Here is a 72,089-nt window from a genome sequence, read left to right on the forward strand (position 1 = left end):
TTTTAACTTATGATTTTACATATATCCCTTTAGCATCTTTCGTCTTCCTTTCGCTTTGGAAAGTCTTTTGGTAGTTTGTTACACCTTTCACTGATATTATGTTATTTATTATTCAATTGAAGGTATAATTCTACACTGGTGTAGAAAAATGTCTATGTCATTGTCCATTTTGTAGAACAGTTCACATAATACCATGCACTAAAAGCTAACCCCTATAGAAAGTATCAATACTAAATTTGATATGTCGGAGAAATAATCATCTCAGTAGCTTGATTGTCTTTTTGATAAACTAAATAAAGGCACCAGTAGTATACCGATGTTCAAAAGTCATAAACCAATTGAGAGAAAACAAATCTGGGTTACAAACTAAAACCGCGGAAACCACACCAACTATAAGAGGAAAACAACGAAATAACAGAACACAGAAGTGCAACCAAAAACATACAACAATGCAGCATATATACAAACGAACTATTAGATAACAACTGCCATATTCATGATTACGTACAGGACATTTTAATAAAAAAAAATTGTGGGGTGAACCTGGTTTTGTGGCTAGCCGAACCTGCGCGCTTTATTGTAATGTTAATTAAACGGCTAAAACGACAACATTAAATGACAGGAATACATTTCAATTCATTTATGACATTTATTTGAGACAATCTTATTGTAAGCTCATGCCCCAATGGCAATGGTCTTGTCAGTTAATTTCGACTTATTAGTATGAATGTCACTTGGGTATCTTTCGCCCCTCGAATTGAAGTTGCGAAATAGACAAACAGTCAACTTAGAGGTATATTCTAGTACTTGTATTGTCAAAAAGAATAAAAGTTAACTGCCATCTCAAGAATCTGGTTGTGTTGACTACATAATCTTGAAATCCTCAAAAGAATGTACGGCCTGCTGTAAAATGTGGTATGAAACTCTCTTTTTCATGATTTGGTACTTAAAATGTTTTTTTTTTCGGTCAGTGTTGGCAATCCAATAATCTTCCTGAATCACCATATAATACTGCTGTGTTGATTTGAAACCTCATCTATTTTGGTTTTGTTCACCCATTAAGAAAAAGTGGTAAGATAAAAAAAAAAATCAAAATCGGCAAACTGGGGTAGGGGTATAATGTTTTATTTGTTTTGGTAAGAAATAAGTACACACTAGTTTTCTTTATTGTTACATGTTTCCTAGTAAGAAGTGTTTGTATCATAGGTGTCACGACTGGTTTCTAGTTTGTAATGTCTTTGTTTAGGTGGCACGGTAATATTTGCATTCCGAAATTGATGTAAGTCCTTTGTGTACCTGACTTCAGTCAGTGTTTGTGATTGGAAAAAAATCAGTATCAAATGAATAGACTTTCACCAACTGAGGGATAAGTCAGGTTAAAAAAAAATTACCTACAGGTAAAAATTATTTTTGAGAATTTTTGAGATTTTTATTCATTGCATGATAAAAAAACCCACATTAGTGGCTTTCGATTTTTGAAGATAGCAAATAAAAAATACAGTAATGATACATATTCAAATTAATTTCTGAATATTATAATGGAAGTATTCCAGATAACTGTGTATGTAGAGTATTGGTAGTGTGTGAGAGTGGTGAATATTGTAAAAAGGGTTATCATCACCCCTATAGGTCAGGATATACTCCTGTGCCATCTTTGACGACATCATTTTCAAAGTATTCTTAGATAATATTAAATCAAAAAGATATTGAGTCTTTGTTTTATAAAAAAAATCTCACCGAGTTTTGAAATATCCAAAGCTGTTGTTATGTATATATGTTACAGTGAATTTGTATAATCAAGGATTATAAACCTGAAATTTTTAGTGATTACAAAAATCCCTAAAAAGAGCAGTGATTCTACATAATTCCTGAAAAGTTTAAGGATTCTACATAATCACTGTTTATTCAAATTCACTGTAACATATATATAAAAGAAGATGTGATATGATTCGCAATAAGACAACCCTCCACAAGAGACCAAATTACACAGAAATTAACAACTATAGCTCACCGTACGGCCTAGCGCTTCTGAAAGGTCTAATGCAGAAATCTAGATTTGAATCTCAAATAATTGTATAATGAATTCTTGGCAGTATAATGGAAATCAAGATACTGTACGATTATTATTTCGTTGTGGTCACATTGATACAGTCATATGATATAAAACATATTGTGAACTACAAACAATGGTTGACGATTATGAAAGGATTAATAAGGTTCTGTAAACTGGGTCAATGCCCTTATAAACTAAATAAATGTCCGGATTATATGTAAACACAATTCATATTTAATCCTTAAATTTTGTGAATGAATAGTTTACAGTGAAATCGACATACAGTGTTTATATAGTTTAAGAAAGTATTTCCGGCATTATAGTATATATTTATCAATTTTGCATAAGAATTGAGTCCTAAAAAGTAAAACTTTTGCTTCACATCTTTTGTTATCAAGGTTACTACATATGGAAGTAATTTGAGATACATGTATGGTTCACTGTCATTGGTATCATACTTGTACGCCTTGACTGATATGTTATTATTGGCTGGAGATTATCTTCGTTGTATCTACATACAGTGATATAGAAATCAATTGAAATGATAATTTAGATACACTGTGTTTAGTCTGATCTATATGCAGATCGGGTTTGAGAATAGGACAGTTTCTCCGGTGTGTGGTGTTTATATTTATAAGAGCCAAATGCTGATACTTATTAAACAAAAGACAAATACCTTACAGTTGACTCATTATTCATGGATGCCTTCAATGATGAATACATATAGTTGGCTTGACAAGTTATTTGCATGTAGTACTTGGTGAATGATGACTAAAGGACTTGTGACATTAAGTGATCTTGGCATTTGTTTTTAATCTGTCCCATAACAGTGCTCACAGCTGGCTTTTGCATACTATGATACGAGTATTGAATACGTAAACGTGAACTTGTTGGCATAATTATTTGGAGCCCAGTTGATTTAATTGGACTCAGAAACTAACCAATCAGAAACTGGATCTGTTGCTTCGAGTACACTTGTTATGATGAGTGAAATTTTACGACTAAGTTCCCAGATCTTCTCTTTCTGTTAGAACAAAAGTGATGTTTTCGAAAACGTAATTCATGTCTGAAAACTAATACTCCTCAAAACATCAGTACAAGTGTATATCTGTCTATTGGCGGTTGCCATATCTTAATCTTAATAACATGTATAGTTCGATTAAATGACTTGTTATGTTTTATAAAGACATTAATAATTCTTGGAACAATAGGATGTATCCTACTCATCCATTATCAGTTTGTCGGATAATCTTGGTTTGAATTTTTTTTAATTAAATGAATAATCTGTTTATATTCATAATTTCATCAGAACTGAATTTTTAAATTCCAATTTCTCATTATGCACTGTATTCTTATGTAAGTTTTCTATGTTGTGAACTATTGTTTGTCTGTTTCTCCTTTTTCAGTTTATTTTCGACTCATGTGTTTAGTTTAAACAATATTTTATTCAAATAAATTGAATTGGATTGGGCAACAGGCATAGCCTATGTAAGCCCTCTCCACATGTGTTTGAGTATCCCTCTGGTATCATTTGCATTGCTTTTATATATACGATACTGTTGCTCAGTTTGTTTAAAGAATTTTTAGACATAAAGCTTATGAAATTTATAAAAAATAGATTTAAATCAAAGAGTGTTCAGTAAATAAATTGAAAGTGATAGCAAATGGTTAGGTGTTTTTAATCATAGTTCTAAAGAACATACATTTTGTGGGGTGTTTCATATCTATAAATGGAGATCACTTGGTTATAGGTCTTCTATTTATTTTCCTGACTTGCTAAAGAAACAATGTAATGGATGTTGTTGTAATAAATCGTGCACCCCTGTTGTCAATTACAATCTAAATCTTATTGTCAATGCAATCACTGACGTAAAAGTCTTGCAGAAATTGCAAGAGTTCGTATAATAATGTGATACAGATACATGATACATATCAGTTATTATACCATTTTTTTATAAAATTTTCATGATTTATAGACCTCAAACGAAATATTATCTTAAAACGAATAGCGCTTAAACCTTGATCAGAGAAATTCAGAAACATGTCATTTCCCTCTATAGCATGCATAATAACATTAATAAAGTTTTGTAGTGATTAACTCTCACAGTGGTCAACATCATGATATACAATTTTGTACTTTTCTTTTACAAATAACTGACTTAAAAATGTGGTTTGAAAAAAAAATCTTTCGATACTAATTTAGACCTAACACTGACATATTTGTTCACCACGCAAATTAAGGAATTGATATCAAGAGAAATCAATATATATATTATTAGTACTTCAATTAGAGGTAATTATATAATTCAACAAAAACTTTGTCTGCGTCATTGTCCACTTTTTAGAACAATTCACATAATACGGCGCATTGAATGCTAACAGATTAAAAATATAAAAAAGAAGATAATATTGGCCTGGTCCGAGCAACAATCATCACAGTAACGTGTTTGTCCTTTTAATAAACAAAAACTATTAGTTTATGACATTTATTTGAGACAATCTTATTGTAAGTAAATGTCTCCTACCAGGTGGAATTTATCTGCACCATTGGACATCTATGTAAACCCAAATTTTTATTTGCTTTTTATTAAATTTAATGAAAAGTTGGAGTTATAATACCTACTCTTTTTACATATTTCAATTACAGGGTATTGAATTGTTAATTGATCCAGCACAAAACGAATATTGAAGTCTTTTTCACATCACTGTCTCATTACAAGAGCCTAGTCATGTTACATGACGATGTTGAATTCCAGTCCTGGTACAAAAAAAATTCAAAGAAAATATACTATATGTTTTTTGTTCGAGCTATTGAAATTGTAAGATTGAATTTTATCGTAGTATATAGAAAAATGCCCACATATTTATATAATTATATAAGTCAATATTGAGACTTAATAAAATAACCTTACTAATGACGTTTAAATACAACTGCTTTATTGGTTCAATATACAATGAATGGAATCGATATGACAATACAAGTCAACAAAGATGGAAATGTTTATATAATTTGTTCATTAAGGTGGTTCCCAACATCTTGACTAATATTAATTTGGCTCGTTTAATTTTCATTGTTTACGTCAACCCTTTGACAAAAATATAATAATTTAAAAAAAAATTGAACCAACCACGTTATCAGAAAATTTTCATTGGTTACATAGCATTTTGACAAACACAAATTTTGATCATTGAGAAGCTTAATATTCCCTTTACAATACAGTGTGATTAAAACGTTTAGTTGATTTTCACCACCTTAAGAAAATACGAAAAAATGGCCTAAATGGATTGGTATGGCAAAACAAGTCAATAAAGATGGAAATGTTAAAATATTTAGTTCATTAAACAAATAATGATTTCAGTAGAAGAGACCAACATAAACACTATTTCTGAGTCCACACATACACTAGCTATATAAAGGCTTACACATGTTAAAAGGTTAAAATGGCATATTTAATCTTTAAAAAATAAATATCTTGTTAGTTTCGTACCCATTTCTTCAATATGTTGCTATAGCAATACTTTATTTTTCAGGATATATTATGTGGAAATAAGTGTGTAGGATCTCTTATGGAAACACTTTCAAATAAACCAGGTACTCGCCCTAAAGAAGAACTATTACTACAGGCCAAAGATTTCATACAACAATATTACATGGCCATAAAAAGGTAATATTTATCAACATATTTGATATTGATTCAACAGCCAAATGAAAGAATTCGATCTCTTATTATACTACATCTATTCATGTTTGATAAGATCATGCATTTACATGAAGGAGAAACAGAATATCCCAAAGCTCTTTTCTAACAAAGATATCAACACAGTAGCTTATTATATATTTTTCTATAAGACATAAAATTCTTGCAAAGGAATAACTTAGGTCCAAAAACTTATGCAAACGTTAGTGTCTATTACTTAGAACACTTAACACTATATTGCAAAGCAAAAACTTACAGGTCTGTCCAATAGCCAATCAGCACAACTTGTTTGTCACATTCATAAACTAAAGTATTAGAATTTTTCATTAATTTAAAACAATCTTATTAAGTAAATATCTCCTTCAAAATGGAATTTATCTGCGCTGTTGGACATCTATATAAATACAAAAGTATAATAGGAATGATACTTTACTCATGAGGACAAGGCTAGGAACGAATCTAATATTCCCTAATTACTATATTAGAGTGATCCTTTGAAGAAGGTTGAAACCTATATAAACTATCTTATATTTACATACAGTTATAATTTACGGAAAATTCCTTATTCTGAATTGTAATAAATGTAAGCATATTTGTAGTGCTTTTTTATTTGTTTGCCTTTGGTCTAATTCATACGTTTAGAATATTCCTAATTACACAGTATTCTTTTTATCAATATCTTATTTAAAGCTAACAGGTGGGGAGTTGGGTAGAACCAGCGATAAGATAAATGGGGAATTTCATAAACATATATTTACAGTGTTTTTCATCATAAAAAGGTATTTCCTTAAATTCATTGAAACTCAATTTGGGATACGACATATAAGTCAACAGTAATTATTACCAGACTTTGTTATGAGAGACCAGACTCATAGATATCAACTCATTAACCATATTCAATGATTCCATACCTTCTATTGGATCTCTGTAAATAATTTCATTATAGATACTATTAGACGTATTTTTCAAGTATACATTGATCAATGTAATTTATAAGACAAGAAAAGAACAAATAAAGACTGAATGGTTCACTGCTTTTTAAAGTTTGCACATTGTATAAATCTTTTATTTAGTTTACATTTTCAAGTTAAGCAAATATTGGTTATTTGTGATTCATTCGTTGTGCTTACACAAAGAAACCCGATGGTATGATATGAATTAATACACTAAAAACAGCGTCTTTGAAGGAAACAATTTAACAGATAACGATATAGATTTAATAAAACGTGGTATGAGTGTCAATGAGGCAACTCTCCATACACGTCATAATATGTAAAACTAAACCATTATAGGTCAAAGTACGGTCTTCAATATAGTTTGAATTAAAACAGTGTCTGTAAAATAAAACAACGTTTTCATGTTTGAAATTCTCTTAATACTTAATCAATATTATTCATTCTGATTATTGGTGTATAAAACACATGGAAAATAATGCACACGTATAATTGATTACATCCACTTTATTTGAACTTTGGTAAAAAGTTATATTGAAAGATGACGCTTTTTTTATAGTTTCTATCACTTCATCGAGTGTATTACGAAATATATCCACTCGAGACGATTAAATTTTCGAATTTACATTGCGAAGCTAGCCGAGGGTTTTAAGTATTCAAAATTTTACTGACGAGAGTGGATAGGTATTTTCATGTAGTCACAATAGACAAATCAGAGGAAAGCAAGAAATTTGACGTCATACATGTAATCGAATATTGACCAATGAAGAACTCAGACCAAACGAACCACACGTTGATAAAATAAAAATAATCAACATCTAATAATGTAAGGCAAATGATAAATGGTGTAAGAATTAGAGAAGATTAATTGCCAAATACAAGTGCATTTTAATAGAATTGCCTCACCATCACGGACGGGCGAAAGATACCAGAGGAACATTCAAACTCATAAAAAAACATAAATTACAACGCCCAGGCCAACAAAAGACAAACAGACAAACAATAGTACGTAAAACATAACATAGTAAAAGAAAGAACAATCAGCACAAATCCCACCAAAAAAAAAAAAAAAAAATGGGCATGATATCTAAAAAGGTAAATACGAAATCAAAATTGAGATATATCATAAGTATTGATATGTCTTGATGGAATCACATATTCTAAGTCATCTTATAAACTTACATTCAAAATATACATTTTCATCGTATTGGTAGTAATGACACGATAGAACACAGAGAAAGATGGTCGGAAGTGAAGAGTTCTATTGACAACACAGGCACATACGATCTTACATTGAAGGAATTGATTTTTGGTTCGAAACAGGCTTGGAGAAATGCACCTCGATGTATAGGACGAATTCAATGGTCCAACTTACAGGTACGTTATTTTCTCTTCGGTAATACCTCTGCAATGCAGCTGTATGTATAATCTGGCTGTAAATTTTAGATCGGTTCACCGCATAGATTCTATAATATGATTGTGAAGGTAGTTAATCGAAATTAATATATAAGACTACAAATACGCTATTTACCATTTCTTAAGTCATTTATTACTATTCTAAAGACATACCAGTAGAAACAATGTGAATTGTTCACAATTAAACTGTCGTATTATTATCACCTTTGAAAGGCGACCAGAGGTATCAATATATTTCACATATCCTTCCTGAGCACATGAGATAAACCCAGTTTAGGTGGGGTTCGTGTTGATCAGTCTTTAGTTTTTTTTGTTTCTTGTCTTTTTTTTAGGGATGGTGTTGTCAGTGTATTTTCGACTTATGAGTTTGACTGTTACTCTGGTATTTTTTGCCCCTCTTATGTTGTGTTTAATCATCACTCTATATGACAGTGTATCATTACAGTAAATGCAATATGTAGCACAGGTCAAACTCTCATTAAGACAGTTTTAATGGCAACTAGAAACACCGATATTATTGAATCTGACGATAGCCATTAATCGGTCTCGTTAATAACTTAACAATTTTGATACAAATCAGTTAAACATTTAAATTGATTTCATTTAAGGCTTAGTTCTCTTTGAAATAATACAACGAGGAAGCAACGAGAAAATAATTAAAATTCGTAGATCTGACTGTAAAAAATTAATATTTAAATCAATTTTGCTTGTTAAATGAAAGGTGGAAGGACATATAATGGTTTATGCTTCAGTATTAAACAATTTATGGTAAATTCGACAATTTAGTAGAAATCTAAGACACAAAATTTAATATCAATTTATGTTTGTATAATAACTAGTAGCTATACATTTTTTTCTTCACTTTACAGATATTTGATGCCCGTGATGTGAAGACAGCTAGAGGAATGTTTCACAGTATCTGTAACCACCTGAAATATGCAACTAACAATGGGAAAATAAGGTAAATATTTAATATTTTGTGTAGTCTCATTTGACCGAGTTACAATGCTATACGAATTGCCCGTATAAGAATGTGGAACTTTAAGCTAGGAGTCGTTGTATTTTTCTTTTTATCAATAATGATAATGATACTCAGGATGTCATAAAGAACTTGGCAAAAAATAATCCAGAAAAGAAATCAGTTAAACAGTAAGTTTTTTTCAAAATCGTATTAACTGGTTGACATCATATAACAAAACATCTTCATACACTAAAAATCCAGCAACCAAAAATATGTGGCGGTAGTCTATTCTTCTCATCCTTTGCAAGACCTAACGGTCAAAATGATAAAAAAAAATTATCAACAATTTCAGTTTTTTTAATACTAATAACTGTGTTTCGCAAGATTTAAGGAATAAGCAATACTCAAATATATTCTATAAATTTTCAATCAGTTTTGAAATATTTCACATTAGCTTTGGAATATTGTGGAGTATAATATATTTTGTTTCACTCCGTTTAATATTTAATTATCGAATTAAAAAAAAGTTAAAAATGCCAAATGTATGTAATGATTTATACACAAATGCATAATTCATGAGAACACTAATTGATTCATTTACACTTTGAACATTTCAGATCAGCAATAACAATTTTCAAACAAAGAACTGACGTGAATCATGATTTTAGAGTATGGAATTCACAACTGATTACGTACGCTGGGTATAAACAGTCTGATGGGTCTATCATTGGAGATCCAATAAATGTCGATTTTACAGCTGTAAGATTACATTTCAATGTTTCAGTATACCCCTGCTTTTGAAAAAGTTTGTGTATACTGTTTTACATCTGTCTGTCCGGTCCTCCGTCCGTCCGTCCGTCCCACGTGATTCCCCTTATATACATGCATTACTCGTCAAAAAAGCACAATCAGGAACTAAACTCCCTAAGTTTATTACATTTTAGACGTCTCTCCTGGTGTCTTATAGAAGACCACGAAGACGTGTCCCTAGTGAATTGAGACATTTACCGATCGTATCGGTGTACAGATAGTTTATTAATCACTTTTAACATTCTATACATGACATTTAAAAAAAAACACTATAAACTTCCGAGAAATAAAAGTTTGCTTAAAAGTTCCATTCTATCTATTTTTATCCCGTTCGGCTATTTTTTTAAGATGTCTGTTATTGAGAGATTTCACATACATATTTTACTTCTACTCCCATCCTTTTTTTTAAATTAATTGAAAAAAAATAATAACCCGTTTTCTTAACAGAAATATCATTGAAAAATAACACATTAAAGTTAATAAATATGCCAAAGAAAGGATCTTGATTTTAATGATTACTACTTATTCTATTGACACAAAGGATAAATACCTTACCAAGCCTATTGATTGACTTCACACATAATTGTAAAATCCATGGGTTGTTAAAACGTGTCATTTTTAAGTATTTGTTTATTCTGGGTTACAGAAATTCTCAAGACATTGTGTGGTACCTTGTCCTCATTTTACTTCAAACGATATTCAAAAAGGTCTTTGTTCCTTACCACAATGAAAACCAGAAAAGGCCACCAATGACGTTAGCAAATATAAAACACCATCATATCATTTGTATAAACATGAAGAAAGATACCAAAAAAAACCATGTAAATACACAACGTTTGTAGATGCCAAAATATTATCAAGTTGACAAGGACGACACAGTAATATAAAGTATAATTATAAAAAAAAGTAAATATATATTTTAATCAATTAATTTTCGATAGTTATAAAGCAGACTGTACAAATCAGAGACTAAACTATTATATGAGTATTGAAAAAAATTATAATTAAGCGATAATTAACTCTAAATGCCAAACTTTGAAAGTATAACATTTTATCTATACACATTACACCACGGTTATACAAATGGGGTTGTGTTTTTTTGTAGAAATGCAAAAAAAAAAAATGAATACTTGTTCTGAAAAAAAACCCACTAAAGCATTGATTCTATACCAGCTCGACACAGATATCTGGATTCGCTGTCCAACCAGAGTATACTATATTCCACCTTTGATTTATTTGTACAATCTTTGATAAGTATTCAATATGACGATCAATCATCCCTTCTATTATCGTAGTATGAACAACAAATTTATTTATTTTGTAAAAATCATTTCCGTATTCAATATCCTCCTTACAACAAAACGTTTTGCATTTATCAAGGTTATAGTTGTCTTTCTAATATTGTTTTACATCTACTCCCGCCTCTTTTTACATTGTTTCATTATTTAATTTTATTACCATGTTTGTGTGTTTGTATGTCTACTGATTGAGTTAATCCATTTCAATTGATATGTTATAGTGAAAATGTGCGGTATTTTGACATGTAAAAACTATTATCCGTGGTGGTAAACTTAGTTACATTTAATTATTCAAATGACAGTCCGTGTGTAATCATTGGTATAACTTATTTACGTTTAATTTCTTTCAGCTTTGCATCGAAATGGGATGGAGAGGCAGGAACGGTATGTTTGATGTTCTTCCACTAGTTCTTCAGGCAAACGGAGATGATCCAGAATTGTTCGAATTACCTTCACATTTGATAATGGAGGTTCACATTACTCATCCCACGTGCGTATTGGTTATACTTACAGGTTATATATTGCTTTACTAATGTACACATTATTTATTTTACGTACGTAATATAACCCAATGTAGGTACAAAGCATACCATTGGTATACCCTACTTAGGGATACAGAAATTAGATGAAAACGAACGCTGTGCTAGATTTTTATTAGTTTTTATTGGCTTTGAACTATCGTAGATGATTTCAACGTTCCAATTATGAACTTTTCTTTTCTATGTAGGACCCAAAATACCTAGTGTAAAACCATTCAAATTAGCAATCAACGATCTAATCTATATAAAAAGCGACAAAAGAGTAATACATATGAACCACATCAACAAACGACAACCACTATGTTGTATTTTGTGTACTTTAAATTTAATTCTTTATCTATTTAAAGTGGATTGCCAACTTCCAGAGTCTACGTGTGGGTCTCCTCAACATAGATATATACAGATTCACACTTAACAAAGTTTATAAACATGCTTAACACAAGACAAGACAATATGTACAGGACAAGACATACGAATATAATTTGACTACACACCCATCCAATCACTCGCTTATTCTTACTCACATGCACACGACTTTACAAACATGTACATGATGTATGATTCAGTAATATAGAATAATAATTATGGAAAGACAATTTTGAGCACAATCACGTCAAATGGAGGATGTGTTTCATACCTTTTATGTTTTATTACAAGAAAAATGTTAAAGTACAACTAAGTTATTTAGCTTTCGAGAAAATCTGTTTGAAGATTTAATATAGCGAAACACACACTCAAACAGCTCTAAATCAGTATCATCAGACAAATCGTCACTTCCATCTATTTATATTTGTCAGATAGTTGGGACATAGATCCCGCAACATTGCTATATTTATATCTGGGGAAATCAGATTCTTAATTCCAAGTAGAAGATTAATCTGATAGTTCGTTCTAACGGGCGCAATGTATTTAATAGTGCTCAACGGTAACCTGGGCAGAAATCGCAAAACCTATTTAATGTAAGATTATAGTTATACAAGTGGTCATTAAGGGCACTTAGCCCTAAGCGTAATCTAGTATGAATCTTTTTCTCATAACCATGTCATCGTGAATATAGATTTTTACTACACAAAATGAGATTCTTGCCAAAGATCTTGCTGTAATTAGTTCAGCTGACAAACTATTCCAGTCTCTAACCGTAGCTAGAAGAAAAGAATTATAGTATGCTACTGTTCATGACCTGATGGGTATCAAGTTGACATGTCGTTTTAAGTTATAGTTTTCGTTATTATGATGGAACAATTGATGAAAATTACAGGGATAATCTAGGACAAGATGATTTTTAATTTTGTACAAATATGTAAGTCTATGAACTTGACGGCGTGTTTAAGAAGCTCATGGCCAACCTCTTTCAATAAAGTGACATGTTTTGTGACCCTGCATGTCCCATTAGATATAATGCAGGCATGTCTCTGTACATGTTCAATGTTTACAGAATCGGCGCTAGAACAGTTATCGTTGATGACATCTGCATAATCTAGCAATGAACTAACAAATGTTTTATATGATTTTGAAATGCATAATCTAGGTTATATATTTCGCATCCTCAAGATAGTGTTCAGTTTACTATCTGTGTACTTTTGTTTGTTTATTTGCCTTTTTCTTTTATAGACATGGTGTTGTTATTTTATTTTCGACATTTGAGTTTGAATGTTCATACAGTATATTTTTCCTCTTTTTTACAGTAACTGTGAGTACTCTTCGAGTAAAATTCGTGTGATTTGTCTTTAAGTTTTTGTTTTGTGATTCTTACCGATTTGACAGGTTCATCAATTTTCAACTGACGTTTGCAGTGTGTTTGCAATCTGTGATGCTCACAATTTGCTCAGTTTAGTAAAGAAATGAGTGCCCACAATATTTGTGTGTGCCTGTCACAATTTAGGGGCGTGTAATTCGGTTGTTGTCGTTGGTTTCTGCTGCATGTGTTATCTGTTTTTCGTTTATTGTTCTGTCATAAATAAGCCAGTTGTTCTTGGTTTGTTTTAATTGTTTCATTTTTTCTCAAATCAGGACTGATTACAGTTTACTATACAGTATGCAATATATGCTCATTAATAGAAACAGTGCGATAATCTACGATTGCTAAAATCCTCGTCATTTTGTCTCAATTGCTTAGTTAACTCATTTATGTTACATATTAATATACGTTTTGTTTTAATTATCTTTTGTTATTGGTTAAAATTGTCAAATGTCAAGATGGCTTCTAAAACCATTGTTATAAAAACAAATTAATATTATACGAATTAATGAGAGAACATTTTTAGACCAAGGATTTTTCAATCATTGGACGCAAACTTTTAGATTAAGCTCCTACATTCGGGTTGAATATATTTCTAAAAGTCGATTTCTTTACGCTCAAAGGTGTGGATTGTTGAATTTTACACCAAATAAATATGTTCTATAGATGTAATAAATAGATATAATTCTAATGTTTTGTAGATATCCAAGCCTTGCCGATCTTGGTTTAAGATGGTTTTGTGTGCCAGCCGTTTCTGGTATGAAGTTTGATTGTGGTGGATTGGAATTCACAGCTTGTCCATTCAGCGGTTGGTATATGAGCACTGAAATTGCATGTAGGGACCTCTGTGATAAGCAAAGATACAATCTTGTTGAGGTAAACAAAGGGAATATTTGTTCTGTTTACAACGAATGAAATAGCATTTTCATCTTCATCGACTGTTTGATTGTCGCTTTCAAATATATATGCGCCTATTTCTTTCTTTTTGTCATTCAATCCAATTTATTTTGAAATGTTTTATAACAATGTCTATCACTATGCAAGGATATGCACTTCCGGTTGCATGATTTTCTCGATGTGGTAAAGACCCATTGGTGGCCTCAGCTGTTTTCTGCTCTTTGGTCGGGTTGTTGACACATTCCCTATGGCATTTTTTGCTAAATTTGAGACGAATGATAATGGCTCCAAAACATCGCGGAAAGGAGTGCTTAAATTTATCAAAGATACAAGGTCTGTAATTTGATACGACAGACTCAAATTTCGTCTACACAATACGAATAAGTGCTCAAATCAAAGCTAACTCGATAAATAGTTAAAAGCATTGAAAATAGTTAAAGCCATCTTTGCAAGGGAAAAGGCAGAAAACGATTATTAAGGATTTATGAATAGCAAACTTAAATATAACTGACGTATTAAAGATACAATAAACTTGCTAAAACTCGAGAAATTAACAAGTTCTTGTTAAGAATATATGTAAAGGCAAAGATGCAAGTACAATATCCATTTTCAGTAGTTATAATAAAAAGTACAGATATCAAATCCACGAACATAAATCACATACTCATGGAATCCGCTCTTCAATTTGAATTAAGAACAAAGTCCTTGTTTGGCCAGAGGAAAACATAAGACTCCAACAGTATTATACCGTTTTCATTGAAATGAGTAGTCATGACGTTTTATGATTATAGGAAATATCGTTTTGTTTCTTCTTCTTTTTTCAGGTCGCTCAAAACAAAATACGAAAAGCTTGAATTCCAATAAAAACGAATTCCTTGACAAATGTAATTGATTCGTCTTGTATACATACATTTTTTTGTACGTTAGATCGAACAAACTTGCAGTAAAAACACTTGTTGATGGGGAAAAGAAATGAAAGAAAAGTGAAGATTGGTTATATCTGAATCCTAGTACTTTATCTCTTAACGTTGATAATAATGATAATTCACTGTATGAAAATAGAGCGCCAGTAATATATCGAGTTTTAGCTCCAATTATGATTGTTTCAATTCCAACGTCAATCTGAGATTATTTGACTGTTTGTGAATATAAGGATCCCTGTCATTATAACCCTACCTCTGCCTTATATATGTAGGACTCAAATCTATGACGGATTCCAAATCTATGGCAGATTCCTAATCTATGGCAAATGTTAGATTTTTGTTTTCTCAAAATCTATGGCAGATCTTTTACATAACGTCACAATTGAATAACGCCATATTACATCGTATCCGCCGCTTACGATGGCGGAACCAACAGATTTGAACACTATTCCTGATGAAGGTATTTCTCACGACAACAATTTGCGGATGGTTTAAAGAAAGCCATGATGTGACCTATTATCCGAAAGAGATGCAAAATGTGCTGTACCGGCCGACGCTCGCGATGAATAATGACACCACTGTTTCAGTACCGGATATTTTAGCAAAGGAGTTATAATAAATATTTTACGGCTTGCAAAGTTTATAAAGTGAAAGATCAAATTACCAGATACCAATTTGATTTAAATTGTCATCAAATAAAAAAAAAGTATACGATGAAATAAAATTATCTTTTTTTTTATATATATAATGCCTTTTTATTTGTTAAGGGACTTACTAGTTGATTTAATGAACGTGTTAAACAGGTACCATGCACAGATTAACAAATATTTAGTTTTTACGGGGCGCATCATTTCAATCTTTACGTCTGTATTAAGTTATTTATAAAGTTATCATTTACGAAATGTTTTGGTTGACCAGTATGGAACATTTATTTAACAAATGTTTATTGACCTTTTATAGACATGCTCCCGTTGTCGTATATTTCCACTTGTTTAAGACAAGTCATTTGTCGTATATATACTGCCATAGATTTGGAACCCACCAAAGATTTGAGTCCTACATATATGATTTGATTAGCATGTCAAAGCAATCTTATACAACACAGATAAGTATTTATTAGTAAGCATTATATTTTTCTTTTAGAAAATAGCCCGAAATCTTGGAATGGATACACGAAATAACGCGTCACTATGGAAAGACAAAGCAGTTATTGAGATAAATATTGCAGTTCTTCACAGCTTTCAGGTGGGAAAAAATAAAATCACAAAACTACTGAAATCCAAGAAAAAATCCAAAAGGAAAGTTCCTGATCAAATATCAAAATCAAAAGCTCAAACACATCAAACAAATGGACAACGACTGTCACATTCCTGACTTTGTACATACATTTTCTTATGTAGAAAATGGTGTATTAAACCTGTTTTTATAGCTAGATATAACATAAAATTGAAAATGGAAATGGGAATGTGTGAAAGAGACAACAACCCGACCATAGAAAAAAAAAACAGCAGAAGGTCACCAACAGGTCTTCAATGTAGCAAAAAATTCCCGTACCCGGAGACGTCCCTCAGCTGGCCCCTATCAGTGATAATGAACGCCATACTAATTTGCAAACGCTCACTTGTATGACAGTTGCATTAAATTCCATTATATTGACAACGATTCGTGAAGAAAACAAACAGACATAATAGGTATAAATTCCAAATAAAGGTGTACATCAGTTAACATTGTTATGATCTGAATCATTTAAAAAAAAAAACAATATGCCTCAAAGAAGCAAACAAAGACATATAGAAAAAACACATTAGCAAAAATGAAAGACAAGAATACAAACATGTACAATAGCACAATAACAAAAACACCGGACTTTTAAGTACAAAGCCACAGTAGTGTAAAAGTGAATGATATAGTATACTAAATGTCCATTCCATTTTTTCTATCTTCATTTCTAGTCGATTGGTGCTACTATAGTTGATCATCATACAGCTTCCGATTCATTCATGATCTTTATGAAAAATGAGTACAAACAACGAGGGGGATGTCCTGCTGACTGGGTATGGATAGTTCCTCCAATCAGTGGCAGTTTAACGCCAGTATTCCATCAAGAAATGGTTATGTTTAAACTTAAACCTTCGTATGAATATCAGGTATGTAAGAAAAAAGTTTGTTTAGTTGAAGATTTTTTTTAAAATGAAATCAACTCCATATTAAATTATTTTCATGAAAAAAAACCATGCAAATACATGTAGTTATTCAGATACGTCTGATTGAAATTTTAATGAGGGTTTATGTGGAACTTTTTAATGTTTAAGGTAGCACAATACAAAGACTTTTCATCCCCAATCAGACATCTTTAAACTATGTAGTTTCACTCACCCTTCTTTAAATTTTATAAATGAGGTACCAAAAGAAAGAAGAAGGATTAATCTTTTAAATTGTGATAATTTTATTATGACATAATTATTACACAATTAATTGTTATGTAATTAGTTGCTATATTGTGATGTCCATACTTGAATGTATTTAGCATCTTTGTTATTCATAGCATCCCAAAATATTTTATAGATTCTTGCACAACACAGTTTGACCTCCAAATCAGTGTCTCAGATTTTTCCTTTTGTATTTCATTCTCTCTTAAATCTTCAATGAAGTTCGCAACATCAATTCATAAGAGATCACTAAATTCAATTGGGTATAAAATTTGTTCTATTGATGTTTTTGGAAATCTGAGACATGGTTTTGGAGATCAAGCTGTGTTGTACAAGAATCTATAAAATATTTTGGGATGTTATGAAGAACAAGGACGCTAAGTGTGGATATCACAATATAGCAATTAATTACATAACAATTAATTATGTAATAATTATGTCATACTGAAATAATCATAATTTAAAAGATTGATCTTTCTTCTTTCTTTTGGTACCTCATTTATAAAATATAAAGAAGGATGAAATGAAATACATCAGTTTAAGGTGTCTGATTGGGAGTGACAACAACTTTGTATTGTGCTACCTTAAATCCTCTTTCGTCAATAATATTTTTCATTATCTCTACTAGAACACACCCGTGATATCGCGGGTCCGTGACTGAATAAAAGTATATAACTATGCGTAAGCCTTATTTTAGTATTGGTATTGTCATCTGATAAAGTCGTATCGATTATAAGATACACAGTTGTCTCTGCTTTCAAATCTTTCTGTTTGAACCCGTCGACCTAGAACTTACCAATTATTGGTAATATTATTAGTATTGGTATTGTCATCTGATAAAGTCGTGCCGATTGTAAGATAAACAGTTATCTCTGCTGTCAAATCTTTCTGTTTGAATCTGTCGACCTGGAACTTATCAATTATTGGTAATATTCAGGTCCTGGAATTAAGTATTTTTTAATCAACAGCATTGTCCAATAAAGTGGAATTCTTTGATTTGCTGTTTTACGTCATGCCCGCTAACAAATTGAAAACTGTACCTATACGCATTATTTTAAGTCCAGATGTTTAGTAAAGTCTTACTGATTAAAATACTACAATAGGTAAAAATTTGACTGAATTTAGTAGTGTCAACCCTGTGATTATGACCCGTGTATATAGCAAAAGCAAATACACTGTTTGGTGGTGCGCCTGTCAGATGCGGAACGTTCAGATAAGGTAATAGGTAACATGTAAATATACTATTGGTATCGGTATCGGATTCGACCCGGAACTTGTTTATTATTGGCATTATTAATTATGTGGAAAACAAAAGGGTCTGGAGTGGTGTAATTTTTAATCTACACCATTGTCCTATATTAGCTATATATAAAGTTTAATTCTTTGATTTGTCGTTTTTACCCGATGACGGCTGATAAATTGGACCTCGTTATTTTAGTATTATAGATAGGCAAATGTTTCATGGTAATAGTTGTATTCTTTGAGAAATACAAATAACTTTGTTCAATACTAAATCAACGTTGTTGTAGAAGGAAAACACAGATCACAGACACAATGTGTAAGCATTACATTGGCGCATTTTACAAATGTGTACCAATGAACAGTATAAATCATCATGCTTATCGGATATAAATCCAAAACTTGAAAGTCTCAAATTTCCTTTTTCTGTGAAATAGATAACAACCGATTAATAAGATATAAGAAAATGTGGTGTGAGTGCAAATGAGACAACTCTACATCCAAGTCCCAGTTTGAAAAAAGTTATTCACTATAGGTTAAAGTACGGTCTTCAACACGGAGCCCTAGCTTTCACCGAACAGTAAGCTATTAAGAGACCAAAATGACTAGTGTAAAGCTATTCAAACGGGAAAACCAACGATCTTATTTTTATTAATAACGAGAAAGATAACACTTATAAACCACATCATCAAATGACAACTGTTGAACATCAGATTCAAGGAATTAGGATAGGTTCAAACAATTTTTTTAACGTTTAAGTAGGTACCAGCCTTCACCTTTATCTGAAAAAATAGTGTAACATCACAACACAGCAAGACACACTAAAAAATATCAATTGAAATGGCTTAATTCAATCAAAAGACATATTTACACTAATGAACATTCACTGAGCGAATAAATTTCAGCTATGATACGATTTAAATACAAAATCAATAAAATAAGGGATAAAGAATTAAAGGCAACAGTAGTATAACGCTGTGAGATGTGAATATCAATTAACAAAAAAGAACAAAAACCTTGTACAAAAATCCGTCATATACATCTTTATACACAGGTAAATGAAAATAATTTTGAGGTACTGTATACTGTATACAGAGAATGAAAATATTTTTTTCATAGTAAATAGAAGTAACAAAATAAAGTTATACTAAAGACTTATCATAGCTGATATAAAGACAAGATGTAACCCTGAATGAGTAAACATTAGATAACAAAAAAGCATTATAAATAGTATCAACAAGTCAAATTAACAAGACAGTACAATTTGAGAGAACTCGCAGTTACTGAGAACTAGTTAATAGTAAAAAACAATTGATTATAAAAAATGATGCATCAGACACTAAAATCAACTAAAACTGATCTCTAAGAAAAACGCACAGCAACTACTACAAACAAACAATAAACACTCACTACAACCGCAAACCGGAGATAAATAAACTCAGGTTATCTGCACATTTAGTGTTGCTATCTATAAATCAAAAAGTTCTAACCTTTTAAAATATTTAAAATGCGTCACAGATATGAAATTTATATCACAATCATTTGAATGACTTTGATTTTGTAGTCTTGTCTTCAAATATATTTAAAATGTTATGTTATTAAAACATGTATATCTTTTCAAAATTATCTAATTTTTAATTACTGTATTTCATTTTTCTTCTTCTAATAACGGCAACATTTACAATATTACAGGACGAAGTATGGAGAACATTTGTTAGGAAAAAGGACAGAATTAAAAGATCTAAATCGCATCAAAGTAAATTAGGTTTTAAATGCGTTGCAAGGTAAGGAAAATAGTCAAAAACTTATTTGTTATTCATATATACTCACCACATGTGTGTTTGTTTTTGTTACAGTTTCATTCGTCAGAGATTAACTCTCGTTGCTATCTGATTATAAAATAGAGAATGGAAATGGCGAATGTGTTAAAAAGACAACAGCCGAAGGCCACACATGGGTCTTCAATGCAGCGCCTAAACAAAACTTGTACTAGTTCAGTGATAAAAGACGTCATATTAGACTCTGAAATATATAAATGAGCTCAAATTTAAAATTATACACTACTAACAAAGGCCAGAGGCTCCTGCCTTGGGACAGGTACAAACATGCGGATGTTTAAAACATGTTTTTGAGATCTTAACACTCCCCCAATTTCTCTAACCAATGTTTAAAAAAAACAAACACAGAGAAACACGCAGTAAAATTCAGTTTTAATGACGTCCGAACCAGATGGCAGAATAGGCATAGTGAAACACATGTTAAACTACTCTACAAAATGCGAGAGCGAGATATTGGAATTGGGGACTTTAGTAGAAATGTTCCTAAAAATATAAAACAACACGTTTAATAATTTATTGCGTCCGAAGCGCTTTTCTGGATTTACATTCATCAGGAACGCCCAAAGCCAAACATTTGAAATCCGAAGATGTATAAGTACCGAAAATCGTTGAAGAGCTATATGTTAAAAAATACCTAAAATAAATAGCCAAATTCATCTAAAGCCAACTTTGCCTGAGGGAGTTGAAATCTTAGTTTCATAATAATTTCAAAATTTAAAAACGGACAATTTTAGTAAAGTTTGTTTAATCATGTCAGTACCGAAGCACTGACTCCTAACTTATGACCATAAGACAAAAAGTCAAAAAGACCGATATCGAACACAACATTATAAACATGATACCAGAGATTAGGAAACGCAAACACACAAAAGTTTCTCTAGTAGTTGCTGCAGTCCCTGCTTCTCCCTTTTTTTGTATTAAACACAATTTATATCACAGAAAGTATAAGTTAACGGTAACAAACTTGTATATCTGCATGTCGGTAATACATATTCATAATTGAGTAAAGCATGCTAACAAAAGAGTATGTAATCAATATAATTTATTTGAGATAAATAATGGATGAAACTAGATCATAATAGAATGATATTAAATAGAACACAAAATAGTTCAAGTATAAAAACTGTTGTACTCCATTTATTGAAATTGAGACTGATGAGTATTTGTCACTTGTGGATAATGAGCAGTCTACTCTGGTTTGCTAAATATTGTTTTTCTTTTGTACATTCGTTTGTTTCTGTACTCTTTTCTGTTCATTGTCCTATGATTCTTTCTACAGCACGTTTTGTTACTTTATATCGTTTAATTTTTTAGTCCGTTTTGATGTATGTCTGTGATTTATGTTTACACAGTTTTGTATGCTTGTGGGCCTCAATTGATTTGAACTCACTTTATAATTTCCTATCAAACATCTTTTTTTAGTAAGATATATATGAATATTTGTTCAAATTTTTTATTTTGTATTGTAAAACTGTGTTGTATGGTTGCACGTATTAGCTGCTAGATCCCAAGTATTGTCATATAACCTATATTGGGCTGCCCGCCCAATTTTGCGGAGCTATAAACAAATATAAACGGGTTTGAATACTTTTTTTTCTCGAAAAGTTCCTTTACCGAGTCAGAAGAGTGACAGTTGTTCTCCAATTTTTTGTGCTATTTTAGCATTTATTGAGCTGTGTGAGAAAGATATGTTTCATCACTAGTGAAAAATCTGTTCTCAGCAAATAATTGGTCGACATTTGATTATGGTGTTAATTTTCCTTGATTTCTTCTGAATTTCCAAAAGAGGGGCGAAAGATACCAAAGTGAAAGTCAAACTCATAAATCGAAAATAAACTGACAACGCCATGGCCAAAAAGAAAAGACAAACAGACAACAATAGCACACACACCATAGAAAACTAACGAATAAGCAACACGAACCCCATACAAGCACTAGAGGTGATCTCAGGTGCTCTTGAAGGGTAGGCAGAACCTACTCCACACGTGGCACCCGTCGTGTTGCTTATGTTATAACAAATCCGGTAAATAGTATAATTAGTTAGGTCACATTCATGAAATGGAAGGGGATTGTAGTTACGACATAAGGAACATATTCGATATCATTTGTGAAACGGTTATTCCATAACGGTCAACCAACTCGTGATGGCGTCCGTAAAATTTACGAAGGGATGATTTCAACTTCACCAATTGGAACTCTTGGTTTAATAGCTTCCTTGTGAGCAGCAACTCTCTATCAAGAAAATCATGATAGACTGTGACGTCATGAAAAAGGATACCATGTCTGATGACGTCACATATAAAGAAAGGATAAAAATCATTAGGAGACAGATTCAACCACTTTAACTCGTGTATAACTTTGTTTCTCCACTCTCAAAACTTAAATATTACAATTAAACTAACTCGAGGGGAGAAATATGGTAACACATTTGTTGCAGTGATCTATATTTTCTATTCGTTACGTTTGTCAATAACTTTCGATTTTGTCAGTTTTTTTTATAACAGCGGTATATACTGATTATGCTTTTATTTATGAACTTTTTGAATTCATCTTGCAGAATATATTTTTGGTATACGCATTTATATTACATTTTGTTTTGTTTTAGAGATTTGCATGAAGTATATTCAAATATTATCTTTGTTTTCAGCGTTGTTTTTTCATGGACAAGCTTAATGATGAAAGTATTATCCAAGCGTGTTAAATGCACAATTCTGTATGCAACAGAGACAGGGAGATCGGAAAGATACGCACATACACTGCACAAAATATTCCGACAAGCATTCAATTCACGGGTATGTATATAGTGCTTTACTATACGATAAAAACATACTATTTATTAGGGTACCTGTTTCAAATCTCATATGAACATCATAACATGGACCCTATCATAAAAAATTATAATTTGAACAGTAATCAATAAAATAATCTTTTTATCGATTACAAACTGCTTGCAATATAATTTCAGACCATATTCTTTTGTATGGATAGATGTAACAACTGGTCAAATTTAGAAATATGGCCGTTCTAATTAATATATACAACCACATCCAGTCCAAAACAAAATGCATTATCAGGACGAGAACAGGACAATGTTTTATATTCTGATTTTTAATAATTCTACATATTACACATCACACTACTCAAACAAATTTTTCTGACTTTCGGCCAACCAATCTTTGCTCCTTTTCCTAAAGGCTGTTTTTTTCCATTTCCAAATTGGCTCCTTATAAAATATTTTTCTGTATATTTTCGAGACAAATTGTTCTGTTGTATTACCGTATAATGTTAATTATTCTTGATGTCCGTGTGTAATAAAGATTTACGTTGAAATAATGTAATTTTAAATACAGTGAAACCTGTATTAAGTGACGATCTAAATGAGAGCAAATAAGTGGTCTCATAACACAGGTTGTCTTTTAATACAGGTTTAATTTAAATGAAATATTAGGGGATCAATAAATAGTAGTCTCTCAACAGAGGTGGTTGCTTGATACGGGTGGTCTTTTGAGCAGGTGTCACTGTATTTTCTACCAGCAAATTTATATTTGTTAAAATGATAAGATCGAAACTTAGTTACGAATACTTTCAAGGATTTATTATATATAAAACATACATTAGATATTAACTTATATATACAAATTCATGTACTATATTGTAATGTGTTAATGGAGACTAAATCTATTTTACATAAGACTTAGTTGTCAACAAGTCACAAAAAACAACGCATGTAAATATATTCTTTCTTTGAAACAGACGAGACACCATTTAAACACGTTTCGACCCCAAGGGTGACTGGGGTGTAGAAATATGGTCACTTGGTCTTCTCCCGACCGGCAGTAAAACGCTTGCCGAAGTGGGTCGTCCGTTTGGCTGTGTGGGATGTATGAAGTTCGCAGTCACGTCCGGTCAGAAGGGGGACGTTAAATCCGATGCCTCGTGTAAAGAAAGAGCCACGCTCTTTGCACGTGAAAAACCCTTGCAACAACTCTTTGAGGGGTCCGTAGGTGGCCTGTTGCAAGGCAAAATTTCTGTCCCTATCCAATATACCCTCATTTTCCAGTGGCAGTCTAAATTTCCCCGACCATCATCCCAGATGGCCACTATTGTATCAACCTACCTATTGTATTTATTGTGAACTTGTTCTCGTCCTGAATATGCATGAAATATTTGCCACTGGACTTTAAGCAACCAACAATCAATCAATCAATTTAAACACGTTTCAGACCGCGTGATTGTATACCGTTTTATAAGCGTAACCATTTTATTTAAACGCCGACTCGTATAAAAGTTCAACATAATGCAATGCTATCAAATATTATACAAGCTATGATATACTGATAATACCTGTCCGTATACTAGACCATTTATTTTAAAAAGGTTTTTAGTGAGTAAATATAAAGACATGTGTACCTTATTCACTGCAATAAAGTACAGCCAATGCACATTATTGGAAATTGCATAACGATATTTACACAATTTAAAATTTTAAACAAATATAAACCTGTCGTGTAAATGGTTTCAATGTTGGCAATTAAAGGGTTATACAATGTTCTTGTGAATAGATTATTTATAACAGAGGATATCTTCATAAACTCAAGTTAACTATGACTAAATACACAGAAGTATTATAACCCGCCATGACACATACATTTCTTTCTTGACAAGTTACATAAAGTTCCTTTGACATTTTAATGTAGTTAGTGCCCGTCTTTGAAATTATGCTTGGAAAGCCTTAATCAACCATAACCTCATTTCACAGAATTAAATGATACTACTTTTGTCATTCATACGATATTAGCCTTGGGTCGATTACATGGAATGTAGCACAATACAGATTCCATTTTGTATAACTACCTGTAACTCAATATTATGTAAGCACCTGGTTTTTATATTGTATATATATAAAAAAAGAAGATGTGGTATGACTGCCAATGAGACAACTCTCCACAAGAGACCAAAATGACACAAAAATTAAAAACTATAGGTCACCATACGGCCTTCAGTATATTGTGTCATAGATCAAACTTATGAATTCGGTGTATAGATATAGGACGATGTGGTGTGAGTGCTGCCAATGAGACAACTCTCCATCCAAATAACAATTTGTAAAAGTAATTCATTATAGGTCTATTTTTACATGTTTTTGTTTAAATGTCTTTTTGATCGAGTTAAGCCATTTCAAGTGATATTTTTTAGTTTGTCTATGTTAAAATGTAACACTAATGTCTGAAGTTAGGATGAAGGTTGACGTCTAGTGGTCAGTGGTTGTGGTTTTAAATATTTCTTTTCGTTTCTTATAATGTATATACTAGACTATTTGCTTTTGGTTTTTCCTGTTTGAATCGTATTACACTAGATGTTTTCGGACCCTCTAAAGCTGACTTTTTGGTGTGAGCCAAGGTTCTGTGTTGATGGCTGAATGTTTTTTTAACGATAATTGTTACTTCTTTTATACATTGTGACTTTGATGGAGAATTGTCTGATTAGCATTCATACCACATCTTCTTATCTATATATAATAGTGTGTGTAGCAAACACATCAGCAGATGACCTACCAAATTAGACTATTTACCGGATTTGTAAAGCAGGATCTGCTTACCCTTCCGGAGCACCTGAGATCACCTCTAGTTTTTGGTGGGGTTCGTGTTGCTTATTCTTTAGTCTTTAGTCAAGACTGTGAACGATAAGTTGAATCTTTATATATTTCAAATATATTTAGAGATATCTTGGTACCAACTATATATGTAGCTACATAACGAATGAATTATCCAAAAATCATAAGATGCAAACAACAAATAATGTTATTTGAAGCCATCTGATCAATCAACTTTATTGTTCTTAGAGAAAGATTTAGTTTTAGGGGGAAACGTTTGATATATTTTCAATGAGAAATAACGTTTTCCTGAATATAAGATCATCAGGTTTGTCCGGTATCGGTTAAGTGAACCATAAAAGAGTTGCAAAGGATAGCATAGGGACACCATGGCTAAAAAGGAAAAAAAAACAAATAGACAAACAATAGTACATAAAAACACAACAGAAACAACTGAAGACGGAGCAACACGAACCGTACTTAAATCTGGGTATATATCAAAAATGTGTTATTATGGTTTCGGTCTTTGTTTTGCCTTATCAGGTGTTGAATATGGACAGTTACAACTTAAGTGAACTCAGACAAGAACAGCTAATACTTTTTGTAACAAGCACATTTGGGAATGGCGATCCACCAGAAAATGGCAAGGTAACTTTTAAACAATTGCATTCTAATTTACATTTATTATTTCAAATGAATATAAATCAAACATAGTTGAAAAACACATTACTTTAATATCGATAATTCAATTTAAATGAGTCAATATGATGTGTTGGAACACGAGAGAAATCTTTGACAAATTATGCAGAAAGTGATAGATAGAAAATTATATAACAGCGTTGACGAGAGTTTGAAAACACGTTTTCAGAGTGATATAGGTAGATTTTGCACTGCAACTCGACATGCTCGAGTCGTGTTTCAATTTATTTCAAAATCAGCAATCAACACACTTGTGTTGAAATTTATTAGACATAGAATAAGAATAGTTACATTTACATATTATGGGATTATCTGTGATATAACTGTTATACATGCTTGAAGTCAGCTGCAAACCTTTGATTTATAAATATCAGTCCAGGACAATAAATTGGAAAATTATAAAGAATCTAAGGTTTCAACTCTCTCAGGCAAAAAGGTATGGATAACGTTCCTGAGGCGATGGACATAATTGGATTTTATATATCTAACATACATCATTGGCTATTTTAGAATCTTGCAAGAGCATTAACGACAGCAAAAGAATTGCCATTGCAGACAAAGTAAGTTATTCATCTATTTTCTTTGTAGGTCGGTTTAGCTTTAAATGCTCTCGAACGTGACATATTTTTACTTTAGAAAATTTAGACTCGTATGAACCTATATTTTCCTTGAACACTTGTATATAAATCATATAAAATTGCGTTTTTTATCCAACGCAATCATAGGTTTGAACGTAGTTTTGAATTTAGACTTGTTTATTTATATATATACACATATATATATATATATATATATATATATATATATATTGTTAAAACTTTTGCACCGAAGAAGGCCATTTGTTGAGCCGAAATATTTGCAATTATTGTATAATTATATCATCTGTTCAGTTTTTCCATCTTTGTGCGATGATATCAATACTTTTTGGTGTTTTGTTTTTCATCTATTTATCGGTATTGTTACACAATCTTTTAGACTCATATAATATTTTCTGTTTGTGTAGTATTGTCAATTTTGATGATCCAATACCTATATAGTTTACTGGTTGGTAGATTCTTATAGACTCTATATATATATACATATATATATAAACGCCTAAAAAAGTGTACACAACAACTCAAAATACAAAAAAAGTTAACTATAAATGTAATTATATATAAATATTTCGGATAACAGATATCCTTCCTTTGTGAGATTATGATGTTAAATGAATCATCTTTAAGTCTTCTTAGATTAAACTGTTACAATCGTGAAATTTATACAATAAAAAAGTCAAACCGAACATCAGTTAGGACGCTTACACCATTCTAAAAATTTATTAAACATGACATAGGTTATTTGGCTTATAACAACAGAGAGTTCAAATATATGCTTTAAATACAAATAATAATGTGCGATATGAACTAGCACAATTCTAAAACTTTAACGGGAACGACAATTATGATTTACAAGAATGATTACGTCAATAAAATTACCAAATAGACAGCACTGAACGATCTAAATTTATAAATATTTTAAATTGACAAAGTTAAGTAGCTGCAACAGACTCTGAGTATTTAAACATCGCGAACAAACAGCCGTTAAAATGCAAAATTAAGATCGCATGATCATTGATTTGCACTAGTACAATTTATAACATGACAGAAACTCTTTTTTTTTACAGTGGCAATAAGAGGCACACAAACGGCCACAAAAATAGTCCTCTAAATTATTTGAAATTCTCAGTCTTCGGACTTGGGTCTAGTGCTTACCCAAATTTTTGTGCATTTAGTAAACTGATTGACAAAACAATGGAGAGCTTAGGAGCTACCAGGATTTATAGTATTGGAGAAGGAGATGAGTTATGTGGTCAAGAAGAAGCATTCAAAACTTGGGCCAAAAGAGTTTATCAGGTAATTAGTGCAAAAGGAACAAACGCATTCAAGTTCTGTGTTAGTCAAATACATTTAAGATTTTGTAAATAACTTTTGGAAAAGTTGATATGAAAAAAGAAGATGTGGTATGCTTGCCAACTCTCCACAAGAGACCAAAATGACACAGAAATGAACAACTATTGGTCACCGTACGGCCTTCAACAATGAGCAAAGCCCATACCGCATAGTCAGCTATAAAAGGCCTCGAAATGACAATGCAAAACAATTAAAACGAGAAAACTAACGGCCTTATTTATGTACAAAAAAGTGAACGAAAAACAAATATGTAACACATAAACCAACATCAACCACTGAATTACAGGCTCCTGACTTGGGACAGGCACATACATACATAATGTTGCGGGGTTAAACATACTAACGCTCAGGATAAAATTAACGAATATCACGGCCCAGGCCATGTGTAAATTTCCAACAATCTATGGCTTCCATGAATTATTTCGATTCTAATAGGACAAATACGGTCATTAAAATACTAAAACGAGGATTGGTTTGGTGTATGTGTGACGGATCTTTTTTACTCCCTGTTAGATAAAGCTCAAATATCTTAACAAATCCGTAGATTGCATGGATTATTTCGTGAATAACCACTAGAAAAAAAACTGTTTAATTCTTCTAATTCTCAAACCAAACATTTGCCATTTTTAATTTAGATGATTTTCTCGTAAGCTTCCGTCAAATCCAAAGTTGACATTTCGTAACTAAGGAGCCACCATGTAGACTTGCTGAAATTAGTAAAAATGCAAATAATGCGATAGAATAGAAAAAAAAACAAAACCTACCTCAAAAATCAGTTTTAATACAATATTATCATACGAATTTCGATGGTTCACGTAACAGAAAACTTTCAACTTTAGCGGTTTCATTTGTATGACATCATGTTTTGAAATGACTTAAATGCGCTAAAAAATTGAATAGACTTTCGCGGAATTTTATTTTATTTTTATTTTGTTGATTTCTCCGAGCTCCTGTGCATTACTTCTTTTTATTATGCATCCGAATAAGAATAATAGTTATTTTTTTCTTTTTTTAATTGCACTTTTTTAAAACAATAAAATCAGCAAAGGGTCTGCAAATAGGTTCCAATACATCTAGATTTACGTGGCAAGTATATTGTAACAGCCATTATTATGAATATCTTTGAGTCTGCGCTAAGTATAGATATATCGAGAATTTTATCACAGCGTTGTTTACAAAGCGAAAGAAGCACGGCATATTAGAATGTTAAATAATGGTTGTAAGCCAACGTAAAAGTTGCTGTTAACTTTTAAGTAGTTCAGAATCACTATCTATTTTTTTTGTACTTGTGTGAAATTTAAACAAAACTAAAATGTTTCATAGATAACGGATATAATTTAATTGTTTGAGTAATTTTAAGGAAAAAATACTAAACTCAGGGAAAAGTGAAAACAAAAAGTCCCAAATCAAATGGCAAAATCTAAAGCTCCAACACATTAAACGATTGAATAACTTATTATTTCATAATCTTGATGGAAAAGATAAAGATAATACAAAGCGAATAAAAAATCTAAGAAAACCAGGGGCACCATGGCCATTAATAAATAAACTCATCATAGATACCAGGATTTAAATTTTATGTTTACGCCAAAAGCTAATCCGTCTTTAACAGTGACGCTCGAATAAAAGAATGTTAAAAAGGCAAAAAAAAAAAATTCGAAGTTGAAGAGCATTGAAAAGATTTAAAAAATTACTGAAGGGTCCAATGTTACAATATAGAAATTGCTGAAGGGACCAATGTTACAATATAGAAATTGCTGAAGGGACCAATGTTACAATATAGAAATTTCACAAATGACATTTACATTTACTGATAAATTCTGATTGATGAAATTGACGGGAGATTAAACGTATGCGAAAATGCATATTTTGATTCATCATCCTTTAAAACAATTGTGTATTTTTAATTTTTTTTTAATTTAAGATTTAGAAAGACGGAATGTTATATATTTAGAATATGTACGAACGAAAATCTTGTTTTGAACAATACCACAAATTCATTACAAATACAGTATTATTTAGTATTGTGTTATGTAGTATAATAGATGATACTTTTTTCATTACCCTAGGTGGCTTGTGGTTTCTTCAATGTTGGTAACAAAATAGGGTTGAATGATGCATCCGATGTACTCGAAAAGTCGGATACGATCTGGCGGCCGGAAACTTTCCGTGTGATAGAAGTACCTATAGAAAACCGTCTTTCACTTGGTGAAGGTATGTATATTTTTCAGGTGATTTTAGATTATCTTAAAAGATAACTTATACAATTATTAAAAATTTAAAGATATTAGATGTTTTTTCTGCTTTGTATCGGACTGATGAGATCAAACCTATTCAACTGATTTCAAGAGTATTTTCTTAGGTTTTTAACACCTCTGGGTTGATCGTTCACACAATTAATCAATTAAAAACCCGTTGCATTCTTAATGTCCATGTTCCAAGTCAAGATCCTGTAGTTCAATTGTTGTTTTTTGTTCACTTCTGTCATATTTGTTTTTCGTAAATTGTTGTTCTTTTAATGCGGCTGTGAGTTTTTTTTAATTTGAATTGTTTCATGCAGGTGATACTATTAAATGTTGGATACCTCTCTTTCATTGGCAATCATACACTATCTTATTCTTACATCACGATGTTTTATTGAGGTAATCTAATATGTATACAACTAGTACCCTATTTTCGTAAAACAGCACAACTAACATCATTTATTTCTGATTGCGATTTCATTGTTAGCTGTTTTATTGCCGTACTGTGCTTTTCGAACTTGCATCAAGAACAACGCAAATAATTATCCTTACAATTTTCATTAAAAAAATGTTTTTTTTTATATATTTTTGCCATGGCGTTGTCAATTTATTTTCGATCTATGACTTTGACTGGCTGTCCCTCTGGTTTCTTTTGCCCCTCTTTCTTTAAAACGATTGAAATTTTAATTTCATTAAGAATCAATTAAGATATATTCTAAGACAGCAGAGTATCGGTGATAATGTTTTTCTCTTTATTTCATGCTATTTTCAAGTTGCCCGATCAGTGTGAGAAATATATTTCTTATCTAAAGAGAAAACTTCATTCTCGACATATAATTCGTTGATATTTAATTATGACGTAAAATTTTCTAGATTTCTTGTAATGATCCTATTTTACCGTCTTGAAAAAAGCGAACATGTCTGATGGCGTGTCATATGTACAGAACAAAACTTATGCAAATCTTTGAAAAGGAAAAAAAAGATACTTTGACTGACTAGATATTGTTTAAAATTATTAGAGATTCAGGTTCCACAACTATTTTTTTTATGTACTACAACATTTCTCTACTCTCAGCAGTTTAATTGTAAATATTTAATATTAAACTGTATCGAGTTGAGAAATGTTGTAACACGCGTTATGGTGAAATCTTTGTGGTACGTTTTTTGTTTGTGTGTTTGACATGAATCTTTCCTTTTTTATGAAGAGTATTGTAAGGTACACAAGAAGAGTGTGTTCAAATGTCGACTGACAGAAAGGATTCACTTAGAGAAAAGACATTCCAGGTAATTACTATTACACTATAATGTGCCATTTCATTTGCATAATGTTCTTATATTTTATTTAGTGATGTTCATTTGATATAACAATGATAGGGAAATTTTAGCTATATTAAGAAAACAAAATGTTGGAGTGAAATCATATTAAAACATATAGGTAAAAGGCGTCTAGGATATTATGATAATTATATCACCGAAGGCATGTATTGCTATATGAAATAGTCTGAATGTGACACACTTAAGTGACTTTTTAAAGGTTTCAACAAGTAATTTAAATATATGCAAATTCAGGGATATCATAAGTTTTATCTGTATTTTTTAAGCTTGCGTTAAATCCTTCATAGTTTCTCTATATGCATGAGTCGAACTAATATTGTGCAATTAGCCGAACCACCAACTTGTACTAACATGACACGATTTCTGTTTGGCTTAACCATAAATCAGTGACGTGTTTATTTGAAGATAAACAAGTGAACTAACAAACAAATACTTTATATGTCAATCACGGCGACCAAAATGAGTTGAATATTTGCAATATAATTTTCTAACATAGTATAAAAGTGTGTTAAAAAAGTATATAACAGGGGTTGTCTTGTTTCAATATATTTACCATGTTGTAAATTGCTCCTTATTCTATTAATAAAATAAATTTCAATAAGGAGTTGCAGTACAATGTTAAAAAAATCAATAAAATTGAGAATGGAAATGGGGAATGTGCCAAAGAGACAACAACCCGACCATAGAAAAAAAACAACAGCAGAAGGTCACCAACAGGTCTTCAATGTAGCGAGAAATTCCCGCACCCGGAGGCGTCCTTCAACTGGCCCCTAAACAAATATATACTAGTTTAGTGATAATGAACGCCATACTAATTTCCAAATTGTACACAAGAAACTAAAATTAAAATAATACAAGACTAACAAAGGCCAGAGGCTCCTGACTTGGGACAGGCGAACAATGGAGAAACCTACATTACTAGTTGGAACATTTTATATTTATAGTAATTCTAGCTAGTGTAAACTTTATTGATTTCCTTTGCATAATAAACACTACTAAATAGAAAGGTGCTTCAAGCTGCGTTAAATATTTTTATAATTTGGAAGCTATTCACAATTGTTAAGTTCTTCTCTTTTTTTTTATAAGTATAGCCTATTTTATGAAATGCAATATGGCACACAAACCGTATGTAGTACACTAAATCTTCTTTTTCTTGTGAAGTAAACAGACGATTCTTGGTAAGATAGATATAAGTGCAAACATCGATAGCATGAAATATAGTCCTGGTGATCATCTATTGTTGTTTCCAAACAATGCGCCAGCGCTTGTCAGCGGTATAATTGACCGGTTGGTTGATGCCCCAGATTTTGACGAAGTTTTACAATTGCAACGAAATACATCCAGTGACACCAGGCTCGACAGAAATGGTTCGTATGTAATTTCAAATCTAAGATTTCCTTTGTGAATTTTGCATCATTTTTTTATAAAATAAATATAGTAATGCAGATTTATTTTTTCTTATGTGGGTCTCATTGGGGTCTAAGTGTGACGGGGCATTGCCGATGTTTTGTAAGCGTGACACGTGAAAGTCAAATTATTGTGTCGGGAAAACGGGAAATGAGGTCTAGCGGGACCCGGGAAATGACAAAAAAATGAGAATTGCTTACATACATAGTGTAAGCGGGATACGGGAATCGTACAAAACAGTAAGCGGGATCCGGGATCGGAACCCCCCCCCAATGAGACACTCTCTTATGGTACCCATTTTTGTGGATCGAGGAGACAATTGCATTTACCTAACTATTTGATTTGATGTTTTTTTTTTAAAGTCTGCATATGAGCCTCATTAGTGCTCAAGATAATCTAAATTTTCGATAAACCCTTACCCATGAAATTCACGAAAATTGTAATCCCACAAACAATAATAAGGTCACAATAGTATATACAAAACATTATCGTGTAGTATTATACCAGATCCAACAATAGTTTAATGATATTTAAATCTAACCAATTCATTGAAAGCATGCAAATCAATTTTAAACAAACATAAGAAAAAAAAAAGACCTCGGTTGTCGAAAGTGATATGAATATATTTCTATTTCTATGTATACAATATTTAACTTGAATTTCATTCATAAAAGAATGGCGAAAGATACCGTTGGAGCATTCAAACTAATAAAATGAAAATAAACTGAAAACGCCATGGCAAAAAATGAAAAAAGCCAACGGACACACAATAGTATACAAAAGACTGGGTAACACGAACCCCACTTAAAACTAAGGGTGATCGCAAGTGCTACGGAAGCGTATAAGTAAATACTTCTCGATATTTGGGATCCGTCCTGTGGCTCGTGTTAGTATACAATAGTTAAAACTAAATTTTAATATACAATTATTAATATCATTGTCTAAATTTCTTTTATAGGAAACCATGATTCATGGAATGACTGGGGTCGATACCCACCATGTACTCTGACAGATATGCTTACAAGATATCTTGACATTTCTTCTCCTCCATCACAGGAACTACTCAATATTCTGTCAAGTCAAGCAGTAAAAACAGAGGAGAAATTCAAAATCAAACGTCTAGTAAATGTAAGGAAATTTGAAGTTCTTGATATTAAGATTAAGGCGGTTGGTTTCGAACTACAAGAGAATGGAACACTTTCTTCTCAGTAGTTTGTTTATTAAATGATTTATCACACTCATTTGTGCTTTTTTATAACTAATGAATGATAACAGATCTAAACATTAATATTTTAAGATAATATCACTACAACAAAAATACTAAACTACACAACTTGTAAACCATTTAATTTTCTAATGTGATAGATATGAGAGACTGGACTTGTCTAAATATAACTTTCTTATTATATACATTAGCTACATGTAGAGGTATAGGGGGCGGGTTGAGATCTTATAAACATGTTTAATCCCGCCGCATTTTCGCGCCTGTCCCAAGTCAGGAGCCTCTGGCCTTTGTTAGTCTTGTAAACTTTTTAATTTTAGTTTCTTGTGTATAATTTGGAGTTTAGTATGGCGTTCATTATCACTAAACTAGTATACATATTTGTTTATGGGCCAGTTTAAGAACGCCACCGGGTGCGGGAACTTCTCGCTGCATTGAAGACCTGTTGATGACGTTCTGCTCTTGTCTGTTCTATGGTCGGGTTGTTGTCTCTTTGACGCATTCCCCATTTCAATTCTTAATTTTAAGTATCTAAAAAATAAAATTGTTAACTTTAATTTTTTCGTTTTTTCCATGTTTATTGATTTTAGTATCGTCTTAATTAAAAATCTGCAAATTATACCTTATCTAAATGGAATTTTATTATTTCTGAGTTCAAGTCAACTATACCAAATAATTTCAGAATACGAGAATATTTGATGAATGGAAAAACGATGGAAAACCAACGATACTTGATGTTCTGAAACAATTTTCTTCAATACAATTGACACCAGCCTTCCTCATATCACAGCTTCCACTTCTTTTACCACGATATTATAGTATAAGTTCGTCGTTAGATGCAGCTCCAGGCGAGATTCATGTTACTGCTGATGTTCTTGAATATCAAACACCAGGTAACGAATTAAACCATAAATATTAAATTTTGATGTCTTTCATTTTTTTATAATACAAAAAAAAACACTAATAAAAGATGATAGACAGACAGCTCATTAGAAAGAGGGAAAGACATCACACAAACTACACAGAATAATAAAAGATAACGCAATGCAGACTCCGCAAAAAAAATCCGTTTCTGCACGTGTCAGCAGTGTATGCTCTCCAAATGCATAAGTCACACCGCAAAATAAAAAAAAACACACCAGTGAGTAATAAACAGTGTGGGTTTGCTGCATGCTAATGAGTGTTTTGTCTTCAAATAAGTCATTAAAAATTTCATATAGGGTTGGTACATAAAATTTTAACCTAATATTGGAGCATATGTGTAAGTTAAAAAAAAATTGAGTTGTTCATAATTAAGTAGACAAAATAGACAAAACTGTTACCGTTAGTACAACATAGACATTAGAAAATATTGCAAACTCCAAACGGACCATTGAAAATAAGGGTTAACTCAGTTGTTCCAGGAGGATAAGTGCTTTCTGTTCTACTAGTATCATTGTAAGTGTTACTCACTGCAGGTAAACATCTTGTTGTGAGTAACTCTCTGGGAAATCGAAATCGTGTACAGAGCATGTGTGAGTATCCACTTCATATGGAACATATCCTTTGTAATCCGCAAGAAAAAAATATTTATTCCTCGATAATGGCATACGAAAACACGGATGGTTGTAGAATCATATCTGTATTTTATCCAATACAATATTCTATTAGTCTATGATATAATGAAGATACATTTAATGGAGTGTACTTACACGAGTAGCACTACGGGTTTCACAAGTGTAGCAGGGTTGCTTACCATTTCGAAGTATCTGGGATAACTCTTCGGGATTTAAGGGCTTATGTTACAGTTACAGGGGAGGTAATGACTTTGTTAACGTAAAATAATAATTTCGCGACGTCAAACTGTGACATATCGAGAAAACATGCATTTTACGACTGATTTTTATCTTTAAAACTGATTTTACTTTTAAACGAGTTCATGGAACCCTCTTTTGTAAAATGAAATTCGGTTTGATTACGTATAAGATTATTTGTATCTAATTTCATGTAAAAAAAAGTCAATGATGCAATTTTTAAAATTTTGATAAATATACGGCAAAAAAAGACGTCTTATTCTACATTCGTGAACATTTGATAAATTTTAGTTATTTCTTAACAAATTATTTTATTATTTTTTTGATAATTATATAAAAGAGAACTTAAAAATAATTTAACAAAAAAACAGCTTGTGTTTATCTTTTAAAACAAAATAGTTATGCATTGCTGTCGGGAAGAAAAATACGTCCACAAATCCGAATTTTGTGCAAATATCTGAAATTTCGACCTCATTTTACTCAAAAAGTACCACATGCAGGTATATTTTTTATTTTGTATTTGATTTAAGCAGGTAGAAAATAGCCTATATATCTTAAAAGGAAAAATTCACACCGTCAGAAATAAACTGTTGGATATGCTCTTAAGTGGTTCGTGTTGCTCAGTTTTAAGTATTTTGTGCCCTATGCTAGTAGAAGGGCATTACTTAGGGTCTAAGTTTAAGGTCAATGTAGTTTATGATGGAATTAAGGTCAAATCAACTTGAAACTTAGTACACATGTTCCTCATGATATGAACTATCTAATCGAATGCCAAATTAGAGTTTTGATCCCAATTTCACAATCCACTGAACATAGAAAATGATAGTGAGAGTGTGGCATCCGTGTATTATTCACACGTTCTTCTTATGTTTAGTTTTATGTTCTTTTCGATCGTTTATATTGTTTTCGACTCATGAGTTTAAATATTACTCTGATATCTCACATTTCAGATGGCATTAAACATCAAGGTGTTTGTAGTAACTGGCTAAACAACTTGGAAATTGGAGAAGAAATCTACTGTAATGTCAAAAAGTATGTATATGTATGACAAATCAAAAATTAAAGACCGAAAGTTAAAGATTTCAATTAGCATAACATTTTCACTGTTCACTAACTTCAACAACATAGATGAAGATATAACAAATGTGTCATAACTTTTAAGACTTTTTTCCAACAAATTCCGTATTCGATTTTTAAAATATGATTACGGATGAGAACTTTTACGAGATACATTTATGGGGTAAAGGTGAAATTTGTTCGTTACATGAAGACCAAGTTTTTTCCATACATATTTCATATAAATAGGCACACTCTATGCTAGTGTTTTCATATCTGTGTAGAATACGGACCATATTTGTTAAATTGAATTGTGAAGTTCTCTAATGAATCATGAATTGCTAATCCCCTTGAAAGAATAATGATTTGCAGTTTTTTTTCTCGCTAGATATGTATTGCATTGATATATGCCTATGCATCTGAAATCCACCACGAATCAAGAGTTCCTAATAAATCTTTTCTTGATTCAGAGCACCATTGTTTCATCTGCCGAATGATCAGTCTGTTCCGATCATTATGGTCGGTCCTGGTACAGGAATTGCACCGTTTAGAGGGTTTTGGATGCAACGTAAAGCAGATATAGAACACGAACTCACATCTAGAAGTATTTATAATTTATTTATATATTGTAACATTTCACGTATTAAACAGAAATTATTTGTTTGTGTACACCAGAAATATTTGCACTTGTTTTATTTGTATGATAAAAAAAACTACGAGACTTTTGTTTTACTATTTCAAATGTTAAAATGTAATGTATTTGATGAAATGCCTGTAAATATAGACATTTCTCATACTATGTCAAATAAAATTATCGTAATGTCCACTAAACCATATCGAGGAAGAAAGCATATTATTTGTGTTCATCTGAAATGGAAATGTACTTTAGTAGCATTATTTGATCATCATTTCACCAAACATGCTAGTATTTTTCATCAGGGATGATGTTGTGTGACCTGCTATTTTCATTGGTTTTTTTTTAATAATTTCTTACGAAATCCATTTGTAAATCCGCCATTCCTCGATAACGGTTCTTCAAAATTTAATCTTTGCTATCAGCTAAGACCTGTCAGTTCGATTAATTTCAGGTGTTTTTTTTAATCGCTTCATAGTGAGTACATGTTTTTATAGCTTATGTATGATAACTGATCAAAATGTTTATATTTTTAGATAAACGCAATCACAGTTTTGGAGAAATGTACTTATATTTTGGTTGCCATAACACTACTGCAGACAATATCTATAGAGATGAGATCCGTCAATGTGAGAAAGAAAAGATCTTGACAAAATGCTTTTTTGCATTCTCTCGAGAACCGGGTATCAAAAAGGTATGCTTACATGAGAATTGTACAAGATTATAAAGCCCAATTGATTCTACTTATATAATTGACTTTTCTTTTTTTTAAATATTTATATTCAAAACACTAAAATTAGTTTTGTTTGTCATGTATCACACATGTTTTTCGTTTGAATGATTTTTTTCCGTCTTCTTTCCACGGTGAGTTGAAAGACCCGCTTTTTTACAAGTATTAAGGAATAGCAAAGAAAAACAGATAAAAACCGAATTTACCGAATTTTAAGATATATTAAAAAAAAAACAAAAAAAAAAAAAAAAACAGTAGTGACTATGTATATACGGTCTGGGTTAAGGGAACAAATCTTAAAACAACCCTGACAGTAACACGAATTTAGTAAAAACGATATTGGAAGAGTTTAGTGTCTCCTCAATATCACATTCATTTGTATCAACAATTGTCCATGCGTCCGAGTATACAGTTACCTGTAGCATTCTGTCAGGTTTTTCCTATTTATTTCGGCTGACAATCGCTGACTTTTGTCCTTGATGGATACAACTAGTCATCTAGGAAATTAATGAATAGTAGTGATGTTCCTGCGGTTGTATAAAAAAATCTGCGTTTTACTCTAATATTTTATCAATATGAATAAGATTGTTAAAATTCAATTTAAAATGTATTATTTACGAAAAATGAAATACCAATTCCAAGAAAATTAAAAACTGAAAAACACATAATAACAAATGGCAAAATCGAAATGCTCAAACACATCGAACGGACGGAAAACAACTGTCATATTTGAAATAGAAACGATAGGAGATGATTTAAATTAAAGATTTGTCTGAAGGCATAAAACCATTTTTTTGTTGAATAGACGTCAAAACAATGTTAAACTTGTTAAGCTTGCTAGATTCTGTTTCATTAAAATCTTACAGAAGTTTGCAGTGTAATTTAATACGGGATTGTCAAAACTGTTATTATAAAATAACTATTCTTTAGCCTGTTATATAAAAACGTGTGTAGATTTTGAACATGTCATAATAACTATAAAAACATTGTCCTACAAGAGGGAGGCTTAGCTAGATATGAAATCAAGTTCAACCTTCCATTTTTTGTGGACAAAAAAGTATATACCAAGTCAGTAACATGACAGTTGTTTCATTCGTCACGTTGGTTGATAAAGTCAAAACATTAGATTCTGTCGGTTATTATTGACTTCCCCGTTTGAATTTACCTTAGAGTTGGGTCTTTTAGTTATACCTTTTTTTTTTTATGACTGCTAAACATAGATAAAATAAAAATAATATCTTACTTTTGACAATATCTTTTAGCTGTTTTATAAAATATGTTTTTACTGGAGTTGAGATAAAACATGTAAAAAAATTGATTACAATGCGATCTAAATTCATATTACAGAAATATTGTATATGCATATATGCATGTATGTCAATGATGAAAGAGTGTGTAAATTTAAAAGAAAAAGACAGTTTAGATCACTGACATCAGATCAAGAACCCAATTTAATGTTGAATAAATAAACTCTCGAATAAACATTGAAGGTCGTCAATATAATAAATCAATCACGTTCTAAATGTCTGGGAGATATTATCGATGCTTGAAATTATTTTCTAATATTAGGTGCATGATTCTGGAACTATTTTCACATTGGCTGCAACATTTGATATTTTCAGACATACGTACAAGATTTGATAAAAAGAAATGGAAGAGATATATACAAAATGATTGTGAAAGAAAACGGTCATTTTTATATATGTGGCAGCATCCAAATGGCATCAGATGTAAAGAAGATGTTAAGACATGTGATCCAATCATGGGGTAAAAAATCAGAGTCCCAGGTAGACGAGTATATTGACAAGATGAAGGTCAGTGTAATTTTCGCAGGGTTAATGTGAATATAAACAAACATCAATGAGCACTCAAAGCAATTGTTTTATAATTAAACTTTTACATTCACAGACATTGATTTCTAAGCAAATGGCATGTACCTTAATCGATTGGATAAACATTTGTTTTCTATAATCGGATTAAATTTGAACTAAATGCATTATTATTATACACAACTTACTTACTCCTTAATAAATTATATACAGAGGCAGTTACCTATTTGTCGACAAATTATTTAACGACAATATCTTAACTGCCATTTAAAAGACTAAATTGTATTTTCATGTTATAAATAGAAATCTTGCTCTAAGACCAGGTTCTTATCAATACAAATTTACAGTCATTTAGTGGATATAGACGTTATCAAAGACTTCATTGACCTATTGATAATATAAAAAGAACAACAAAAGTCAGCACTTATGAACATTTATTGATATGGTCTTAATAATTAATTAACTGTGTACAAAACTATACATTGATCGAGATCCCAAAAATGTTCTACCCAAGGATAGAATGTATTAGTTGTATCTGACAAAACCGTTTTGGGCACTTTTTACTCTTCAGCTTTGTTTTTATTCTGCCTTTTTTTTCTTTTTGAATTCAAGCGTCATTAATTAGTCTTATGCAGACGAAAAACATAATTTAATTCTAGTATTTTTGATGAGTTTATGTTGAATGACATTAACGGAAAAGCTGAAGTCTATCTTTTCCCACTTCCAAGTGAGTAGAACAGTTTTTTATATAGCCAGGAGCTAGGTTGTTAAGCGTTAACGTCTTTAACTCGTTATACCTTCTGTTTTTTTAATACATCGAATTACGAGTTGGTGTGGTAAACACGACAACTCTCGGTTTAAGTCAATGTGATATTTCACAAAGATATGTAACAATCTACGACATGGCATTTGTATCTTAATTTTAAAATCTAATAGAAAATCACTGTTTTATGAGAATTTGTAGACTATCTTCCAATTAACGATTCAAATAGAATCTTTACGCCAAAACCTATGCAGAGGCTCCTGCATACAATAAAGGAAATATGTATTACGTAATATATAGACTCACTTTTAAGACTGTAGAACATACATGTACTAGTATTGTACATTTTGTTGTGTTGATTAATTGCCTTACAGACACTGAAGTCCGTATTATGATACCAAACATATGATTTTAATTGTAGGATGAAAATAGACTGCATGAAGATATATTCGGAATAGCCGTTAAAAAGCTTAAAGAAAGGACAAAGACAGCTGAGCAGGTAAATGTCTTAATGTTATTTGTTATATTATTAATTGATCAATGTTACCGATCGAAAAATACTTTTCACAAATTTCTAGTATTACATGTATTAGGTGTGGGTTTGCAATTGAAATTCGACATTATACGTTCCGTACGTTCGAAGCGATTTTTGTATTTATCTTCATTACATGTAGGAACGATCAAAACAAATAATTTTGAAAGTCAAGTATGTATAAATTTCCACAAACGTTGGTGACTTTATGATCAAAAAGGTCCTAATCGTAATAATTAATTAAACCGTCAAATTTACCAGATGCAAAACCGTTATACATTTAAACAGATATATTTTTCTAAATTATTTTGGTACATTTTCTATAAGTGTCTATGAAAAAAAAAAAACAGATCCGTACACAACTGCACTCGAGGATCGAGCTCGTATTTTTTTCTTTTTAAAGAAATTATAGCAGTATCAATATATATATATATATAGTTGTATGATTCTTCATAAACAAAACTCCGAAAGTATACGTCGACAAATGTCTAGCTTATATCAGTACTGTGCAAACGTATCAAAATGATACTTACTTTTTGTTGGTTGAACCACGGCTTATATAATAACTTGTCTAATCAGTTTGTAATAACAGTAATATTAGAGGGGAAGTCTTGCCATACTGTTACAAAATGGAGAAAAAAAATACATGCATGCTTTGTCCAGTGAAATTGTCTGCATATTACAACAAATCCTTTAGGCTTCACATTTTGTAACTGTTGTTGACAAAACAAAACTCCATATAATTCGAAATTCTTCACCAGCTTATATTTAATTTAAGGCAATTAACAGTTGATAGAAAACAAACAACATGATTAACAAATTGATACATATTCAACGGAAATGATTATAACCATACGGTCATATTTCTATTGAAAACTTATGCTATTCTAATTCACCTTCATTTTGTGTGTCCTGTATTATCCAGTCAGAATTGTCAAAAGACATTTTTACACATATTAAATTTCGCTGTGTTTTCATTTTTAGAAACAAAATCGAACGCCAAGAATGTAATTTTTTAAAGAAACATAGTAAACTTAAGACAGTTGCAAAGTAGAAAGAACAGCAATAATGGAGACATAGACCTTACGACGATTATAAAGTGAAATACGAACATCTCGGTTATTAGATTAAACTTTTATACTCAAGCATATTGTTTAAGTGTTGTACATTAACATTGTATTCAATTGAATCAGTTGAGTATTTGTTTTTAACTATATATCATTATCATTTCTCTTCGACACATGTCTGTTCCATGCCAGGAATATATGACAGTTATATTTTATTCGTTCCGATGGTTGATGCAATCAAGCGTTTGCTTTTGTCACGTTTTATAGACTTTCACTTTTGGTAGTTGGAGTTTGGTATATTTGTTAAAATTTTGTTATCGTTTTTCTTTATGAATATCTATATTTAAAAAACGAGAATGGTAAAATTCTAACAATATATATGTTTATTATATAAACATGTTTACTTATACGCATATGGAAGATAAAACATTATTTGACTGTTTCTGTTGTGTTGTTGGTGCTACAAAATATTAAATCAAGCTTCATAGAAAGAAGTATTCAATAAACGTGTAGTACTTTTATGCTACAACATCGGAACTAATTTTTCAATTGCCCATTTTCAAAGTACAGATATTTGACTATTTTACAATTTTGTTTTAACATGTTACCCACTTCGTGGTAGGACATCCTGGTACTCGTTCGATTACGAACAACCAAAAGTAAAATCCATTTTGTAATCGGTGCAAGTTGGGGGGGGGGGGGGGGGGAATTTACTGGGTTTTTTTTATTATTTAGTCATAATTATTAAAAATGATCTTGCTTGACTGGATACCAGGATTTACTACCAGAGAGTAGGTAACATTTGGAAAAATAAAATTCTCGAGTCAAAAGTCGGTAGTTTGAAAATAGACTATTACAATTATAATTCATATACCTGGAGTCGGTTTCACAAAAAAACTTAGGACTAAGATCGGTTGTAAGAATACTGAATTGTTCATGACTTACGATCAATCTTAGTCGTAAGTTTTCTTTAAACCGACCTCTGAATTTTCTCTTCATATGATTTTATTTTATGTTGATAAATTCTTCGACTGATATATGATAACTTTTATTTCTTACATGATTATATTATCTATATAGATTTTGTTTTATCAAGTATCACTGGAATTGAAAAAATTTGTTGCACCTTGTAATTGTATTTGTAAAGTCATGTTGCAGTCATACCTTGAATTTTTTACAGAGTTTTGAAATGTCCAATATACTACGGAGTCAGTTATTCGATACTGACATGATTTTTAACAAACTTTTCATTAATTGTCCGTTTCTCAATTCGCTCAACAATTCCCGGCTTTGAGCGTTACTGATGAAGGTAAATCCAGAAAAGCCGCTTCATACGCATGAACTTATAAAGTTGTGTTTTCATTTTTAAAATATAAATGTAAAAAAAAATCACCTTTGAATAACTGTTTTTCAAACTATCTGTTGCATGTTTTTAAACCCCACATTATGTTAAAACAGATTTTTATTTCAGTTTCATCTAACGCGAAATATGAATAACAGCACAAATTGCCTGCGATATTCTATGTTTATGAGAGTATCCAGTTCATAGTTTTACAAAAAAATGTATATATGCAACCAATAACTTAATTGATTATTTAAAGTTTATTTAAAGTTTACATTTAAAGAAAAATAACCAATACACACAATTCATATATGCAAGTTTTAATATATTGAAAAGTATGAAAGTGATGGTTTTTTTTATGATATACAAATGTAAGTGGTAATTATTTTGTGTACATCTTGCCTTTTATGTTGCTAACATGTACTTCATTAGGTCATTTACCTCAATGAAAAAGAGGAACTCTTAGAAGATTTTATGTTCATATTTGAATTAAAATCCGTATGTATCTGTTACTAAATGTATTTTATTATATTGTTATGTAATAACATTGTACATTGAAAATTTTCATTAAATAACGTTGTTTTGAAATATGTGTGATTTTTAAATGTTTTCAATGTTTCTTTAATGATCACTGCTCTTATTAGACAAATGAAAGTTGTTTACGATCTTGACTGGCTATACAGCCTTTGCGCGGTCGGTAATCTCTTATTAGGGCACTATTGTCAAGAAATCCTTTTTTTTCTCCGACTAAAATAATCAAAATTTAAAAGTCCATCGTCGGAAGTGAAATCGGTTCATGCTCCCGATGCGCGCGCCGTTATGTTATGCAAGAAAGTGAATTTTTGGTAATAAATCGATTTCAGTCATGTAACAATCGAAAAAAAGAGGATATATCCGTAGTCATATGTGACATATATTTTACATTACGGGCAACAACAACGTTATGGCGTTCGTCAAACTTTCAAAGAAATGGCGTCTTAAACCACTCGGAACCCTTGATCAATTCGTGTTCTTATAAACAATAACTCTCTTTCACGTAAATCATTGCAAGAAATGCAAGCATCCACTTGGAAATATTTACCCCACTAAAGCAAGCATTGCAGAAATATTATTACATAGAAATGGAAAATTCACATTTGGGAAGCTGAAAACAACATTTTTGTCTTGAAGATTGTAACGTTTATCCATCAACTCACATTGTCCATTTTCAGATGTTAATATGGCAGATTTACCTGTATATATGGTATCCTTTATTTCAAGTTGATTAGGCTCGATGCAGTCATGTAGTCCCCAATTTTGAAATATTGAGTGAAATAACATAATCTATATATAGTGGAAAGCGATATTTAAATGGCGGATATTCATCTTATGATAATCATACTTTTAAAATCTCATTATTTTAATATATATTCTAAATGAACGCCGACCGAACGAATATAGAGCGACGTGTATTATAAAATGTGTTAGATATTGGTAATTTGCATAAATCATCACTTTTTTCTCGTGGTCACGTGATAATCTTTGAAAATAAAAGTAAAAATGTCTGAATCGATGGGTCACTGTAAAAACTGTCTAGTTATGAGAAATTAAAGGGTGACAGGTAGGTGAAGCTTACATAAATAAAGAGATAAATGAAAAATGAACAAATTGATGTCCGATTTATATAATTCAAAGGCCGTTAGTTGGCACCAGAAGCGACGAAGCTGCGTATCTATTTTGGACGAGCAATTATCCACTTTTTGATATGGGTCAAGCTCTGACGTCCCACGGCCTAAGCTTGTCTGGCAAAACAACCGATGGACGTCAGAGTAATCTCGGACTATTTGGCAATGTATTCGGGATTTCTTTATGAAAGCAAAACACGTATACAGTTGAGAGCATTTAGGACCAAACATTTTAAAACATTGTGATAAGTACGGCTATGGTAAACGATTAACATCTTGGCAGTTGTGTAGATGAAACCGTTTAGAATATTTAGAGAGGAAATATATTTGATACGGGATTGTTTCTTTGCTAGTCACACATTGGCGTATAGACCGGCGTGCACCAAACGTACAGAGAAAATTGTCAAAGTCCGTATACGTTAGTTGCACGCCAGAGAAACGCTAAGCAATCGTTAAACGCGCGTTGCATAAGTTTGAAGTACGTCGAAATACAAAGGTATACGCTACAACACGAAGAAATTTTTATGCAGCTTAGGAAATTTCATCCAGCTGAAGCGTATGTCTAGCGTATACCTGTACGCTACACGCACGTAATACATACGCTACAGATAAGTTTGAGACACGTTTAGGGCACGTTGTATACGCTTCAAGATCGTTCGACTTTAACTAAAACGTATGCGGGTGTGTTTGTAACAAAAACTTCATAATAGAACGTCCAAGATACGATTGGGATGCGTCTCAAATACGTTCAAGAAACTTTTTTCCTTCGGAGCGTGCGTTCCATTTACGTTAGACAAACGCCATATGTCAACATACGTTTCTTGAACGCCCGATAAACGCTTAGGTACGCTTCTCGTACGCCCAATACACGCTTAAAGCTCGTTGTGCACACGTTACAGATATGATTGACAGGTTGAATGCATTCAAAGTTACTAGCGTATTGGCAGCGTACATGATTTTTTTAACACGCCTGGCGTACGTCGGAGCTATACGCTGATGTGTTACGCCGGTATTAGTGTATATTAAGAGAAAGGGTTTCCTATATGTCGTGCTTAGATATTCATAACCCGGCGTATTACAGTGAGATAAATACCATTTTCGGTAGATAAAACAATCATTTAGCAGCTAAAAAATGATAGATCCAATGTAATCAAACAATATAGAAATGAACAAACTTTTTATTGTAGAATGTAGAAAATGGTTTCGTTGTCATCATTGGATTGCGTACTCCTATTCATATATAAAAAAGGAGATTTGGTATAATGGTCATTAACAGGTCAATGCAGATGTACAATAAAAGTCTTATATAAAGGGTCTTTATGTAAAGATAAATAGTCAGTTGTGTTTAGATTTAAATACTTTGGGATCTTGAAGATTGAATTTAACTATATATGTTTTGAGCACAAAATTCAGTGTTTGATATAATCGAGTTTTTTTTTCGAGAACAACTGTGAAACCGTCCGGGCTTTTAAACAAATGGTTCGGGTTTTTCTTTTAACGAAAAAAGATATTCAGGAATTTTAAAAACGACTTGTCTTAGTTAACTGTATTTTATTGAGTGAACATGTCATATAATCGCAATAAATCACCAAAACATGTTACTACGTTGATCAAAGTTAACCCTCTTCAATTTAATGTAAAATTTCTGTTCGGAAAACATTCTACCACAACTTTTCAGTAATTAGTGGATTCTTTATAAAAAGGTCTTTAACACATAGTGCAGGGGACTCATAATTTTTTGAACTTTATTTCATGGTACTTTTTTGTCACAGTTAATTAAAATTTTCGTGGTGAACCCCGGAGTAAGTTTTTTACTGAACGTATTATGGCATATCTATGTCCGTCCGTCGTCAGCATGTCGAACAATAACTCAAAAAACGCTGTAACCAATTTACATGAAACGTTGGTAAATTGTTTATATCTATTGAGGTATCATCCCTTTTCGAATTTTATAGATTTTACATTTCCGAGTTATGGGAATTTATAATTCAAAATAGAGGCTCTAAAGAGAATGTGTCGCTCATCTACTAAACAAGACACTCTTCAACATTAAAGACAAGAATATAAGTCATGACAACATTCTCTCAGTTTTGGTAATGGTGACTTGTTTGTAGATCTTATTTTTCTGAACATTCTTGCTGTTTACAGTTATCTCTATCTATAATGAATTTGGTCAAGTAGATTTGGAAGAGAAGATATTTGTAAAAGTTAGCGGACGACGATGACGGACAACGACGGATCAAAAGTGATAAGAAAAGCTTACTTGGCCCTTTTGAGCAAAGTGAGCTAAAAGTGGTGATTTTACAGTGCTTTGAGGAGTTTTCGTGAAACTTTGGTGACTGGTTAATTATGATTAACGGTAACCTCCCTTTATTTTTTCATGAATTTAATTGATATGAGATTGAGAAATTATTAATAGGTTTAATAACGAGTGAGAATGGATATCGCTTGATATTTAATTTCAATATAATAATAGACGAGCCATCATCGAGTTTATTATAACTATTTGAATTAAATAAGTTAACGAGTCTCAGAGTTGATATCAAGCGATATCCCATATGCACAAGTTGTTAAAACTACATGCATTTGTCTTATGGTCAACACTGTCATTGTGTTCTAAAGTTAAAAAAATTCTTCAAATTGTTTGTCTAGTATTTTTCAAACGAAATATTCACCGTCGTAACCTTTAAACTAAAACGAACAGCCAATGGAAATGCCGTAATATCGTCTTATGATGCTGGATACGCAAATCAAACGCAGACTTTCGTATATTTTGTTTGTATCGAATTCCGTGCTGTGTCACTGTTATACGAGAAATGTCTATTCATGCAAGAAATCGATAGTAAGCCACAACCATAAGAGAATGAACTTTATTCTTTGAAAACGCGACGAGTGTATCATGTGCCCATGACGCAGCTGTTTGTTATCAAACGGAGCAAGAAGACTACTGGACAGCAGAGAAGAATCAGAAAAATGCTAGGGACCTTCTGCTGTTGACTGTTCTATGGTCGGGTTGTTGTCTCTTTGACACATTCCCCATTTCCATTTTCAATTTTATGTAATAAAAGTCATTCTACTAAAAGAGGCCCGCTCCCTACCCAAACAAACAAAAAATGTTAATAACAAACAAAAAGCCCATACACACACAAACATTTAATCCGACCAGCTTTTATTCCCATTAACAATAAAAATTACAATTAAATTTCATATATAGTGAAATAAATAGATAATCAGCTTAATGCACTTAATCTACGTACGTCTCAATCTAAAATATATATGCTTACATTATATTTACTTACTATATACATCCAAATCCACGATAATTGTTTATAAAGTGTAAGTGATACATGTAGTACACCATTATCAAACTGATGAATGCAAACGTTTCATGCCTTAAGAAAGACATAATCTGGACCCTTTTTATTGTTTCTAAACGTAAATACATGTACACTGACATATAACATTTTAAACTATAGGAAATTGATATAAGCACTCGATAAAACACGAACGCACTCGAAAAAGCCCGGACTGCTTTTGAAAAAACTCGAACACATGGAAAAACAATTAGTCTCAAAATGTCGTTTTCAATGCAATACCAAATTTTTTGTAAAGTGTCTATATATCGATGGATATATGAATTTCACGTATGCATTTCCATCGACAGTTGCACTGGTATTTGTATAAACATGGCTTTATTCGGATTTTTGGCATAAACGCATTGCCAGGCTAAATTCAACTTTTTTAAAGAAAAATAATGTCCCTTTTATCTCAAATACTAACACAACTTTTTTTATCCTTGTATATTAAACTCAAGCTTCTATATCACGTCTTGTCAGAAATGAATTCAGTTTGATTACACCTTGGATCATATTCACTCGAAAAAAAAGTGGTGATACTCGAAAAAAAACTCCGATAGCCAGACACTACACCTACCGTGTCTTCTGTCTTTTTTTATTTCGTATTGAGTGACCCGATAACTGTTTGTTCTGCTGAAACTGACGCTTGTGTTACAACATAATGTATTTAATAGATTAATATCAACAGTTGTATAAAAAAAATTAAATGTTTGTGAAAGGTTAATATGTGCAGTGTTAAATCATCTAAAATGAACACGTATTTAGTTTTGTCAATTAGCTGCGGTAAGAAGCTTATTGTTTGTTATAAGCCATTTACATTGACAGAAATGCGACACATGTAAAATAGCACTATTTAATTTCAATTAAAAAGCAAGGTTGACATTTTTACAGGAATCAGCATACTTGTTGTTCGATGTGGCATTTCTATAATTAGCATGATTAGTAAAATGCCGGTTTTTTTTTATTGGAAACAAAGTATATTCATCTGATGAGATTAAAAGTCCACTAGGAAGAACGTTTTGTAAAGAAATGTCGCATTCTTCACATAGTATAGAATTGAACTATTCACAGGAAAAACTTGTTCATGATTAACATCTTTAGGATATGTTAAAGAACAGTTAGGTAAGTTTTATGATACAAGAAAATACAACTTTATTCAATTAGAGTTGAAGACGATATATGTTATAAGATCAGATAGATAAGATATATTTTATTTCCAATAGTGGACCCATTATAGGCATACTCAGTGCACTGATTTTTTATCACACAATTGTTATATGAATATGACATATACAAGAGGTAATCATCATAGGGGGGGGGGGGGGTAAAAATAAGTAACCAATATATTTGGTTTGCATATGTGTTTATAAGCACAAACAAATCGCAAGTCCTTATTGGTTAATATGCAATAAAGGCTTCAAAATGTACAGGAGAGAAATTGTGAACAGAAAATTATATGTTTATTCTTTTGGCCATGTGAACATAGTTTTGTTCGATTTGAATGTGGTCACGTTTTTTGACTTGCACTGTTCCAGCTGGCACTTTTTTATTCTTTGTTTGTAAAATGTTTCACTAGAACGTTCATATTATTGTTCACTGTTCCCATAATAATGTGCTTTGCTTTAATCTTGTTTTATGAGTCTGAAACGAATATACAAGTTGGAAATGTCATATTTATATTTATACGCAACGGGTAACAAGTTAAAACTTGGTTTGTTTGTTTTTGTTCCAGTTCATTCTTCAGATAGGAACTCTCGTTGCTATCTGATTACTAAATTGATAATGGAATGGAAACGGTGAGTGTGTCAAAGAGACAACAAACCGCCCAAAGAACAGAAAACAACCGAAGGCCATAAATGGGTCTTGAATACAGCGGGCAAATCCCGCACCAGGAGGCGTACTTCAGCTGGCCAATAAACAAAAATTGTACTAGTTCAGTGATTAAAGTCGTACTAACCTCCGAAATATATTAATGAACTAAAATTAAAAATTAGACAAGACTAACACAGTCCAGGGGCTTCTGACTTGGGACAAGCACAATCATGCGGGGGTATTACACATGTTTTGAGATCTCAACTCTCCCACTATACCTCTAGCCAATGTAGAACAAAATAGACACAGAGGAATAATCACAGTAAAACTTAGTTATAAAAGAGTCCGAATTCGATGTCAGAATAAGCATAGTTAAACACATGTTAAACGGTAATCAGTTTATACTCTACAGAATGCGAAGTGGAGATATTGGAATTAAGGTCTTTAGTTGAAACTTGCTTAACCTAAAACTCAAAAATTAAAATAAATATTAAAGAAATAGATAAAAGCCATGATCTGAAGACGAAAAGACGAGCAAGACCCGTATTGAACACAAAGTTATAAATAGGACATTACAGATTGAGAAACCCAAACACAACCCAGTTTCTCCAGAAAGTTCCGCAGTTCCTACTTTTCCATTTTGGTGTATTAAACACAAATTATAACACAGGAAGTTAAAGTTAAACAAATACAAACTGTTATGCTCCTCAGATATATACATGTCGGTAATACTTATACATAATTTAGTAAAGCACGCTAGCTAAAGGGTATATGATCGATTTATTTGAGATGAATATGCATATTGGATGAAAATAGATCATAATATAATGACATTAAATAGAACACAAAATGGTTCAAGTATTAGAACTGTAGTACTCCTTTTATTGAAATTGAGACTGAAACATCTTTGTCACTTGTGGATCATGAGTAGTTTACTCTGATTTGCTAATCATTCCTTTTTCTCTTCTTTTAGTGCATATGGTTTTGTTTGATCTCTTTTCTGTTCTTTGTCCTATGAATTCTTTCTACAGTACCTTTTGTTAATTTTAATTGTTTATTTTTTTAGTCCGTTTTAATGTATATCTGTGATGAATGTTTTCATAATTTTGGCGGCTGGGCCTCCATTTAATTGACGTCCTGCCAAATAAACTATCAACTACACCCTTTTTTTTTTTGGTAAGATTTATATGCATATTTGTTTGAAATTTTTTGGTTTTTACGTCTGTGGTGTATTGTTACACTTTTTGGCTTCTGGGTCCCACTTATTGTCACATGCATATTCAATGTGTTTTGGGGCTGCTTATCCAATTTTGTCAATATTACGGAACTATAAACCCCTATAAATGGGTTTGATCAGTATTTTTCGAAAAGTTCCTGTACCAATTCAGAAGTGTGACAGTTGGTTTCCAGTCGATAACTTTCAATGTTGTCAGTTTTTTTAAACAGCAGTTTATAGTACTGTTGCTTTTATTTATCGATTTATATACACATTTGTATAAATTTTTCAATTGTTTTAGATATTTACATAAAGTAGATTCCAATATTATCTTTCTTTCAGTGTTATTTTCTCATGGACAAGCTTAATAATGAAAGTATTATCCAAACGTGTTAAATGCACAATTCTGTTTGCAACAGAGACGGGAAGATCGGAAAGATATGCAAATACACTGCAAAAATATTCAGACAAGCATTCAATTCACGGGTATATATAGGGTGCTTAACAATATGATATAAAACATACTTCTGATTAGGGTATATCGTGTTTATGCTTCATATTGCATTTAAAATCCTTAACTGGACCCGATGATGAAAAACACATTTTTTTTTCTCGATTAGAAGCACCTTTAAAATCTTTTCAATCAAGACTTAAGGGCATACGATACAGTTACAGGGAAGGTAATGACGTTGCTAACGTAAAATGTTATTTTCGCGACGTCAAACTATAACATATCGGGAAAAGATGCATTTTTCGACTGATTTTTATCATTCAAACTGATTTAATTTGAAAACGAGTGCATGGACCCCTATTTTTTAAAACAGCAATTTGTTTCATTTTGCAAGGAGATTATGTGACCCAAATTTTATAAAACTGTAAATAGCGCAATTTTTTTAATTTTGATAAACATGCAGCAAAAAATGACGTTTTTTCCTCTATTCATGAACATTTGATAAATATAGAGTTATTTCGGAATAAAAATTACATAATTTTCAATGATACTTATAAAGTACAGAAATTACCGATTATTTAACAAAAAACAATTTGTGTTTATCTTTTAAAACAAAAAAGTTACGTCATTCTTTCGAAAAAGAAAATACGGACACAAATCTGAATTTTGAGCAAATATACAAAATTTCGACCTCATTTTACTCAAAAAGTAGCACATGAAGGTATATTTTTTATGACATATTTGATTTGATCAGGTAAAAAATAGCCTATATGCAAATTTTCATCAACTTGTAAACACAGGTTCAAAACTATATCGTATGCCCTTAATATGGGTAGAGGTCAAACTAAATCAAATGTAGCAATGTTGCCATGAGTAATTAATACAAACACATAATATGAATGAATAGATAAAATTGAGAATGGATAGATGACTGTTAACTATGAAGTGTCAAATTAAAAGCATGTATGGAGCTAGAATTATATTTCAATCCTGGTATCTATGATAAGTTTATTTATTTACACTACTCGGACACATTTTTCTAACTTTCGTTGTATATTACATCCACTGTGTGGTGTGCTTTATATTGCATGCTTACGACTGTTTGACTACTAATTTATCCAATTCCGTTGCGCAAGACCTTTTGTTTCAAATAAAACTTATAAACTTATAAGAAAGATGCTGACGAAAGGATTTAGAATCAAAATACATCCTTGATTGGCTCCTTGTAAAAGATTCTTTCATACATTTTCGAGAACAATTGACGAGTTGGTCTGTTGGATTACCGTATAATGTTGATATAGCTTGATGTTCGTTTTAAATAAAATTATACGTTAAGATACTGTCATTCAAAATGTGTTCTACCAACAAATTTATATTTGTAAATATAATAAGGTAGAAACTAAGTTACATTCAAGATTGTATAATTAACAATGTGTTAACAGAGACTAAAACTATTGCACCAACGATTTAGTTGTAAATAAGACACACTAAAAGCAACGCTTGTAAATATATTCTTTCTTTGAAACAGAAGTGACACCATTTAAACACGTTGCAGGTCGGGTGACCATTTTATGTAAACGCCGACTCATATAAAAGTCCAACATAATGCAATGCTATCAATATATAATGCAAAGTATAATATAATTAGTATACCTGTCCGTATACTAGACCATTTATTTTAAAAAGGTTTTTAGTGGGTAACTATAAAGGCATGTGTTCTTTATTCACTGAAATAAAGTGCAGCCAAAATACATTTTTGGAAATTACATAACGTTATTTACACAATTTAAAATTTTAAACAAATATACACCTGCCGTATAAATGATTTCAATGTTGGCAATAAAAGGGTTATACAATGTTCTTGTGAATAGATTATTTATAACAGAGGATATCTTCAGAAACTCAAGTTAACTATGACCTAATAAATAAAAGTATTACAACCCTCCATGACACATACATTTCTTAAATCACAAGTTACATAAAAGTCCTCTGAGATTTTAATGTCGTTAGTGCCTTCTTTGAATTTGTGTTGTTGAAGCCATGCATCAAACATAACCTCATTTCACAGAATAAAACGATACTATGTGTGTCATACAAACGTAATTCGCCTTGGGTCGATTTCATGGAATGTAGTACAATACGGACTCCATTTTGTTTTACTTACTATAACTCAATGTTATGTAAGCACCTAGTTTTAGTATTGTGTTTATATTATGTCATACTAGTAGGTCAAACTTATTCGTTCAGTGTATCATCAACCATGAAAACGATCGAAGGCTAATAACGTATGACGGACAAACAACAGAGTATCTTTCAATTCTATGAAATGAGGTTATGTTTACTAGTTTTTTAATCGAGTTAAGCTATTTCAATCGGTATATTTTAGTTTGTCTATGTAATAATGTAACACTAGTGTATCATATAAGGGCAAATGTTGGCGTCTGTTAAAACGATTAAACCTGCTGCAATTATATGCATACGTCCTATATCAGGGCCTGTTGGTCAGTGGTTTTGGTTCATAGTTGTTTCTCGTTTCTCGTTTTTGATATTGATAGACCGTTGGTTTTTCCTGTTGAAATCGTATTACACTAGTCATTTTCGACCCTTTAAAGCTGATTTGTCAGTGAACCAATGTTCCGTGTTGATGGCTGTATTTTTCTAAACGATAATTGCTAATTTATTTTTAATACATTGTGTCTTTGATGGAGAGTTGTATGGTTGCCATTCATACCACATCTTCTTATCTATAATTAATAGTGTAGCACACACATCAGCAGATTAAAGAATATATTTCATGATTGTCGAACTTCAAGACTCTGAACGATAAGTTGGCGACAAGTTGAATCGTTATTACTATACTATATATAAAAATATTAATTTTCGCGAACCATTTAGGTCACGGAAATTCCAAAATATGGCATCAGAAATGAGAGTTGTGCAAATAATGTAAATACACAGAACCCCATCCAAATTTTCTTTAGCTAAAAGTATTCATCATTTTCTATTTTATATGTACTAACAACATTCCATTTTTCTATAATTTCGATTAAAAAATTCCAAAATCTGAGTTAAAATAGGTCGAATGCCCAAAATAGACATTTTCTGATTGGTTGAAGTACTGTGGCGTCGATGATAAGCATAGCAAGCCTCGATATAAAGCACACGCTTCATAGGAATAAGGAGAGTTTTACAAATAATGCGAATACACAGATCCTCCATCCTATTTATGTTTTGCTGAAAATGTTGCAGTGTTCATCATTTCTGTTTTGATTCTGCTAACAACATTCCATTTTTTCTATAATTCTTATTTAAACATGTGGAAACCCGTAATAAAAATAGATGGCCTCAATGATTTAAAAGCAACGCAAAAAATTCCGTTAATATAAACATGTTGAACTTCGACCCTGCATGAGTTCAACCGGGGTTAATAAACCAATCACAAATAAAGATCTCCTTGCGCTCAAATGTAGTTCTTAGTGAAGTATACGGGTAAATTCGTTTAAGGAAATTTATACACACTTTATCATTAATATATTACCAGGCTTTTGCATATTCACGTTTTTTTATGTTCAACTTTAGTCAAATTCAATTCTATACATTTTTTTTACGTAAAGCAATAGGAGTATAAGAATATTATTTCGCGCCAATTTAACCAGCATCATCACCATCATCAAAATTATTTACCGTTATCTTTGTGAAATTTCAGTTATATAGTTTATTAATTAGAGAAATTTTGGTACGTATTACTGTTAAGGTTCTACTGATTTGCTTCTGTAGACCTTTTTGACGGTCAGTTTTATCCCATTTATCTCAATATTATCCTCGATGACAGAAATGTCAACCCGACCTATTCGTGTCAAAAGTGAAAATTGATCTATTTGATGAACTAATTTCTTCATAAACTGTCCATGCATTATTTCTGCATTATTTGATAACCAATCACATTCACGTTGCATGTTTGCATGATAATGGGTATGTATTAGTTGATTGTAAGGGCGATGCAACATGTTAGGTCTGCCCGATCACATGACATTATTATTTGTAAACAAACATGCTCCCCGTGTAACACGTGTCTGAATTATCCTTTCAAAGTGTTATGAATCTTTCAATCACTATTTTATGATATATTTTTTGGGAAAGACGGCTTCAAGCCGTCAATTCCCTAATGGGGTTGGCCAGAGTATCATTCCCTCACGTCAATCATTTCGTTTTGATAGTTTGGAAACCCCCTCAAAATGTCATACTGAAATTGATGACAAGGAGAACAGATTGACTTTAAATACATGTTTTACACATTTCCCTTCTGTTTCTCGTGAAATTATCTTATAATGAGCTTTCCCTTACACTATATACGTTTCTTTTACAGTCCGGAAAAATCAGTATTACGAAATATTCTAAATATATCTAACCTAGTGACGTCATTGTTGGAATGCAACACTACACATGGATATCCTTTATTCATTATAAAAATCATTCACAGTATTTGTATACTAGTTTAAAATCCGTATTTGTTAAATGTAAACCTAATGATGTTTGCTGTAGTGTAGATGATTCACACACCAACATGCAATGCTTTAAACTGAGGCTATAATCGGATAATTTGTAGGTCAACTTTCGCGGTAAACAATGTCGATGGGGATATAAGAGATTGGGGAGAGAAACGGCAGTTTTCATTTTTTCTGTAAAGTTCTGTTTTTAGAATCTTCCTCCAATTCAGGAGCACCTCAATTGATGAGAAATTATACACTAAAATCAAAGTAAATGTTTCTGAACACTTAAAATGTGACATTTAGTATATGATAAGTAGTCTTCTATATATAAAAAAAATTTGTGTACCAACATTATTATTGAAATGGTTAAAAAAAGATTAAAAAAAATAAAATGTTGCTTTTTTGTAGTTTATACCTATTGAGATTGGGGAGAGCAACTGCAGTTTTCATTCTTTCTGTAAAGTTATGTTTTTAGAATCTTTCTCCAATTAAGGAGCACCTCAATTGATGAATAATTACCCACTAAAATGAAAGTTAATGTATCTGATTATAGTTATCAAAAGTACCAGGATTATAATTTTATACGCCAGACTCGCGTTTCGTCTACATAAGACTCATCAGTGACGCTCAGATCAAAATAGTTAAAAAGCCAAACAAATACAAAGTTGAAGAGCATTGAGGACCAAACATTTCAAAAAGTTGTGCCAAATACGGCTAAGGTAGTAATCTACTCCTGGGGTAAGAAAATCCTTAGTTTTTCGAAAAATTCAAAGTTTTGTAAACAGTTAATTTATAAAAATGACTATATAATTGATATTCATGTCAACACCAAAGTGCTGACTACTGGGCTTGTGATACCCTCGGGGACGAAACGTCCACCAGCAGTGGCATCGACCCAGTGGTGTAAATAGTTATCAAAAGTACCAGGATTATAATTTTATACGCTAAAAATGTCACATTAAGTATATATATGATAAGTAGTCATCAATTAAAAAATAATTTTGCGTACCAACATAATTATTGTAGTGGTCATTTTTTTTTCATTTTTTTTTTTAAATATTGCTTTTTGTAGTTAAAAGCTATCTATTCATGAATTTTACAGATATATCAAAATGTGGGATATGGAAACAAACTTCACACAGCTTATATCAATCATATTTGATTTTATAAGTACATGTATCCCTGTGATGATAGTTGTAACTGGGACCTTTATCAATGGAAAATTAAAGCTGAATAGATTTTCCAGTCCTCACTTTCTTGAGAATACTGTCACAAACAATTAAGAATGGTCTTAGCCTGCCGTTCAGTTGTACATAGTTAAAATTCTAAAATATATTGTAGTAGTTGTTAAATTCAATTTAATTTTAGATAATAACTCCCAACTTTAATCTAATGTTTTGATTTAGAAGGTGCAGATCTCATTGGTCCAAATTGTCTCTATGATGAATTCTTTATTAAGGAAATGAAATAACAATAAACAACAATTAGTTTCATTATTGTCAGCCTTTCTATATTTTCTAGCTGTTCTTTTGCTCATTCTTTGTATGTATATATATACGTAGACTATCAAAAGATACCCCCCTAAAAATTGAAACAATGGCCGTCTTTTCCCTCAGAGCTCTTCAGCTCTTTGATTATGTTCTTAGGTTTGCATATCAGTAGTCAAAGTGAATTAGACATATTTCTGAGTAGTGTGGGTTTTTTTTTGGATTACAAGGTAAGTCTAAATAACTTCATAAGTCATTATTTAACTGAAGTCTAAACAGATGACTCAACTTTCCCTCTAATTCTCCTTCTATTTTTGAAACCTGCATACCAAATTAAAGGGCATTTGCTCCCCTTGAACACTAATTGGCCCCTTCCCTGTCATGTCCCTTTAAATTTGCTCAAAAGTCATACTTTTAGTCCATTTACAGTAACGGCTGATTTGTGATTTTACCATCTTAACTGCAATTTTCATATTGAACACATTTGACCATTCAGTATGAGTTCCCATGTATTTTTGTCTTATATGAAGGAGGTTGTAGTTCATGTTTTTCTAAACACCTTATTGCTATGTGTCTGTCTGGATTGTTAAGACCACAAAATCAAATATCGATGAATATGCAAGTTTTCAACAATCCAGGAGAATTGACATCCACGAAAAATATAGGAATCCACAGTAAAATAACTCCCCTTTAGGTTTTGATAAATTTTGGATATGACATTAGGAAGTTATGAAACTTTATTCTTTGAATATGTTTCGAGCATAACATGCATGCTCAGCACCGCTTTTTATCAGGAATTTTATAGTTTATGTCTTAAAATTCGGGTTTTATCCATTCTAATAGGTGGATTTTCAAGTTATTGAGAAAAATGTTTTGTTCACTAATTTAGCAATGCTTTAACTGTTGTGAATGTGAGCTCCCTTCTGCTATTATTAGAATCTAGATTTACATCATTCATTTTCAATGTAAGAGTTCTCCTTTCATTCAAAAGGTAGATTTCCATGTTTGCTGGTCACTTGACTAGAAACTGCATTCAGTGATATTGTTTGTCTCAATTTACACCTGAATTTCATATTTTTCCTAATTACCAATCACTAAAATAAATGTCATTAAATACGTAATAAATACATGTAGTATTGATGTAACTATCATATTCATGTTTTTATTTGACATTATGAAAGTACTATTGAGATCCAGGATTCTGACTTGAATAAACAGTGTTTGTAACACACATGGTTTTATCCGTTTCTTTCCCTTCCCTTAAAAGTGTCTTTCAGTTTAAAACTACCTGACAATCATACTGAGTTCACACCTAATTTGAATTGGATTGACATTAACTAATTTGAATTAGTTTAATTCACATTTGAAACGGTTTACATTAACAAACACATAGTTCAAATGCGAATCGAATGCAAGTGAATTGTTTGTATATCTATGGACAACATGTTGGGGTATGACTATAAACCCCTTTTACCAATTTTAAGAAACATTGTTGAATTTTATTTATGGAAGCTTACTTTTCATTTATATAAATTTCAGATTAATATTTCTGAGATGTAGGTTATGGATTGTCTCTACTTATAAAGGGGGAGGATTCCCAGTTATTTAATATATTTTATTAAATTGTATTCAGGCGCGTAGCTCCCTATACGCCAACACGCAGTTGCGAGCACATCAATTCAGCATGCAAAAAAAAATATGTCAAAATAAAAATTTATAGTATCCGGCATGCAAAAATAAAAATAAAAATTTAAAGGAAACACAAAAATGTTGTTTATAATAAACAAATCATTTAAAAATTGTATGTTTTGGAATATCATAAATACAGTTGTGAAAATGAATAAGCAGTCCCTTGCTTTAATGAAAATGAAAAATCTTGCTTCAATAGTGCAGAAAAAGAATAATTTGTCCTCTTAGATTGTAAGACATAATAGTGTCCTATGAAAAAGTGTCCACATGGACACTTTTTCATTGAAATTTGGTATTTAATAATGCCCGTTGCCATGGAATGGTGTCCCTCAAAAGGACAGATTTTTACTGCTAACAATATGAAATAGTGTTCACTCACAGGACAATTTTCATAGTAGTTGCTATTAAATTGTGCTCCAAGGGAAGTAATACAAAGGTCATTACAAAGTTTTATTATGTCACCCGATCGACAATGTCGGGTGACATATTGCTTTTCCTCTGTTTCTTTTTCCCTATTATTATTGAACCCTGACTTTCCAGTTGCAGTGCAACTTTGGAACTAAAAAATGGCTGCCATCACCATGGAAACCGAAAAATAGTGAAAAAATATAATTTTAGAGTTATGTGATTTGTTTGAGAATGCTTTGGCTTAAATCTTTAGATTTTAATACAATGTAGGTGCCCACTGTATACTGGTTTGTGATGATTTTGGCTATCATTTGAACTGCTATGTTGCCATGGATACTACACCAAAAATTTCAAAAATATGAAAATGCTCCAAATTTTTTGAAACTTTAGCATAACGATGAGCAAAGATGGTAGATGTGGAATTTGGCGTTGGAATTTCGAAAATATCTGCCGTTACCATGGAAACAATGCAAAACCGGTCAAAATGGTCCAAAAACCTTAAAGTGCCATTTACTTTCTTAAAATGGTAGGTCCAATTGACCGAAACTTTGATGGTATGGTCCCTCCAATGTACCAATGTGGTATATGCCATTAACTTTTGGGAATGGTCTCTGTTGCCATAGGAACCAATCAAAATGTCAAAAATTTCAAAAATTTCAAAATGCTTCAAAATTGATGAAACTTCATATGATTGTAGACTGTCAAGTCTGCATGAGACTTTTGGAAGTTGGAATTTCAAAAATGGCTACCGTTGCCATGGAAACTGGAAAAATGTCAAATATTTTCGAAATTCTCCAAACTTGATGAAACTTAATATTATTTTAAACTGGCATGTATAGATGAGACTTTTGACTTTGAAAATTCCAAAATGGCTGCCGTTGCAATGGAAACAGCAAAAATGTCATGTTTTTAAAAATGATCTAAATGGACTGAAAATTTACAGAAAAATGTATAGCCATGCAAATATGTGCATTCACTGTTAAAAGTTTTTAAAATGGCTGCCGCTTAGTGGCAGTGGGGGGAAGGGTAACATCCGCTATTGCTTGCAATAGCAATTCTAGTTATACTTGAATTTTAATTAAAATATGATGGATTGATGAGAAATTGATCAATATACAAATGTAAACAAATAAATAATGGATGGATAAAGGCAACAGTAGTATACCGCTGTTCAAACTCATAAATCCATGGACAAACAAAAAACAAAAACGGAGTAACAAACTAAAACTGACGGAAACGCATAAATATAAGAGGAGAACAACGACACAACACTACAATGTAACTAACACACACAGAAACGGACCAAGCATCAGACAAAATCCCACGAGAATAACAAATATAACATCAAAACCAAATACATGAATTTGGGATAGACAAGTACCGTGACACGTCTTATCGCAATGTCAATTTACACTCAAAAATAAGAGAAAACAAACGACGCAACGTTAAATTGTAACACACACAGAAACGAACTATAATATAACAATGGCCATATTCCTGACTTGGTACAGGACATTTTTAAAGGAAAAAATGGTGGGTTGAACCTGGTTTTGTGGCATGCCAAACCTCGCACTTTAATGGCAATGTTAAATATAACATAGAAATGACAACATAATATTACAGGACTACAATACAAATAAATAGGAAAACGTATTAGACAAAGAAACACATGATTAATGAATAACAAAAAGCATTAGGTTTAAAATTTAATACGCCAAAAAACGTATGGAAGTGAATATAGAGAAATATAAGTTCTAAGAAATTCTCAGCAAATGGTAATGACAATGAAAGAATAACAATAAGAAGGAAGTGTAAAATCAAATATGAGGAACTTTATTATATTTATTATGTCAGAGAAGAAAGCAATAGAAAATAAATAATGTCTATTGCCATGGAATATTGTCTCCTAATTGGACAGCATTTTACAGCAACAGTTATGAAATATGGTCCATCTGCAGAACACATTTTCGTAGTGAATGTTATTAAATTATATATATATGTCCTCAAAGGAAAATAAAATGGAACAGGATCTAACATATATAAGTATATTAAAATATATAGATATGAAGATAAGGATGGTATGAGTGCAAAATGAGACAATTTTTATGTCAAAGTAACAATTCATTCAAGTTCGTAATTAAAGTTAAAATGCTTCCAGTAATAACAAGGCAATGGATATCATTAAATACTTTAATAATGTCAAAAAATGCCCTTGCTGACACCATGTTCTATATACAGATTTTCATATGGATTGTAGACCTGAAAATGATTTTCAAAGTTGTCTGGAAAAAAATGGTTGATTTTTTAGAGAACCACTGCAGCATGACCGGAGTTAGCCCTCTTTTAGGCAGTCAGTGGGCCCCCACTTATGAAAATTTCTGGATTCGCCACTGGAAATATCCCTCTAATAGACTAGCGTTTAAATCCCAGTTTTCTAATATGTTAGCTAGGTGGAACCTAAAACTAAGAAATTTGAAAAAAAATATTTTTTTAACATTTCAAATGCATGTACATGTGATAATATAAATTCTCCAAATTTCACTGTATTTTCCCTTTTGATGTTTTTCAACTACTGCCAGTTTGGTGTGGGTTGATGTTTGATTGTTGTACATGTTATATATCGACATGAGATTTGTTTATATAAATAATACTTATTTCCCTAAATTCAAATAAAATAGATGTGAGAAATTAAAGGAAACCATATGCAAATATTAAAAAAATTATTCGCATTTGTTCTGTTGATTGATAGTGGTACACATATAAAGAAATGGTGAAATCACTTATATATAGTTCTGATCAAAAGTTTCATGATAAACATGCATGGTACATAAGTAGTAGGTTGTTTAAAGTTTGCAGCATATTCAACTTTGAAAATCTTTTTCAGGTCTACAATCCATATAAAAATCTGTATATATGTGGTATAATTTCCAATGAGACAGCTTTCCAGAGGTTAAAATAACAAAGTAATTATAGGCAACCATACAGCCTAATAAAGGGAGAAAAAAACAGTCTAGACATGTTAAGTAAGCAACATTCAAATTAAGAAAAGTAATGGCCTGATTTGCAACTTATAAACAACAGGTTTGGAACCCTCCCCCACAAAAAAAATTGTTCCAATGAAGATAAAGGAAGATGAAAGCAAGTCTGGAGGGGATTCATTACATTTGGAACAACTTTTCTGAAGGATGGATACGTAAAAAAATTAAAATATGTAATAAGATTGCCAATAAGACAACTACCCACAAATGTTCAAATGACAAAACAATTATACAGTTTCCCTCATTTTTGAAGGCTGTATGGTTGACGATAATCGGCGAAAAAATCCTATATATAGACTTAGGGATCGCCCATTTGATATTTGGGGGGGGGGGTGGGGGACAGGAGGGTTTGTTTTTGATCGGTTACTTATTTTTGTAATCTTGTAGGATTTAATAATGTCCTTCATGAAAAATTGTCCAACGGACACATTTTGACAATATTTCCTTATATTCAAGAGATTTTATAAGTCAATTTTTATTGTGTTTTGTTCACAAAACTATCAGGAGGTCTGTACCTCTGATAACGGCCTGACCGATAGGGAATGAAATAGAAATTTATTGATGACAATACTAAAATAATATGATTGTATTGTAAAGATATTGGGCTACGTCAGTACAACACTTTGATGGTTTAATTCAGTTTCTGTCTGGTAAAACGCAATATAACTTGTTAAATATTCTGTTAATCAAAGCTTGTTTTGAGGCATCTAACATCTACTCCGCTGTTTGGTAAGGTTGGTGAGGCAAAGTTTTTTTTTTAAAGAAGCGTTTTGTTGACTGTTGTTTGTCTTATTGTTGTTGTCCTTTATGCCATTATTACATTGTGTTTTCTTCAACTTCCCTGCTTCCGTTTTTTTAACGTCTATTTTGGGTTCCTCTGGTTTTTTTAATTTCTGATTAAGTGACCCGATAACATTTTGTTCCGGTAACACTGATACTTGTATTACAAAATAATATATTTGATAGATTAATATCAATAGTTGTATAAAAAAAAAATCAAATGTTTGTGAAAGGTTAATATGTGCAGTGGCAAATCATCTAAAATAAATACGTATTTAGTTTTGTGAATTAGCTGCGGTAAGAAGCTTATTGTTCGTAATAATTCATTTACATTTATAGAAATGCAACACATGTAAAATAGCACTATTGAATAAATAAAGAGCAAGGTTGATATTTTTGCAGGAATTAGCATAGTGACTTTTTTATACTTGTTGTTCGATGTGGCATTTCTATAATTAGCAAATTGCCGTATGCTTATTGGAAACAAAATATATCCATCTGATGAGATTAAAAGTCCACTACGATGAACGTTTTGTAAAGAAATGTCGCATTGTGCACATAGTATAGAAATAAACTATTCACAAGTAAAACTTGTTCACGATTAACATCTTTAGGATATGTTACATGACAGTTAGGTAAGTTTTATGATACAAGAAATACAACTTTATTCAATTAGGGTTGACGAAGAAATATGTTATAGGATAAATATGACATATACAAGAGCTAATCATCATGGGGGAGTTTGAAAGAAATAACCAATATATATTCTAATTGCACCTTTTTCACTTTGCTTTGCATGTGTGTTTATTAGTTCAAACAAATCGCAAGTCCTTATTGGTTAATATGTAATAAAGGCTTCAGAATTGTACAGGAAAGAAATTGTGAACAGAAATATCTTTGTTTATTTTTTTGGCCATGCTAACATAACACTTAATATGTGGTTACGTTTTTGACTTGCACTGTTCTTGATGGCACTTTTTATCCTTGGTTAGCAAAATCTTGCAATAAAATTCTCGTAGAAATTTGCCTTCCTCATATCATTGTTGACTGTTCATAGATCAATGTATCACATTAGTGTGCTTTTAGCTTAAATCGTCTATTGTTTTATTAATCTAATATGGTAATACAAGTTCGAAATGCCATTATAATATTTATATGCAATGTGTAATAAAACCATGTCGTATGGTTTTCGAGCAATCACCTCAACCACCGTTAGCAACCAAACTCAAGACTTAACGTTTAGAACGCCCAAACTATAAAATGCCTACGATCATATCTAACAAAATAGATGGTGCCTTTTTAAGTTTTGTTTACAGTATGGATATTATTATTGTTGATGTAATAAGGCTATTCTGCAACAGAAACGTATTTCGACAATCAATGTCTCTTTAGTCATGTTAGTGATGCTCGAGGCCTTCATATATTGAAAATCTTTAATTTAAAAGTCGCATGTTGCCTTAAGTTGCTTAGTTTCACTTCACAGGGACTCTGGTGGATAGTTGTTTTGTGCAATAGTATCATACTTCCATATTTCCTCATTTCTATACTTCACAAAAATTACAGAAAAGAATTATTTACACTGAACAAAATTCCTTACTTGGCGTAACTTAATTTGTAAAAAGAAATAAGATAAAAGAGACCTGAGCCTCTCCAAAATGATCAATGTTCAATCGACGAATTTTTAGTTTGGAATAAAATGTATAAAACGGAATGCACTTTAAAATCAGATCGTCAATGTTTTCGTTTTTATCTTTGCAACAGCTATTTGTTGGTTCTACGTTTCCCTCAGTTTTAGTTTGTTACCCGGATTTGTTTTTTCTCTATCGATTTATGAATTTGAATAGCGGTATATTACTGTTGCCTTTATTTCTTTTGATTATTGTTGGAAAAATCATTCTGGTCCCTTCCAGAATATATTACGTCACCTGAGATAGTCAGTCTAATTTTCTACCTACATTACACTTCTTGTGGTATACGGTTTATTTAGTTGTACCTTAAGTGTATACAATATTTATCATTGTTATGGGAATATTTAGATCAATAATACAAAGTATTACACGAATGAACCATAGCAAAAGTAAATAACAATTAAGCAATTAAATTATATAAATATATGTTAATTATTTATAATGGTACTTTTTTCCCATTTGCATTTTCCCGGACAAATGAGACTACAATAATGCGAGAGTCCCCTTAGTTGCTTACCCGGACAATTTATGGTTGATGTAAGATGTATAATACTATTTATTTATTAAATATGTTTTAACCACAACTAATGCTAACCACAACAAATGAATACGTTTGTAACGTTATTTATACAATTAGACAATAAATAAATTTCGACATTTATTAGTTGAAATGCTTATCATGTACAATTTTATTATATCTTGTTTAGACATTGACCTATAAAAAGGCCTTTTTTCATACGTAATTTCATTGTTTATCAAGGACGTTGAAATAAAATGCAATAGAGGATGGATTGACGTTGATCCGGCAGAATTCAAACAATTACAATGAAGATCATATAGCAAAGCAAACTCTCTCTTCTTTTAATCGTTTGTGTATTCTCTTTATTTATTTTAAAAGTTTAAAATAAAATCCATTGCAGAATGAAACAATTATTTGCAATTCTACTTGTAATTGAAGTATGTTCTGGTGTTGACGAACGTTGTTATCAATCACACGACATACTAGCCAATGGTTGCAGTGTTCCAATACTGAAGAAGTTTGTATATAAAAAGACATTCATGCCAGCTTGTCATCGTCATGATATATGTTACCACTGTGTAAGTATAACTATTTTATACTTGAATCGATATCTGCAATTTTTTTTACGAACTGTTATGCATTCAAACATAAAATATAATAACAAGTTTTAGCTTTCTAAAACGCGTTTGAGGGTTTCACTTTATTATTCTGTTTAGTAAGCTGTGATCTATATGGTTGTGCAAGTATAGAAACTCGTCATGATATATGTTACTACTGTGTAAGTTTAACGATTTACATGATTTACCATTCGTTTGATCAAGTCGATAATATTTTACGAATTGCTTTATCAAACATAAAATATAATAACAAGTTTTAGCTTTCTAAAAAGTGTTTGAGGGTTTCGCTATATCATTCTTTTAAGCAAGCTGTGATCTACATGGTTGCGTAAGTGTGGTAAATATGCTATTTATCTTTCTTGTATATTTTCTGATGAAATTGTCAAGGTCATTACGTTATATATGGACCTGTTCAGATTATATTGACCGAGTACGAAATCCAAACTTCAATATAATCTAAAGGTTCCATTAAAGCAAAAGGAATTGTTTCCTTACCATCAGGCAACTATTGTGAACCAATATTTTTTAAGTAAAGATTTCTAGATGTCGCTCAATTTATTGTTTTCGTGATGTCGTATTCATATAGTGTTTTGGGGGTCCTTAATAAGCTTCCTTAATTTCATCTGTTTATTTTTTGATAAATTTTTTATCTAAATATTTGTTGCATTTGTTATTTACCTTTTTGAAATATCTTTTTTTCTAATCATTAAACATTTAAACGATATAAATTGTTAATTTAATATCTTTGACTGAATTAACGAAAATGTTGGTACCTTTTAGTAACGTATTTCCAGCTAAATTAATCAAATCTATTTCTTTCTTGGCATGCAATTTTTTTTCTCCAAAAGTTGCTCAGCAATTAAAACAAAAACAATGGTATAATTCTTTGTGCAGTCTAAACTTAATTATTCCTCAATGGATTAAAACGTATGTATTTTTTCTGTCTTCAAAAGAAGCAAAACATTAGGTAAAGTTTACTGTTACAATGTCAATATATCTTCATTACATATAAAAAGATTTGGCATGAATGCCAATGAGACAATTCGCTGATCTCCATTCAAGTCACAATTTGTAAAAGTAAACCATAATAGGTCAACGTACGACCTTCAACACCGAACAATGATCTTGATCTGCTATACTTTCCAAACCGTATGATACAGATATAACTACAATTGAAAAAAATAATAACAAATTCTAATATCTGTTACTTGTCATTGATATCTATATCATGTGTTGTATGATTTGAATTTGGAAAATAGTTTCTGCGATTTTTTCTGACTTTTTTTACTTATATAGTGTTTTGGTTTTCAGGCAGCCGTGTACAGTGAAAGTAGACGGTATTGTGACAAGCTTTTCCGTGGTGATATGCTATCTATATGTTCAAAGAAATTCCTTACAAGGAGAATCTGTAGAGCGTTTGCTCACTTGTACTATGTTGGAGTAAGAGTTGGTGGAAAGTCACGATATCATGAAGAAAAGTCGGCTGATTGTGACCTTGACTGGATAAAGAGCTGCATCGTTTAAATTTATAGATTATAATAATGTGTATCATGAATATAAGGGTGTGTGGTGTACACGTCAATAATACAGTAACCTAACATCAATATACAATTCATTAGTCATGTTGAGATCTTAAATTCATCTCACAGAAGAGATAAGTTTTTCTAGCTTTAAATAGCCTCATAAAATACACTATATGTATAAACATGATTTTTGGTGTTTTTTGTCCTTTGCTTAGGGTGGCACGGACCTTTACCCTATATAGATATAGGAATATGTGGTATAAGTCCCAATGAGCCAACTCTCCTTCCAAGTCAGAAATTATGAAATTAACCATGATATTATTAGGTCAACGTACGGCCTATATATTCACCTTTATTCATGTGGACATGGTTTCAATATTTCTAACATGAATAAAACTTGTTTAACCTGATACAAGAAGATTTAGGGTTTTACTGATCTTTGGGAATATCCCTTATCATCTTTAAGATACCTCATTCAGTCAGAGGAATAACATAATGTATGCAGACAAATATATGTGTATTCAGAAAAGTCCATCTCTTTGTCATCTAAGACATACTCATATCTTTTGAACTAACACGAAACGATCGATGATTAAACTTAGGCTTCAAGTTTTGATAAACACTTGTGTAAAGAAAAAGAGACAACCACAAACTATTACCTCTACATTTAAGATTTGCATAAAAAAGCGGCGAGTATTCATTTTTTTAGTACAAACACATAAATTTTTAAAAAGCCGAGCTCAATTAAATCATGATGAAAGAAACCATCAATCAACGGAAACTTAGCTATTCCATAATTGGCCAACAGCCGACTTTATAAATAGACCTAGCACTTAAACTTGAATAAATACCCTTCTATCTTCATTTTTCAAAGTTGTATCAAGCAGAAAAGGCAAAAGAAATAAACAATAAATTCGAAATTCTGTATATTTGAAAAGAGGACATCACATTTAAAATTGTATAACTTAACGTGTCATGTATATTTATAAAGAAACTAAGGTTTAAACTTCCTCGGGCAAAGTCAAAGTGTAAGCACTTGAATGTGGCATCAACTGAGAGATATTTATCCTCTAAAGCAAAAATTGTAAATATACGATTACATAGACATGGAAAATTCACAACTGGGAAACTGAAAAAATCTCTTCTGTCTTGAAGATTGTTTATCAATCAACTCACATTGTCAATTTTCATATGTTAGTTAAGATGGCAGATTTACCTGTATATATGGAATTCTTTATTTTAAGTTTACATTCAATTCTGTCCACACATTTTGAAATATTGAGTGAAAGGACATAATTTATATATAGTGGAAAGCGGTATTTAAATGGCGGATATTCATCTTATGACAATTATACTTTTAGAAAGCAAAATCACAAAAACACTGAACTCAGAGGAAAATCAATTCGGAAAATCCCTAATCATATCATTATTTTGATATAGATTATAAAAGAACGCCGAACGAACAAATATAGAGCGACGTGTATTATAAAATTGTCAACATTAACAAAGTCAAATAAAAACATCTCCTTGGTTAAAAAACTGAAAGATTTCCATATTCATGTTCCTGAAGAAGAGAATGCCTATGAAGATTTTCGCAACGATCAAATGAAACTACATGTCCTGTGTCACACTTTGCTTATGAAGATCCGACATTGCTCCATTACGCTTTCGGTTTCAAATACCTTTGGGGTCATCTAGTTTTGTCGTCGTTATCCAGTTTTTCAAAACATTCCAACAAAATTTCATTGGCTTATGTAATAACTGCAAGCACAGAAAGAGAAAAGAGGTGTTTCTTTTTTTGAAGGAAAAGCGTTGAAAAAGAGGGGCGAAAGATACAAGAGAGACAGTAAAACTCATAGATAAAAAATAAACTTACAACGCCATGTCTAAAAAATAAAAAGACAAACAGACAAATAATAGTTCACAAGATACAACGTAGAAAAAACTAAAGACTAAGCAACACGAGCCCCACAAAAAATGTGGGGGTTTGAAGGTGCTCTGGAAGGTTAGGCAGATGACACAGGAGCTGTATTTTAATCAGATTGATTTGGCAATGTATTCAGTTTTTCTTGCTGTTATATTCTATTGAAGTTATGAGTACATATATAGTGAAAACAGTAGCATTTTTACAGTCGAATGTTTTGAGTTTTGATATTTCAAGTCTTTTATATTTGATAATAGTCCCTTAATAGTTGATAAAGAAATAATAAAGTAATAACAATTTATGTTTCGGTATAAAAATAAATAATATCTAAAAGACTGCAGATCTGGTTCGCATTTGTAGCAATGATTTACTTATTGATTTTTATACTGCACTCGTTCTATTTATACAACATGTTTCAAACATAATAAATACACACCAAG

General features: G+C 31.5%; 1 protein-coding gene across 1 annotated transcript; it reads left to right on the forward strand.

The window, feature by feature from the left end:
- The first annotated feature begins 3,265 nt into the window (after nucleotides 1-3,265).
- Nucleotides 3,266-44,303, forward strand: LOC143077018 (nitric oxide synthase 1-like). The gene is made up of 25 exons (XM_076252907.1): nucleotides 3,266-3,289; nucleotides 5,585-5,718; nucleotides 7,919-8,081; nucleotides 8,990-9,081; nucleotides 9,699-9,840; nucleotides 11,540-11,679; nucleotides 14,168-14,342; nucleotides 16,430-16,531; nucleotides 17,239-17,433; nucleotides 20,647-20,738; nucleotides 23,440-23,584; nucleotides 26,929-27,033; nucleotides 27,595-27,644; nucleotides 28,748-28,976; nucleotides 31,103-31,247; nucleotides 32,482-32,560; nucleotides 33,773-33,978; nucleotides 34,977-35,146; nucleotides 35,923-36,133; nucleotides 37,984-38,065; nucleotides 38,560-38,693; nucleotides 39,260-39,417; nucleotides 41,076-41,267; nucleotides 42,467-42,544; nucleotides 43,562-44,303. The coding sequence occupies exons 1-25, from the start codon at nucleotides 3,266-3,268 to the stop codon at nucleotides 43,586-43,588; spliced, it is 3,270 nt and encodes a 1,089-aa protein (XP_076109022.1). The 3' UTR covers nucleotides 43,589-44,303.
- Nucleotides 44,304-72,089: the final 27,786 nt, after the last annotated feature.

Source organism: Mytilus galloprovincialis, chromosome 5 (assembly GCF_965363235.1).
Source record: "Mytilus galloprovincialis chromosome 5, xbMytGall1.hap1.1, whole genome shotgun sequence".
Classification (NCBI taxonomy): domain Eukaryota; kingdom Metazoa; phylum Mollusca; class Bivalvia; order Mytilida; family Mytilidae; genus Mytilus; species Mytilus galloprovincialis.

What these genes read in the sequence shown, in the direction of transcription:
- LOC143077018 (XM_076252907.1), top strand. Translation starts at nt 3,266, where the DNA reads ATGTATCCTACTCATCCATTATCA. An exon ending in TATTACATGGCCATAAAAAG is followed by an intron (nt 5,719 to 7,918) that starts GTAATATTTATC and finishes TCGTATTGGTAG; the next exon opens with TAATGACACGATAGAACACA. An exon ending in AGTATATTGACAAGATGAAG is followed by an intron (nt 41,268 to 42,466) that starts GTCAGTGTAATT and finishes TTTTAATTGTAG; the next exon opens with GATGAAAATAGACTGCATGA.